At 36.2% G+C, this 72089-nt stretch overlaps 1 protein-coding gene across 1 annotated transcript; it reads left to right on the top strand.

The window, feature by feature from the left end:
- The first annotated feature begins 45138 nt into the window (after positions 1-45138).
- On the top strand, positions 45139-64405 carry LOC131857642 (structure-specific endonuclease subunit SLX4-like). The gene is made up of 4 exons (XM_059210338.1): positions 45139-45492; positions 57952-58152; positions 64194-64201; positions 64300-64405. Exons 1-4 carry the CDS (start codon positions 45139-45141, stop codon positions 64403-64405), a joined length of 669 nt encoding a protein of 222 aa, XP_059066321.1.
- The last annotated feature ends 7684 nt before the right edge of the window (positions 64406-72089 follow it).

The following is a 72089-nucleotide window of genomic DNA, read 5'->3' as shown; positions in this document are numbered from 1 at the left end:
TTCATTAGATCCATCTTTAATAGCCACATAAACAACTTCCTCAGTATCAGTTTCATCAGATTTATCATCATTAGATTCCTCATCAGCTACTAGACATGTCTTTCTATCTCTCCTTCTGAAGTCTCGGTGTCCTCTGTATTGGTTGTCTTTCTGCCTGTTATCTCAGTATTCTCTCTTTTCACTAGATTCTTTGCCAGGGCAGTTAGAAGCCATATGTCCTATTTTATCACAATTGAAACATTTTAAAGGTAGCTTTCCTTTATACTTACCTTTTCCTCTCGGTAACCTTCTGGCTAATAATGCTTCAAACTCTTCTTGCTTCTTTATTTCCTCATACAGTTTCTGTACTTCTTCCATGTTCTTGCGAAATCTTTCACTTGCTCCACTATGATTCCCTTCAAAGTACTTACTCATTCTATCATTGTAATCATCAGATTCACCAATATGAAAAGAACTGAATGCAGATTCTACTTTATTTACCGAAGACCCACTGTTATCAAAATTACTTAACTCAAATGCATGTAGCTTACCAATAGTAGCATCCAAAGAAACTAGCATGTTAAGTACAAATCTCAATTCATTGATTGTAGAGACTTGAATAGCATAAGCAGGTAGAAGGGTTCTCAACAACTTACTTGTTACATCCTTTTCTTCAATAGTTCCTCTTGCTCCTTTAATTTGATTGACAGTCTCCTTTAACCTTGTACTGTATTGGGTTATGTTCTCACCTTCATTCATTCTCATGGATTCAAGTTGTCCTCTTAGACTATCTACTTTTGCTCTTTGAACATGTTCATCACTGCCATACACAAATATGAGCTTAGTCCACATCGCTTTTGCATCATTGCAGCCTTCTAGGTCATCAAACTCTAAGTCAAACAATGCTGATGTTATTTCAATCATAGCTTGAATGTGTTCTTGCTTTGCCTTTATCTCTTCCAAGGTCATTGGGTTGGTGCTCGGTGCAATGTAATCATTCTCCAGATAATATGTTGCATATTCTCCAATTCCTAATAAATGCAGGTTCATCCTTTTCTACCATGTGGAGAAACTTGACTTGTTCAGCTTTCGTGCATCTCTTTTGTACATCTTCGGATCTTTGCCTCAAATACCTTTAAACTTTTTTTTCGGAGTCTAAATCTCTGATACCAATTGTAAGTTCTAATACTAAATGTAAAGTACAAATGCTAATATCTAACAAGATGAGAGGGGGAGGTGAATCATACAAACTTAATCTTCCATAAAATCAATAGATTCAACCTCGGTAACTTATACTTCAGCAATATAACCAAAAACTGCTAAACATGCAAACTCATAAACACATAATCATCATAACACATATAACACCAAATTTAACATGGAAACCCAAATAGGGAAAAAACCATAGTGGGATTTGGGACCCACTAAGGAATATACTCTTCTAGAGTATGCTTGGTTAAAAGCAAATCCTATTAAAGATTACAAACACATTGCTAGATGTGACCCGGTTAAGGGATTTCCCTCAAATCTGTTAGGATCTTCACTTTGTTAGAAGTGACCTTGTCAAAGGATTTCAAACACTCATTTAGAATGTCACCTTGCTAGAGGGTTTACAAATAAGACTGTTAAGTCCACTCGGTTAAGAGATTTCCTGTCACTTACAAAATAACAGTAATAAAAACATATCTACAACTTCACATCTAAAATGCTAAAGCAGATTCTTATTTGCTCAAAAACAATCTAGTCATAGGACTTATCTTGTCCCTCTACTGGGCTCTCTACTCTATTATTCAAACAGGTCTTCAAGCTTTTGTGCTCGGTAATCACTATGTAGCATCCCTGTGCTTACACTTGCCCGCATACATTGTTCATCAATAATTTCTTATTTATAAACAATTCTAACCGTTGAATCTCCTTGATCACATTTCCCATGATCAATCTTAGCCATCGGATATTCAATCTTGACTAGGTTCAATGCATCCTTCAATCTGAAAATGTTTTACCTTGCCTAGGGACTTGCATTCCTTTCTTGGAACTTGCACAAGGTTATTGTGGTTCAATCTTAGTTGTAGATCTTCCTGCCAATCTTTCATTGCCATAGATCCTTAACAAACTTCATGCGTGGCATACCAATCATTTAAACAACTCCAGCTCATCATTGTCTTTCATTAAATAATGCTTGTATTCATCCAATGCGCTCTATCATAACTTGGTTGCAACTCGGTAAATACTAAACTTTACTCGGTAGATATTCCGCCTTCATTAACTGATATCGATAACCTTAGGGTTTGCCGACTAGGTTCCTTAGGGTTTACCGACTAGGTTCTTTGCTTGGTAACATAGTATAGTATTAACCTTACAATCAGCAACTTTTATAGGATGTCAAAACAATCTAAACATCATGATCTCATCATTGTCTAACTCGGTAATAGTTTCCCATTTAATAACTTATTTCTCCCCTTACTTATCACATTCTTTTTGTGTCTTTTATTGACTACTTAATTCTCTTCAAATCAATCTTCTCAAGATATGGAAACATCATACTGAATCAGAAAATCAATTTCTTGAAATCAATGACAAAATAATGTTATAAAGATAGTTATCATCCTTCTTTAGTTATATCAATAATCTCCAACAACCTTCTCAATATCCTCAATGAATATCAACAATCTCCTGATATTGAAATGCCAACAATCTTTCTTTCTACTGAAATGCCAACAATCTCCCCCTTTGGCATTGATGGCAAAACCAACTGTTAAATGGTAATACCAATAAGATATTCAAATTGATTCAGATTCAGATTATTGTTAGACTTCTCCTGTTATCCTTGAGCAGTTAAAATCTTCTGAAGTCTTCTCCCTTTTTCATTCTTCTCCCCCTGTCATTAGTCTTATGTCTATCTTCTTCATTCAGGGCTTTACCATTTAGTCTTCTCCCCCTTTGACAATAATGTCAAAAAGTAAAAGAACTAAATCATGATTTCTTCCTCTATGAAGTGATTTGCCTTGTTGTGTATCATCTTAGTCTCGGTCAGAGCAACTTGTCTCTATTCACTATTTCTTGCACACCTTTAGAAAACCTTCTAAAGTGCATAATCAGCATCAATCCACAGATAATATTCTGTAGATTCATCAAATTGATGCTTTCACCGAACTCTGTCAGTGAGGAGAAGATAGGGGTAGGACCCCTAACTTGCTTCTGAGATACTCAAAAGTGTCCCTTGGCAGTGGCTTTGTGAAGATGTCTGCTAATTACTCCTTTGAACTGATATATTCCAGCACAACTTTCTTCTCTTGAACTTCTTCTCTGAGATAATGATACTTTATAGAGATATGCTTTGTCTTAGAGTGCATTACTGGATTCTTTAAAATGTTAATGGCACTAGTATTATCATAGAATATAGTTACTAGCTTGGTAACTTTCTCATTTATACCTTCCAACAGTTGTTTGATCCATGCTATATTTGTGCAATTCAATGTTGTAGCAACATATTCAGCTTCTACTGTTGACTGTGAGATACATCCTTGTTTCTTACTAAGCCAACTTACTAGTCTTGTTCCCAAAAAGAAAGCTCCACCACTTGTGCTTTTCCTGTCATCTACGTTGCATGCCAAATCAGCATCAGTATAAACTTTTAAATCAAAATTATTCTTCTTTTCATATACTAAGCCATAATCTTCAGTGCCTCTCAGGTATCTGAAAATTCTCTTGATTGTTGTCATATGGGTTTCCTTGGGATCTATAGAGAATATTGCAACAATACCTACTGCATGTGCTATATCCAGTCTACTATGCACAACATATTGCAACTTCCCAATCATAGATCGGTAAAGTGTCTCATCAACAGATGCAGATTCATCAGTCTTTGATAGTTTACAGTTGGTAGTCATAGGAGTACTTACTGGTTTAGAATCCTCCATTCCAATTTTCTTCAAGATTTCCTTTATGTACTTGGATTGAGTAATGAAAATCTCATCTTTCATCTGTAGTATCTGTAAACCTATAAAATATTTTATCTCACCGATTACTGACATCTCAAATTCTTTGTTCATTTAATTTTGAAAGTTCTTGCATAAGGAGTCATTACCACAAAAAATAATATCATCAACAAATATGGTTGAGATCAGTATTGCATTGTCCTCATCATTCTTCATGTACATGTTGTTGTTTTTACTTGTCCTTATAAAACCAATCTTGATTAAGTAAGAGTGTAGTCTCTCATACCATGCTCTAGGTGCTTGTTTCAGACCATATAAAGCTTTGTTTAATTTACATACCTGATCTTTACTCTTGTCTTCAATAAATCCTTCAGGTTGTTCCATATAAACTTCTTCTTCTAGTATACCATTCAAAAATGCAGATTTAACATCCATTTGATATACCTTGAAATTTTTGAAAGAAACATATGCCAACAATGTTCTTACTCCCTCAAGTCTAGCCACAGGTGCAAAGGTCTCACCATAATATATTCCTTCTTCTTGAGCATAACCTTTGCAAACTAGTTTTTCTTTGTTGCGAATGACCTCACCTTTTTCATTTAGCTTGTTTTTGAAATCCACTTTGTACCGATTACATTTTTGTCCTTCAGTCTTGGGATTAGTGTCCATGTGTCATTCTTCTTGATTTGATCAATCTCTTCTATCATAAAGGCATTAGCAAAGGATACATTTGAGTTTCTTTCGAAGAAGCTTGGGGTTACTGTCCCTCCTTCTAGCTATGTGCATTATGGGGATGTATCTATCCAGGGGAGCTTTTGTGATTATTTCATGTCCTGGATTAATGTTGTGGCTACTCTCAAGGGGAGCAGTGATGTGTGAAGTGTTGTTGTGACCTTTTTCCTTGATGGAAAATGGAGAGAGATTGAGCAAGTTTTATCTTTTAGGGAGAGATTGAGAAATTTTGATCTTTTGGGGAGAGATTGAGAAAGTGTTGAGTAAGTTCTAGCAAAGAGAGAGATTGAGTGGATATTTCTAAGAATTTGTGCATATTTAGTTTATGGAGAGATATTGAGCAGTATTTGAGTATGGTTGAGTGTTGTCAAGTGTTTCTATCAATGACAAAGGGAGATATTGTTGGAACTATGTGTTGATGTGTTTTTGTGGTTGTCATTGATGTCAAACTTCTTGTTCCAAAATAGCATTAGTTCAGAATGTTTGTGGTGTAGAGATATCTTGTTGTGTTGATGTTGCAACTGTTCATTGTTTTTTCTAGAAGTGTTTGGTTCTACAAAGTGTTGATGACATTGTTTATTATGGTTATCTTTGTTGGATATAGTTTTAGTATCATGGATATGATTGTTTTGTGGTCTAAAAATATCTTTGTGTTCTCTGAGTGTTTAACAGTGTTTGTTGTTGGTTGCGATACTCTGTGTTAGACTTATCCTTAGGTCCAGATATGAGTTGTGGGAGATTGTTTGATGTGTTATTGATCTCACCATAGCATGTCGATATCTGAATTTGATTTGCTTGCATTGGCGAATATGTTTTTATCATTAATTGCTTATATGGATGTGTAGCGTGTGGATATGTTGCTAGTTGTTCTTGTGATTGTAGATAGGTGAATTAATCTTTGGGAGATGTGTTTTGGTCCTCTCTTTCTCCTAGAGTGGATCAGCATGTGTATTGTTTGGTCTAGAAGGTATATTTTATTTCAAGCCAACTTGAGTTAAGTTTTGATGATCTATCTTGTATTTAAGGATGTGTATGATTGAGTTGTGTAGTGTTAAGGAAGAAAAGAGAGATGAGGTGTGGAATGTAGATATATGGTGTGAGGATAATTAGTGAAGTTTAGTAAAGTACAAAGAAGAAGAGTTGTGTTCGAATGATATGCAAGTTATTTTGAGACTATGATAGAGATATGAGATAGAGTGAATGGTAGTTGAGGTCTAAGTTGTGTGTTCTGATGTTGGTTGCTTGATGTGGAGTTCAAGGACAGCTTCATGATTAGGAGATCCTTCTTTTCATATCATTTTTGTATCATGCCTTGAGTGCAGTTAGCTTCAGGTTTTTCAAGTCCTCTTTTTGTATCTTGTGTCATGAGTAGTTAGTCTTGGTTTACAAGTCCCAAGAAGTTATCTCTTTTCTTTGTAATATAATATACATAGTGGATATATATTTTGGGCAGGTTCTCACTGTAGTTTTTCATTGTTTGGGTTTTTCATGTAGAAAATCCTAGTGTTAATGTGTTGGATGCATCTTAAAGATTAATTGTTTATACGTTGCATTTAATTTTTGTTTTGGAATAAATCATCTCATCCCCCCTCGATCCTGCCTTGGGTTCAACACACTCAACATACTCCTAGCCTTCTTCATCAATGTCTTTTTATCCTTTCTGCAACTTCATTCTATTGTGGAAAATACAAAATTGTATATTGTCTATTAATGCTATAGTCTTTACATAATATATAAAAACCATTCTCAATTCTCAAACATTTTACTTTCTTTCTAATCTACAACTCAACCACTACTTTAAATTCTTTAAATCGGCAAAAAAATTCAAATTTACTCTTTAGAAAATATACCCATGTCCTACTAAAATCATTAATAAATGAAATAAAATATATGGATTTTCCAATAGAAGGAACATCTACAAGACCAAATACATCAAAATGAATAAGGTCCAACACACCACAAGATTTATGAGGACTCAAGTAAAATTGAATGTGGTTTTGTTTTCTGTAAATGCAATGCTCATGAAAATTAAAATTAAGATTATAATCATTCAAACCTTCAACAAGGTAATTATTTTTTAAGGTCCTTAGACCCTTTTCTCCAATGTGGTTGAATCTAGTGCCATAACATAGTCTTCTTTGTAGGTAAATTTTCTCTATAATAAAGAGCACCCTTAGGTTCCCAAAAGCCATGTCCATCTACTGAAGTTGAAACCCTCACATCTTTCAAAAAGTATCCATAAATTTTCTTTTCACATGAGTGCTATTACACTCACCATTGTATGCTTCTACCTTATACAACGTGCCAAATATAACTCCTCTAGGAATCACCATAGTACCTCTAACCATTTTACTTATTGTATTATAAAAGACTACCTACACACCCACATCTATAAGGTTGTTGACATATAACAAAATCTATTTTAGTCCAAGGATATGCAACACACTACTAATCCGCTTTACTCTAGCCTCAAGAAACCTGAGTCTAACTTTACCACAACCAATAATATCCAAATGAGAATCATCACCCAAGTACACCTTACCACCCTTAAATTCTTCATATTCAAAAAACCAGTCTCGATTGGAAGTCATATGAAAACTTGCACCTGATTCAGTTAATCGTACATCGTTACTTGCATGAGTGGACGAAACTATAATGAACGCATCACCATCTTCCTTCTCAAACTCAAAATTAAAATCAGACTTCTTTTTCTTCTTTTCTTCTTTGTAATCCTTATGAAAGTGTTCTGATTTACAACAATTCTAGCAAATGACTTTGGAGTTTCCAAGAGATTTGGATCCCCCTCTAAACTTGGATTTAGCATGCTTCTCATTCTTCTTGCCTTCTTTATTATGTCTTCCACAAATATTTAGAGCTTCATTTGAACTGATGGATACCTTCCTCTACATCTCTTCACCAATCAAGGCACCCACCATATTTTCAAATTTTAAAACAATAGAATCACTACCAATAGCCATAACCAAAGAATCTTACAAATCAAGCAAAGAACAAAGAAAGATCAAAATTTCTTTTCCTTTTCCATCTTGACACCAACAAATGCCAATTGAGCCACCAACATATTGAATTCTTCTAGGTGGTTTTTAATTTGTCCACCCTCTTCCATTCTCAAGGAATATAATATTTTTCTCCAAATAATCTAGTTTAATAAAATTTATCTTGATATATCTCACCAAGCTTATTCCATAGCTTCCTTCTAGAGGTCTCTTCAAGGACATTGATTAGAATAGAGTTTGTCAAGCACAATATGATTAGACCCTTGACTTTATGATCCATAACATCAACTGAGTAGTCACAATAGGATCTGAAGGTCTTGAGATATTCGCATCAACAACATCCCATAGATCACTGTCTATTAGAAGATCCTCAAACTTTAGCTTTCACATCTCAAAATTACTTCCAAAAAATTTATCCACCTCAATTTTCCTTGAGGAACTTGCCATCTAAAATTTTTTGCAACAAGATTAAAAAGTATCTTCTAGAAAATATCCCACTTGAATCTCAATTAGTTTGAAAAACCCAACAACCCACAATTAAAACCAAAGGTGATTAGGCTTGGATATCACTTGTAAAGAAGTGAAGTAGCAAAAAAAATTTCCTACACTAACCTTGAGAGGAGGATAATGCAAAAAAAAATATAGATATTTACAATAGTTACAAAATCTTAACAGAAATAAACATAAAGAGATTGCATACCAAAACACAATGATTTAAGTAGGGAAAACCCTTTAGAGAGAAAAACCCCACACTCCAAAATTTGCCCAATATATTATTTAAAAATCAACAAAAATATTACAATATACTTGCAAAGCAAGGTTCTTATAAGAGTATCACCAATGAAGATCTAGAGACAACTCAGTAGCTATCAAACTCTTCAGATACATCACAATAAATAGTCATAATATAATTCCCTCATAAACATAGGGTTGCCTTCTAGGGAAAACAAAGTGCACAAAAAATATCTACCATTATATCTATGACCTAATGATAAATGGTTAAGATTTATGATGATAAATTATACATAAAATGTGGCTTCAAGGGTGTTGCCCCCAAAATCCCTCACCAAGGCACATGACCCCCACACCCCCCATTGAGTGGGTCATCCCCCCTAGACCCTATAATCAGGGTACCCCACCTTGAAACCCCCTATTCTCATTTATTAATAGTAACCTTTTATCATTGCAAGGTTGAGACACCATTTTTCTAACAAGTAGCCTATGGTCTAAATTTGGGATTGATTTGGTCAGATGGGTGCAAATGTTCCAAAAATATTTTAAGATTCAAATGAGTATATTCTTTATCAAATATTTTTTATGTGTGTCCCTTCACACAAGTGCACCCAAAATAACTATTTATGCTCATTCAAAGCAACAAAATTTATATTTTTGCCTCATTTTATCTCTTCGATCATTTAGTTTCTCAAGCGCTCTCTCTCACGTGTAGTGAAACTCTTCCATATTTTCTCCATATTCTTGTACCATCCAAGACTTCTTAGACTGTGATCATGTCCATTGTCTCAAGAAAGAACCAATATCCACATAACTCTCTCTTTCTTATCTCTAATCTCATTCATTGATATCATATCTATCTAGTTGTCATCATATATGATATATTATCATTTGATCTCTAGTAATAGGGGTTTTCCTCCATAGCAGGGATCATTTCTATTACATGTCTTTTATTTGGATATCTATGTGGGTGGAAACACCAAAATGGGGGTTTTACTTAGGCTAACCCCTATACAACCCCAAAATTTTCCTTGTCTCAATGTTTGCAGGTGACGAACAGATTTGAGTGTGGAGGCACATTCTGGTGGCATCTTGGAATTCTAACCATACAAACAATAACTTGGTGTACAAACATCCCCATGGTGTGTTGGTGTTTGAGGCAGAGACCTTCCTTATTTGATGGTAAAATCTTCATGCTATAATCTTTCCATTTCTATACAACATTTTTATCTATTTGCATGTTTCATTTATTTGACATTTTTAGTCTATGATAGTAGTTTAGCATAATTTAGTTTGGTTTCCAACAATATTATTCCTGGCTCACCAAAGCACTACTTTAGTGAGGTGGTTAAGGTATTTTTCTCATTGAGACCTTGTCATCTTGGTTGTAGAAAATCCCTTCTATAATTCTATCTTTACTCCCAATACCCATTGCTCTGCTATAGGATTTTGCATAGGATGAAAGTATCTCTCCTAAGTTTTTTCCCAAGGTATATCTTGTTGGAATTTCATGAAGATTGCATTGATGAACTATTGTGTTGTTATTGATGTCAATTGTAACCGGTAATGGAGTTGTAATGCAACCGATAGTTGAGCAAGTGAAGGAAACCGCTATTACTATTGTAGCAGTGAGATCAACCGGTAACCCTACCTATTGATATGTCGAACCCTAACCGATGGAGCTTGGTGAATCGGTTGTGTTGATCTATGATCAAACGGTAATTGGAGATGATTATGCCACATATGCATGATGCACATGATGAGTTTCAAAGTGGTTTTTGACACGTAGAGATAATTGTTTTATCTTGGGAATGAGAAAGTGCATTGTATGAAGTGGAAACGGCGTGATGAGTCACAGGATCCAATGTGCGGTGATCCAGGAGCGGTTGAGGTTGTCTTGGACAATGTGCAATGATTTCTATGTAATCTAGTGGTCATGTTTGAACCAATTTGTTTGTAATCTTTATGAGATCTTAGGTTTTGTGATGTGTTACCGACCTATTGTTTTGCTTATAAGGTCGATGAGTTGTTTTGTTGTAGTGTTGGCAATTTTGGTTAAGTGTAAGTGTGATTGATTGTCGAACCAAAAGGAGTATCTGTAGAATGTTTGAAGGTAGATAGGAGTATAAAAAGGATCTGATCAAGCAAAGTAGTGATATTACCAGATCAGCAAAAACCCTGTTGTTCTCTAACAATTACAATAGTTAAATCCCTTAACCGAGTAAGCTTTAACAGGATTGGTGTTTTCTAAATCCTCTAACCAAGTGATAGATTAGCTTGGATTTGAAATTCTCTATCGAGGTTACTCCTAACAAGGTATTGTAGTCAATCCCTTAATCGGTTGGTCCTAAACTGGATCTGTTCCTAATAGGACATTTTTGTAAAGCATCTAACAAGGCTTGGCTCCTAACAGGGCAAAATTTAGAAGAGTTCAGAATACTTGTGGGTATTCATCCCCACCGTGGTTTTTCCCATTTGGGTTTCCACGTCAAAAATCATTGTGTCAAGTGGTGAATATTTTTTATGGTTATGTTTTGATATGGTTAATCTATTTAACTGGTAAAGCCACTTAGATGTGTTAAGATGACCAGAAGTGATCTGAAATGTTCTATCACTAATGTTAGTAAAGTGGTTTGATGTTTTAGTTAAATGGTTTGAGAGTTTCATATTTGTTACACTGTTATTTTGGTATGCTAGTCAACCGGTAAACTTGACAGTGCAGTTGCAGTTTATAGTACTGTGTTTTAACCGGTTAGTTCAGTGATTGATTTATGAGTTCGGTTTGAGTTTGGTGAAAGTTTAGTTTGTTTTCTATCTAATAATTCACCCCCCCCCCCTCTTAGTATTTGTCCGGATCATTATTGATTCATCATATCACCATATCTTGTGTTATGTAATGCCCGCAAAAATACCCTAGAGAAATAAACATAAACTAACCACAGATAGAGATAAAAAAAAATTAAAACATCTCCTAATTAACATATGCAATTATGATTAACTACCATATACATATACATATACAATGCATCATTTACTATCCATGAGAATGTATAGAACATCGTGTACGCAAGCAAAAATGATAATAACATAGAAATAAAATCGCATTACTTATTTTCATTATACATCCATTCCCTAGGGTATCTCAACGTCACTACTTACTAGTAACATCCCAATAACATTCTATGGTAATTCTCATTTGTCCTTATTCACTAGATTCACTTTATTACACCAAATAACATGTTCCTAATTATTCTTCTCACATTAATCATCCAACATAAAATGAATCTACATAACCCTCTCTACAAATAGGACTAGTTCTTTCCTTAAGAATACATTACATATCATCAAGATAACTAATCACATGCATATACATGAATCATAACAGCTATTAATCTTTCTAATCGCATGATTCCATTAAAGTTACATATATCAAGTCTCTCTCAATCTACACATAAAGATCATTTCATAACTTAAACCATATGAAGTAACATGTTCTTATTACATTCCAGATCATAGTCTTTACTACATCATATTACATGATACAAGATTACATGGGGTTCCAACTCACACTCAAGACCTAGGATGACACCTAACAACCAAGGGACTCGACATGGCATAACAAAGGAATACAACACATCAATAACCAAATCACATCACATGGCTAAAAAACAAATCAATAAGCTCTTCCAAAGGCACAACAACAAATAAACAAGGCATAAATACCATGGTTATATGTATAAGTGGAGTGTCATCACATGTTATCCTCACATAGAAGGGAATATGGTCAACCCTGATAGACACGTCTCTACATGCTATCCTCACAAAGAAGGTAAATATATACCCCTAGTAGGCATGCATGCTATCCTCACAAAGAAGAGTAATCCGAACTCTTGATAGACATACAAGCTACTCTCACAAAGAAGGGTAAAATCAATCCCTTGATAGACATGTGGAGCCATCTCAACCTGTGTGAGAACAAGGGAGATTAGCTTGCCATCTCAATGGCCTTAATCCAATTATTATTATCTTATTAGGTGAATCCCAACCCAATCAATTTAAATAATAATTTTATCACTTGTTTATATCAAAGAAAACTTTCAATGTGCCCTGGCAGTCTAGGTGTTAAACAACCTATCTCACATGACCTCAGTCATCACATGAAATCCCACTCCCTCTACCATATGCCAAGACATTAGGGTAGGTCAAACATCAAATAACATCATAAACACATAATTAAGGCTCACAAGATACATAAAAGTGCTCATAACAAAACTAAGAACATACTGAACATAATCAAAATCCATAAGGTCACATGTAAGGCAAGAGCCTTCACCAAAGCATAGCAATAAAGAGCCAAAGCATAAACTGTTAGAATAGAGGATCACTGAGAGGGAGGGTGAATCGGTGATCTACCAAAATTTAAATCCACAAACTTATTCTTTATCCATCAGTTAGCAATCTACAATAGAAGGGAACTTAAACAAGCAACAACTAAACCACAGATCCACAACACCAAATTTTTTACGTAGAAACTCGGAAAGGGAAAAACCACAATGGGGATGGAACCCACAATATTCATATACTATGGCTAGGAGTATATAAATATTACATATGTGGAGAATGCTCTTGTATTCAGGCTCACTACCTAGAGCTTACTGCTCAAATATAATTTCCTAGAAGGCTACAACCTTTAGGGAAGTCTCACTGACTTACATTTTGATTACAATGAGATAATACTATAAAATGAACTCTGAGATAGCATCTAACAATGCAAGAATGAGTTTTGGTTAAGCACTAGATCTCTAATTGTCCTCACTCTGCAAATACTTTGTTTTTGTCTTAATCAGCTACCAGATTGTATGTAAACTAAATGTGCACATGAAACTGTGCTCAATCGCACCAAAATAGATCACCTCAATATTATTACACCAAAAACCAATTGCCAATTCAATCTTATATATCTGGTCTTAACATAAAAGTAATCTCCTTTGAGTCGGCTTCAAGAAGTGTAATGTATAGCTCCAAGTTGGCTTCAATCTTGAACAAAACATAGCACCGGACCAAAAGATTATAATCGCATGCTTCCAAAGGATCTTTCCATTAACCAAGAACATGAGATCAACCACCAAAATTACAGCAATTATCAGAAGTCATTCCAGACCAAAACAATATTGAGATGTAATGTTTTACTGGTTAATAGTCTACTAGTCAACTCCTACTTTTGGATACGATGAATCACGATCGCTGGATCGAATCTCCTAGAAGAGTTGCCATCAATGACAACCCTAGACCATAAATCAAGCATTGAAAGTCACCAAATGAGTGTCAATTGCCAACAATCTCCCCCTTTGGCATTGATGGCAACACCTATGAACAATGTCTAAGTGTTGAAACTTGTGCAACCTATACACCGGATGAAAAAGAATGAATAAATTATAAGACTCCCCCTTAGATCAACAATCCAAAAATTTGCATCACCAAACTATACACTCCATACACAATCAGTCTGTACATTTTTCACCTCATCTCTCCCCATTTGACAGCAATACCAAAGATAGGGTGTGCAACAAAATATTTTGTATACACACACACACACACACCGAACGATCAAATCTATACATGCTTAAGTATATCTGCATATGCCATCTTAAGAAACCTAAGATATGTGTTCCATCATGCCCGCAACTTCTCTAAAATTGAAACAAAACCATTCAAAACATAAGCATGAAACTCTATAGCCGCAATGTCAATCGGCGTCTCCTGAGACATGTTTTGAAGGCAGTCCATTTTATGATACACTATGGTGTCTAACCGGGGATCAATTAGGTTATGGAGTTCACTTGTCCGCCTAACCATTCTCTCCTTCTCCTTCTCAAAATTCCTAATCTACTCCATAACAGTCAAAATTTGGCCTTCAATACTATCGGTTAAGTTAGCTGTAAGATTATAAGCCTGAGAAATCTAAGCTAACTGTCCTTTGCAATTATCTATTTACTTGTCTATTTCAGTAGTAAAATTTGTCAAAACTAGACAATACTTATAAATTTTGCCACCTTCCACTAAGGCCTCATCAATTAGTTTTAGTTCCTTATCTAGTTCGGGCCTTATCGTTACTAATCATTTGCAAAAATGTTTCAACTTTGGCATCTTTAAATTTCTCCATAGCCTGCCTAGCTAATGCCTTGGTCAAAGAATCAAACTGGGTGGATATATGATCTATTAAGTTCTAAAGCTTACTGAATGAACTAGAATTAGCATCAAGTTGTAGTTTTGGTACCACCTATTCCAAAAATTTAACCGATTTCTCAATAAGTCTCTTCTCTTCTGATTCTGATTGTGCTAACTCCTAACTGGCTTGCGCTTTTAGAGTAGCAGCAACGATCATCTTTTCTGCCAGAGACATCTGATTGAATGGTTTGTCAAAACTGATATTAAATTGTGGAAATCTCCCTTGGCTTTGAATTTTGGATGTGTCAATTGCCATAAGAATTGGATTTTTTGTTACCTTACCCTTCCCTTTATCTGGTTTTTCATGTTCTACTTCTTCCTTTTTCTTAGCCTCAACTTGACCAGATTTGTCTTCTTTAGGTGCCTTCTATGCACCGGAGTCACCAGTTGGTGCATCATCCTCTTTCTCAACTGATTTATCATTCTCTTAGTAGGATCAACCTCAACAAAATTGAAAATTCGTTGCTCTGCAACATCCTGAGTGTCCTCCTCCTTATTTACATCATTTACCGGGGGATTTTCTAACTGACTGGCTTCATCTTGTGAAATTATTTCTACAAGTCGATTCTTAGTAAGAAACTTCTTCTAGATTGCACTGGTTTCTCTCCTTTTTTCTTCAACTCTTCTAACCATCAGGTTGTTTACTTTGTACTTGCTCCTGAATTCCTTTTTATTAGCTAACAAAATTAATCTGTCAATTTCCTCAATAGTGATACTGGTGCATTGATTGGCCAGTTCAGTCTCCTTTATTTCTCTATCTATTTGGCTAGCATATTTTCTCCTAGTATCAACTAAACTATACAAATCTTTTAGAAGATATTTTTCTAATTCAATCAATGATTTACTAAATACATCCATGTACAAAACTACAACTTCCTTAATCTTCCTCTTATCCTTATCATCCATATTTTCATAATATACAGATATGCTCTTCAAGTTTCCATCTTTAATAATTTCATCAATTAATTCTTGAGTAGACAAAGGAGGAATAATGTGATACTCTGTTTGGGAGGTCTTCATCTTATCAGATTCTATTGCCTCATCCAAGTCAGATTTTATCTTCTTTCCTCACTTGGGCTTGCTTGTCGGTACAAGATCAGACCTTTCTTTCTTCTCCTTATTCTCTTTCCTCTCAGCACTGGATTGGGGTTTTCGAATAACCTTAGAAAACTCTCCTTTCTTTGGAGCCTTCAGAATGTCTGCATTTGACTCAATTTCAGATTGCACCGGAGAAACTGCCACATACTCTCTTTGGGGTTTTTTCTTCTTCCTCATAACACCTTTACCCTTTGCAGATGAACCAGAGGGTTCTAATCTAGTAGGAGGTGTCTTCACCAGAGCGGGAGAAGACCCTGTTACCTTTACATTGACTGGAGTAGGTGCAATCTTTTGTTTCTTCACTTTTATCTACTGCATCCCTAGAAACTCTAACTTTCTCCCAGGGGTGACCTTCTTTAACAATAATGTCCTCCACAATCTTTGCAACTTTTCTTTTTCTAGCCGGTTCGGTGAACTTGGTGTGCAACTCCATTGATTTCTCTTGGCAAGTTCTGAACCTTTCTTGTTTGGTGTCTACCGAAGCATTTAGCAAGTGTTATGTGTAGGCATCCAAAGTGGCTTCATTGACCTCATATCCCATAGGCATTATCTATACTATCTGGGGTTGAATCACTTCCATAAGACATTCATCTTTGTTCACCATAAAGTAGATTGTTCACTCATATTTCTTCACAATTTCTTTGGGGATTTTGACTCTCTATTTCATTTGGTCCTTAAAAGTCTTGAAGAATGCCCACAAAGAATCATTTTGATTATCTATTTTGCTAATTTTTCCAAGCCCTTGCTTTATTTGTTGGGCCACCGATTTGTCAAAAGCCCACTGTACTCTATCGGTTTCGGGGATCTGATTCATGAAGTAAAGTGCTAGACAAATAACCAAGGAACCAAATTTTGAAGACATGCTTCTTATCTTTCTTAATCTTCTTCAAATTTATCATCAACTCCTCCAATAGAACATTGCACGGGTCATAATGAGCATCTTCTTTGACCATCTAATAGGTTTCATGGATGGCAGTGTCAGATACAAAATTCAATCGGTTAGACTGGTACACTTTGTAACCAATTACCATCGCAACAAAATTGACATCATCCATCTTGATTGTGCTAATTTTCATTGAACGCCAATCAAACACTGCACTGGTTAATTTGTTGATTGTAGGATTTGTGACTTTGTGTAACCTTGTCTTATCACCGGTTTGATTTAAACAAGTTACCGCCCTAATGGTGTTTGCAGTGATCTTATAAGGTTGGTCTAGCCATAGAAATTCAGCATGGATCCTGCTTAGTACATACCTCACCCATCCATTTTTATTGAACGATGCAAAGTTCACAAATTGAGTGAAACCCTTTCTCTGCAACTGCGCAAATTCCAGCTTGGGGTTGCATATTTCATCCATGATGCTATCAGTATAAAGTTCCAAAATATCTTCATTGCCGATTTCCTCAATCTCGCAGTGAATATAGGCTCGTACATCATTAACGTGCAAAACTTCATGCGGAATGAAAGAGAAAGATCCAACCAGGTCAACCTCCATGGATTTGTAGGGGTTCTTCTTGAACACAGGATGGGTCCTATCCTTGACCTCAATAACCAGTAGAGTAGAAATGGAGGATGAGGATGCCATTTCAAATTTTCCAAAAACCAAACTCAGAAATGCTCTTTGAAAATACCTCAACTGATTGACAGATGCCCTAGATCACTCGTCGAATCACTTTTATCTCTCTGATCACCTGAAAGCCTTGATTGCATTGTTCTTCAACTCAAAAACACTATTTGCAAAGTGAAGAATGACTCTTGTATTTACCCTTTTAACTTTGCAAACCCTAATTTCACTTTGAAATAAATGTGCCTCAGATATCCAACTGGATGCCCTGATTAACTATCTAATGCTGAAATCAATCATCTAAATCCCAGATATCAACTAAAATTCAATTCCTCTCATCTATAATCCATTGACTACATATCTCATCAAGGCGTATAGCAAGATTTGTATGAGTTTGCCTCCCCTAAGGCCAAAAGCCCTGGTTACCGGATGAAGGTTCTGCACCGGATTCTAGTATAGATCCATTATTTGCCTTAGATTCATCCTTATTTACCCACATCTTCTTATGTTGATCTTTGATCTCATCAGCCTTTACTTTTCTCTTTTCATTTGATTTATTCTTATCTACCATAGCACTGTTTTTGCTTCTGCAGTACTTTGCAATGTGACCGGTTTTGTTGCATGCTCTATAAACAACATTATTCTGCATAGGTATGAAGTTCATCTGATTTGGTCTTGTCCTGCACTTATTAGAGATATGTCCAAACATTCCACAAGCATAGCATATCTTGTTTTGAAATTTAATCATTACTGCTCTACACATATTTGACTTGTGTCCAAAAGTATTGCATATGAAACACTGACCGGTAAAGGTAGGAACATTATTCATATTGTTCATCATATTGTTAATGTTCATCATTCCATTATTCATCCTACTTTTGCATTGACTTGCCATTTGACCAAACTTATTGCAAGTAAAACATCTACCATTGAATTTGTGAGCATTAGGTTGTCTTACCGGAGTACTTTTGCTCTTCTCCTGGTCAGGTTTTGCATTGCCTTGTCCAGATCTAGAGGATTCACCTTTCTTAAATCCTAAACCTCATATGTCCTTTCCATGTTTCTATTTTCCAGCATCTCATCAAGCCTTACAAAACTAGCTTTGAATTTGTCTTTGTATTCATTGGCAGTAGCAAGTTCATCCCTCAAGGTAGCAATCTATCTTTCAAGTTCTTGACCATTATTATTGGATTTTGTCAACTCAAGCTTCAACTGATCATTCTCATAGGTAAGCTTGAAGAATTCATCAGCACTTTCCTTTAATGATTACGCCAGATTCTGCTCATTCTTCTTCCAGTCTTAAATCTCCTTAGTCGACCTCATCACAATGGATTGTGTCTCATTCTTCAAACTAGCATTTTCTCTCTCAATCTTGTCAACTTCATCAGCTTTGTCCTAATATTCCATGATTTGATCTTCTTTCTCCTTCAACTTGTCCATTAATTCCTTCCTCTTTTCTCTACAAACACTTTATTGATCCTTCAACTCACTAATGAATTCATCAGTAGGATTCAGGTTCTTCTTTAAGGTACAGATCTCATTTCTAGCTTCATCAAGATCCTCAAGTGCCACATTGAGTTGTCTCTGAAAACTGGATTCCATAGAATCAATCTCCTGGATCTTCCTTGAGCGGTTAAGCTTCCTCAGAGGAATTAGGCTCTGATACCAATTGTTAGAATCAAGGATCACTGAGGGGGGGTGAATCAATGATCTATCAGAATTTAAATCCACAAACTTATTCTTTATCCACCGGTTAGCAATGCACAACAGAAAGGAACTTAAACAAGCAACAAATAAACCATAGATCCACAACACCAGAATTTTTACGTGGAAACCAGAAAAGGGAAAAACCATGATGGGGCTGGAACCCACAATATTCATATACTATGGCTAGGAGTACATAAATATTATATAGATGGGGAATGCACTTTCATTCAAGCTCACTGCCTAGAGCTCACTGCTCAAATACAATTGCTCAGAAGGCTACAACCTTCAGGGAAGTCTCACTGACTTACAATTTGATTACAATGAGATAAAACTATAAAATAAACTCTAAGATAGCATCTAACAATCTGAGAATGAGTTTCGGTTAAGCACTAGATCTTTGACTATCCTCACTCTGCAAATAGTTTATTTATGTCTCAATCAGCTACCAAATTGTCTGTAAACTAAATGTGTACATGAAACTATGCTCAATTCAACCAAAATGAATCACCTCAATAGTATTACACCAAAAACCAATCGCCAAATCAATCTTATATATCTGGTCTTGACATAAAAGTAATCTCCTTCAAGTTGGCTTCAAGAAGTGTAGCATGTATCTCTAAGTCGGCTTCAATCTTGAATAAAACATAGCACTGGACCAAATGATTATAATCACACGCTTCCTAAGGATCTTTTCATTCAACAAGAACACAAGATCAACCACCAAAGTCACCGCAATTATCGAAAGTCATTCCAGACCAGAGCAATATTGAAATGCTCTGTTTTACAAGTTAATAGTCTACCAGTTAACTCTTTCTTTTGGATACGATGAATCACGACCACCAGATCGAATCTCCAAGAAGAGTTTCCATCAATGATGACCCTAGACAATAAATCAAGCATCAGAAGTCACCAGATGAGTGTCAATTGCCAACATAAACATGATACAAAGATAATTCCAATACCATTATAAATCCTCAATAGTGAGGCAAAACACATCCCATTGGAGCTCTGATATCAATCCTCAAGAGCAAGGAAATTCTCCCTCTTACTAGAGAATACAACACATATGCAACCTCCTCAATGGTAAGGCACAAAACCTCTTACCGGAGCATAAGACATCATAAGAAGATCAAAATGGAATCATACACAGATTTGAAACTCTCACCAACAGCACCAAGATCCTCTGGAACTAAGAAACAAACCCAAATTGTGACTCAAAATATAAATAACCAAAAACATAAAATAAAAAAAAACAAGCAGGCTAGCGCACATGACAGATCCTGACACGCACACAACACATCTTGATGTGTGTCTACCAAATTCAACTACACTTCCTGATCTATTTTGTAATGCACCTGATAGATCCCAAAGTGCATATGACAGGTAGATAAATGAATCTAGAGCATGTGGTAGCTCGACCGGAGCTGCAACTAAAACTCAGAAGAAGAAAAAAACTTACAAACTTCTGATTTAAACAAAAAATAGACAAGGTAGATACATGGCTACTACTCATCCCCCAAACAATTAAATCAGAAACACACAAACTTCACTCAGCCAAAAATACTTAGCAAAAAGAAAGATAATAGAAGTTTCCTATAGCAATACTTCTCACAGCCACACTGGGACTGTTGGCCATACACAATCAGCCAAATATGAAGTGCTGCAATTAATCTTACAAGTACAGAGACCATAAGGGAAAATACTCTAGATGAGCCCATAGCCAAACTTACCCTTGCTCCAATCTAAACAGCCAGAACAACCAAATGCACAAAAACAACTATAGGAACCATACATTCACAACTGCCACACATAGCAGTGATGTATGCATGCAAAATTAATAAATAATTATACCTCCCAGGAATAATATAAATGCACATTCCTTTAATATTTTAGCTACATGATATTTCTCCCAAATTTCTTCCAACAGACAAACTACACAGCACAAAGAAAACAATCTTTTTCAAAAAACTAAAATGCACAAGGAATAAAATAAAACCAACTTGGAACTTGAAGTAATGGAAGGAAAATTTGAAGAAGATCCAAATCCAAACCACAACCAGCCATAGTCCAAAATTCCAAGCTCAACCGCCCAGAATCAAATTCTCCAACAACATTGAAAATTCACAGAGAAGCCAACTCGGAGAAAATAATCCAGTCTAAGAGAAAATTTGATGAAGATCAAAATCAATCCAGCAACCAAACAATCCAAACTTCAATCCCAACTCCAAGAAATCTCCAAAATGCAAACCAAAATTCTATAGGATGGTAACCCGACACCATTCCAGAAAACACCAATAAATAGAAAATCAAACCCCAACTAAAGAAAAGTTCCATCCTATCAGAAAATTCAGAGAAACAATATATCTTACCTACCATGCATGATTTTGAGGTAAATATTATTTACTTACCCATTCAAAAATAACCAATCAAATAGAAGGGTAGGTAAGCTTTACATTATTTTTGTTTATACAAACAAAATTAATGTAGTAATATAAATATGAATAGATTATTAATAATAAATCAAATCCCAATAAATAATAAATAAATAAACAAAAGGCTTGCATAAATAGAAATTAATAAATAAATATAAAAATCAAATCAACAATAAAGCATATACATTAAATAATAATTAATAAAATAAATAATAATTATTACAAATCAATTAAACAATAAATTAATCTTAACAATGAATTAATAATTAAATAAATGAATAAATAAATCATTAGACCATAAATCAAATAGATTAATTAAATTAATCTCAATTAAATAAATGCAAACCTCATCAATAAATAATTATCCATTAATTAATTAACTAGCTAAATAAACAATAGTCATACTATAGGATAAATTAAATTAAACATTAATAAATTATACTATCTCATTAATTAATTTAAATATTAATCATACACTCACATACTCAAACAACCCAACAAAAGGGAAACACTGACACAAGACTAGCCACCAACTTACGTCATAACGCAATTGACAAGGTGAGCAACTAAGCTTAGAGTATGAGAGGGAAACACATGCCATCTCAAACAACTTTCCATTGGGATAGGAGACGCTCAGACCTGTGAGACCAGGTGGAGTCGATGTCTGATACCTGCAATTCCTACAACCACTACTAAGCACAATACAATACATATACAACATATATCATCATGATAAACATGCAAGTAAAAAGAGAATCGCAACACCTTATAATGCTCTCAATGAGTTATAAGGCATCGTCCCTTTCACGAAGGCAGCCACGCAATACAATATCAATACATCACATAATACCATAACCACGAAATAGGGGTTAGAATCATCACAACATCATAAATCATATAGTCCACATAGTAGTATCAAGTGCATATATTCCATCAAATATAAATCCATTCATCAAGTAATCCAGAATGCATCATCAATCACATGAATCATCAAATAACATTTGTTCATATAAAATATCTAGCACTGTTAGTATCATCTAAATAGAAATAGAGTCATAAGTAATCATCAAAACATCATCCATATGTCTAAATAGGTCTATAAAATCATAAATAAAAATGTGAGTCTAGCAGGGACACTACATCCTTCCCCCCTTTGCCTAGGCTTACTCTTGGAAGCCTGAGAACAAATAGGGGTACAACTCTATCATCCATGCAGAATCCTCCCATGTTGCCGAATAATCATCACTTGGGTCCTACTAGACCCTTACCTTCTCTATGTCCCGACCCCTGAGGGTTAGCACTCAACGTTGAAGAATGCGCACGGGCTCCAAAGAAAGTTGTATGTCCTCTACCTGCAATGAATACCAATCCAAAACATGTGATATATCATGATGATAAGGTCTCAAAACAAACACATGAAACACATCATGGATATGGGACAAGCTAGGTGGCAAGGCAATGCGATACACTACATGACCAATCCGCTACAAAATTTTAAATGGTCCAACAAATCGAGGCACCAACTTAGAGCCTTTTCCACAATGGATAGGACTTTCGCGGATGCACTCTCAAAAACACCTTATTTCCAACCGCAAATTGTTTGTCCACATGGTGAGCATCTGCATACTACTATGTCTATCCTGTGCTAATGTCAAATGCTCTCTAATGCGTGCCACCTGTTGCTCCATAACTTGCAACATATATGAACCAAGAAGCACTTTGTCCTCTAATATGTCCCAACTCAAGGGTGTACGACACGGTTGACCATATAATTCCTAAAAAGGAGACATACCAATCGAACTATGATAGCCATTATTATATGAAAACTCCACCAAATAGATATAATCCTCCCATCTAGACTGTTGATCCATGATGTACATCCATAACATATCCTCCAACACTTAATTAACTCATTGTCCGACCATCCTTCTCATGGTGATATGTCAAACTCAATTTTAGTTGTGCTCCTAAATCATGTTGAAGGGAAGTCCACAATACTGAAGTGAACACTAGATCACGATCTGATATAATTGGTCGAGGAATATCATGAAACCTCACTATCTGCTCCAAGAAGATACGATCCATTGTTGTTGTTTTTGATGATTTGATCGGAGAGAAGTATGCCACCTCGGTCAACCTATCAATGGTGACCATGATAGCATCATGATGATGAGAAGACATAGGAAAACCAATGATGAAATCCATACATATAATATCTCATTTCCATTCTGGAACCAGGATTAATTGCAACAAACCTGCTAGATGTTGGTGCTCTACCTTCACACGTTGACACTCTAAGCAACATGCCACATAATCTGCTATATATCTCTTCATGCCTAGCCAATGATACAACTGTCACAAATCTATGTGCATCTTCTTGACACCTGGATGTGTCGAGTAATGTGCATGATGGTCTTTCAATAAGATCAATGCTTGCAAACCATCTGAAGGTGGATCATATATGCACCCCAGATGACGAAGAAGACCATCAAACTCCAATGAATAACCTGCATATCTATCATCCAAAGCTCTCCCTAAAGCAACCTCTGCATTGACCTCCTAATATCAACTATTTGAAGGAAGGGCACTAAGAATCCTGCTCCTAAAATCTAAACTAAGAGACATCATTGAAACCTTATGTCTCCTACGACTCAAGGCATCTGCTACCACATTCTCCTTGCCCTGAATGTATCTCACCTCAAAATCATACTCACACAATAACTCCATCTAATGTCACAACCTAGAATTCAAGTTTGGTTGTGTGAAGATGTTTTGAAAACTACGATGACCACTATGCAACTCGAATCAATGCCCAAGAAGAAAATGCCTCCAAGGAACCAGAGTATGAACTAGTGTCACTAGCTCTAGATTGTGAGTCGGATAATTTAACTCATGTTCTTTGAGTTTACGCAACTCATACGCTATCACTCTAACATCCTACATCAAAACTGATCCAAGACCCTCCAAAGACGCATCTGTGCACACCACAAAATCACACAAAGGATCTGGCATTGCTAGAATAGTTGCACTAGTCAGACGCTCCTTAAGGATTTGAAAAGATGTCTCACACTGATCTAGCCATACAAACTTCTTCCCTTTCCTCTAAAGAGAAGTGATAGGGTGAGCAATCAGTGAGAAATCTTGAACAAACCTATGATAATAACCTGCAATACCCATGAAGCTACGAACCTCACCCACATTAACGGGTGCTAGCCAATTCACTATAGACTAAATCTTAGAGGGATCTACTATAATACCCTCTCCTAAAATGACATGGCCAAGATATCTCACCTCTATCTGAAAGAACTCACACTTCGCCATATTGGCATACAGCTGATTGTCCTGAAGACATTGCAAAACCTGCTTCATGTTCTTCTCATGCTCCTCTACTGACCTCAAGAAAATGAATATATCATCCAAGAACACAAGCACAAACCTGTCAAGATATGTCTTGAAAAATCCATTCATCAAGCTCATGAAAACTGATGGAGCATTAGTGATACCAAAAGGTACCACTCTGAACTCCTAGTGTCTATATCTAGTGCAGAATGTTGTACAATGAATGTGTGCCTCATGAACTTGTAACTGGTGATACCCCGACTTAAGATCTATCTTGAAGAATACCTTTGCATCCTTAACAAACAAATCATCAATCCTCGGCAAAGGATATCGGTTCTTCACCGTCACTTTATTAAGTTGTCTATAATCAATACACAACCTAAGAGACCCATCCTTCTTCTTCACAAACAATACCAATGCACCCCATGGGGAAACACTAGAATGAATGAATCCCTTAGCCAATAACTCCTCCAACTACAATCTCAACTCGCTCAACTCCTTAGTAGTCCTCCTGTAAGGAGCCTTAGAGATAGGCTCTGCACCTGGAAGCAACTCTATCCGAAAATTGATGTCATGCTTCAATGGCATACCTAGAATCTCACTAGGGAAAACATCTAAAAAATCCTGATGAATGGGATGACAACAAAAGAGATCATCACGATTCCCTCCTTCATCTAAATCATCCACTCTAACTACAAACAAGTGACAACCCTATCGCGCACACCGCTTCAACTGCATAGCGGAGATCATGAGAAGAGAAATAGGTCTCTGAACACCCACTATCTCCACACTCTTTCCACTATCATCCAAACAATACACCCTCTTGCCATGATAGTTAATACTAGCCTAATGAGACTCAAGCCAATCCATGCCTAGCACAACACCATAAGAACCCAAAGAAAGAACACAAAGATCCACTAAGTTGGTACAAACTCCCAAATCTAACTCACAGCCATGCACCATGGAATCAACTGCCACCTTGGACCCCATGGCCAACTCAACTTGCCACCTATCACCTTGCTTTGCCATAGTAAGACCGTGTCGCTCTACTACTGAAGGAGAAATGAAAGAATTAGAAGCACCGAAATCAAATAATTTTGAGCAAGAAATACCACCTATCTTACCTGTAGTCTCAAAAAATGTGGCTTGGTTCTCTACCTAATGGTTATCAACCACCATAAATACATGATGGGATCTCCCTGCATCATGTACTATAGGCTCAGAATTTATTGGCCTCTATCCTGACATCTATACAGATCTTTGAGGGTAATGAGATGCATAGTGACCCTGCTGACCACAAGTAAAGTAATTTCCTCCACCAAATCTTTGAGTGACTAGAGGGGCACTGGACTATTGAACACTATCTCTATTAGACTATTGAAAACTCTATGATGACCGAGAGGGGGCTCATCACCTATCATGCTACCTACCATGATCTCTATCCTGCTGAGATCTAGCACCACGCACAAAACTCTGACCAGGAGGATACTTCTTCCGATACCGCAGACCAGTCCAAAAGGAAGAGGGATAGCTCTTGATAGCTCCTAATGACTGTGGTTGTGTACCCCTCGCAACTGATCCTAAAATTGGACCACTAACCATTTGTACACCTGATGCACCACCTGAAATAAAAGTTAGGTTCTCCTCTTCTAAACATGCCTTCTCTATGATAGCCTCCAAAGTCTTAGGCTCATGCATCTGAACCTCACCGTTGATACGGTCACTGAGACCTCTAGCAAAATGTTGAATCAACATCAACTCATCATTGGCTATCCCAATGTAATGCCTAAGTTCAAAGAACTTATGCTTGTACTGCTCAATTGACATACTCTGCTACCTCATATCATGAAAATCATTGTCTTTGCTCTACCTCTAATGATATAATAAGAAATGGGCGTGAAACCGCTCAAGAAATTGTCGCAATGTCCAGGCATAACTTTTGTTCCTCAGTACGCCACCAGGTGGATGTAAAATCATGAAGATGCATAATCGCACAACTTGCCTTGGTGTTACTACTATATGGGTGCATAGAAAAACACCTACTCAAATCCATCAACCAAGTCTTTACCTCCATGTCGCTGCCAAAACCATAAAAAGTAGGAGGATGAGCCCACAAAAGATCTCTCATGTGACTGGTTGCACTCGCATCGGGATCCACCTCAACTCTCCTTTGAGGAGAACATGAATGCTTTCTCTCTTGATGTCTAGAATGATGAGAATCCTCCTACTGATTCTCCTCATGTCTTGGCCCTAACCGACCAAGAAGGTCCTAGAGCACATTCACTAGCTGCGGAACTGCATCACTACCCAGCTGATTCTGATTTTGTTGCTGCTCCTCATGGTGTGACTCTTCAAAAACCTCAGGATGAGGATTCCATTGAGTACCCATACGTCCACCATGACCACAACCTCTACCTCTAGGCAGGCATCTTATCTAAGCAAGATGTAAGAGGAACTATAAGCTAAAGCTAAGGCAACAAATGCAAGAAAATAACAAGCAGGGATACACCACTGGGCTACCCCATGCTAAAGTGCTAACACGCACAATGGACTCAAATGAAATTAGAGTACCGAGTGTATGAATATGGACCAGATGTAATGCCTGCCAAAATACCCGAGAGAAATAAACATAAACTAACCACAATAGAGATATTTTTTAAAAAAAACATCTAACAAACATACCCAACTATGAGTAACTACCATATACGTATACAATGCATCATTTACTATCCATGAGAATGCATAGAACATCATGTACGCAAGTGAAAATAATAATAACATAACAAATAACATCTCTTTACTTATTTTTATTATACATCCATTCCCTAGGGTATCTCAACGTCACTACTTACTAATAACATCTCAATAACATACTACGATAATTCCCATTTATCCTTATTCACTAGATTCATTTTATTACACCAAACCAAATGTTCCTAATTATTCTTCTCGCATTAATCATCCAACATAACATGAATCTGGACATAACCCTCTACAAATAGGACTAGTTCTTTCCTTAAGAATATATTGCATATCATCAAGATAACTAATCACATGCATATACATGAATCATAACAACAAGTATTAACCTTTCTAATCACATGATTCCATTTAAGTTACATATATCAAGTCTATGTCAATCTACACATAAAGATCATTTCATAACATAAACCATATGAAGTAACATTCTCTTATTACACTCCAGATCATAGTCTTTACTACATCATATTACATGATACAAGAGTACATAATCTTCTTACAATTACAATGCCATCATGAATACAATATTTTTCCAATTACATGGAAATCAGCTCCATAGAACATCCGCAATGAAGACAATAGAAATCCATATCCATGCACACTACATCAAATGAAGAACATCCCAATGGAAGAAGGCATCAAACCACCGAACCATGTGGAACCAAGGAACAACCCCCCCATGCTAGGAGATGACATGTGGTTCCAACTCACACTCAAGACTAAGGATGACACCTAACAACTAAGAGACTCAACATGACATAACAAAGGAATACAACACATTAATAACCAAATCACATCACATGGCTAAAATAAAATCAATAAACTCTTTCAAAAGCACAACAATAAATAAACAAGGCATAACGACCATGGTGATATGTAGAAGTGGAGTGTCATCACATGATATCCTCACATAGAAGGGAATATGGCCAACCCTAATAGACGTGTCTCTACATGCTATCCTCACAAAGAAGGTAAATATACACCCCTAGTAGTCATGCATGTTATCCTCACAAAGAAGAGTAATCCGAACTCCTGATAGACATAAAAGATACTCTCACAAAGAAGGGTAAAATCAATCCCTTGATAGACATGTGGAGCCATCTCAACCTATGTGAGAACAAGGGAGATTAGCTTGCCATATCAATGGCCTCAATCCAATTATTATTATCTTATTAGGTGAATCCCAACCCAATCAATTTAATTAATAATGTTATCACTTGTTTATATCAAAGAAAACTTTCAATGTGCCCTGGCGATTTAGGTGCTAAACAACCTATCTCACATGACCCTAGTCATCACATGAAAGCCCATTCCCTCTACCATATGCTTAGACCTTAGGGTAGGTCAAACATCAAATAAAATCATAAACACATAATGAATTCTCACAAGATACATAAAAGTGTTCATAAAAAAACTGAGAGCATATTGAACATAATTGGAATCCATAAGGCCACATGTAAGGCAAGAGCCTTCGCCAAAGCATATAAATCAAGAGCCAAAGCATAAACGTGATAAAAAGATCATTCCAATACCATTACAAATCCTCAATTGTGAGGAAAAACACATCTCACTGGAGCTCTAATATCAGTCCTCAATAGAAAGGAAATTCTCCCTCTTGCTGGAGCAATACAACACATATGCAACCTCCTCAACGATAAGGCACAAAACCTCTTACCAAAGCATAAGACATCATAAGAAGATCAAAATGGAATCATACAAATATTTGAAACTCTCACCAAAAGCACCAAGAGACTTTGGAACTAAGATGCAAACCCAAAATCTGACTCAAAATATAAATAACCAAAAACATTAAAAAAAACAAGTAGGTTAGCACACATGACAGATCTTGGAGCACACAGGACAGATCGTGACACGCGCATGACAAATCCTGATGTGTGTCTGCCAAATTCAACTATACTTTATGCTCCATTCTATAATGCACCTGACGGATCTTGAAGTGCATATGACAGATAGAAAAACGCATCCAGAGTATGTAGTAGCTCAACCGGAGCTGCGACAAAAACTTAGAAAAACAAAACATACAAACTTGTGTTTTGAACAAAAATCAGCTTAGCCAAGGCACATACATGGCTACTACTCATCCCAAAAACAATTAAATTAGAAACATACAAACTTCACTCAACCAAAAACACTTAGAAAAAAGAAAGATAACAGAAGTTTCCTACAACAATACATCTCACAGCCATACTGGGATTATTGGCCATACACAATCAGCCAAATACAGAGTGCTGCAATTAATCTAACAAGTACAGAGACCATAAGGGAAAATACTCCAGACATACCCACAACGAAATTAACCCTTGCTCCAATCTAAATAGCTAGAACAACCAAATGCACAAAAACAACTACAAGAACCATACATTCACATCATACATACACAACAGTGTTTTATGCATGCAAAATTAATAAATAATTATACCTCCCAGCAATAATATAAATGCACATTCGTTTAATATTTTAGCTACATGAAGTTTCTCCCAAATTTCTCCCACCAAGCAAACAACATGGAGATAACAATCTTTTCTGTAAAAATAAAATGCACAGGGAATAAAATAAAACCAACCTGGAACTTGAAGTAATGGAAGGAAAATTTGAAGAAGAACCAAATCCAAACCACAACCAGTCACAGTCCAAAATTCCAAGCTCAACCGCCCAGAATCAAAATCTCCACCAATGTAGAAAATTCATAGAGAAGCCAACCCGGAGAAAATAATCCAATCCAATAGAAAATTTGATGAAGATCAAAATCAATCCAACAACCAAACAATCCAAACTTCAATCCCAACTCCAAGAAATCTCCAAAATGCAAACCAAAATTCTATTGGATTGTAACCCGACACCATTCCAGAAAACTCCAATAAATAGAAAATCAAACCCCAACTAAAGAAAAATTCCAGCCAATCAAAAAATTCAAAGAAACAATATATCTTACCTACCATGCATGATTTCAAGGTAAATATTAATTACTTACCCATTCAAAAATAACCAATCAAATAGAAGGGTAGGTAAGCTTTACATTATTTTTGTTTATACAAACAATATTAATGTAGCAATATAAATATGAATAGATTATTAATAATAAATCAAATCCCAATAAATAATAAATAAATAAACAAAAGGCTTGCATAAATAGAAATTAATAAATAAATATAAAAATCAAATCAACAATAAAGCATATACATTAAATAATTAATAAGACAAATAATAATTATTACAAATCAATTAAACAATAAATTAAATAAATTACTCAATAATGAATTAATAATTAAATAAATTAAAATAATAAATAATAAATAAATCATTAGACCATAAATCAAATAGATTAATTAAACGAATCTCAATTAAATAAATACAAACCTCATCAATAAATAATTATCCATTAATTAATTAACCAAATAAATAAACAATAGTCATACTATAGGATAAATTAAATTAAACATTAATAAATTATATTATCCCATCAATTAATTTAAATATTAATCATACACTCACATACTCAAACAACCCGACGAAAGGGAAGCACTGACACAAGACTAGCCACCAACTTACGTCATAACGCAACTGACAAGATGAGCAACTAAGCTTAGAGTATGAGAGGGAAACACATGCCATCTCCAACAACTTGCCATTGGGATAGGACATGCTCAGACCTATGAGACCAAGTGGAGTCGATGTCCGGTACCTACAATTCTTGCAACCACCACTAAGCACAATACAATACATATACAACATATATCATCATGATAAATAGGCAAGTGAAAAGAGAATCACAATACCTTATAATGCTCTCAATGAGTGATAAGGCATCATCCCTTTCACGAAGACAGTCACGCAATACAATATCAATACATTGCATAATATCATAACCACAAAATAGGGGTTTGAATCATCACAACATCATAAATCATATAGTTCACACATGAGTATGAAGTGCATATATTCCATCCAATATAAATCCATCCATCAAGTAATCCAGAATGCATCATCAATCACATGAATCATCAAATAGCATATGTTCATATAAAATATCTACCATCATCTGTATCATCTAAATAGAAATAGAGTCTTAATTCATCATCAAAACACCATCCATAAGTCTAAATAGGTCTATCAAAGGATAAATAAAAATTTGAGTCTAGGAAGGACACTACATCCTCCCCTGCTTTGGCTAGGCTTACTCTTGGAAGCTTGAGAACAAATAGGGGTACAACTCTCTTATCCACGCAGCATCCTCCCATGTTGTTGAAAAATCATCACTTGGGTCCCACTGGACCCTTACTTACTCTATTTCCTGACCCCCGAGGGTCAGCCCTCGACGCTAAAGAATGTGCACGGGCTCCAAAGAAAGTTGTCCATCCTCTACCTACAATGAATGTCAATCCAAAACATGTGATATATCAGGATGATAAGGTATCAAAATAGACACATGAAACATATCGTGGATATGAGACAAGCTAGGAGGCAAGGCAAGTCAATACGCTATAGGACCAATTAGCTCCAAAATCTCAAATTGTCCAACAAATCAAGGCACAAACTTAGAGCCTTGTCCATAACGGATAGGACTCTTTCACAGATGCACTCTCAAAAACACCTTATTCACAACCACAAACTGCATGTCCACATGGTGAGCATCTGCATACTTCTTTTGTCTATCCTTTGCTTCCATCAAATGCTCTCTAATGTGTGCCACCTACTACTCCATATCCTGCGACATCTCTGAACCAAGAAGCACTTTGTCTTCTAATTTGTCCCAACTCAAGGGTGTACTACACGGTCGACCATATAATGCCTTAAAAGGAGACATGCCAATCGAACTATAATAGCCATTATTATACACAAACTCCATATGACCCTTAGATCACAATCCAATTACCCTATCATAAATCAGGTTCAACAAAGTTACACATCTTTGTGAACCTTCCAATCATCTACCTACATCAACCCACCCAAGAGACCTTTTTATAATTCCTATTCATCCATGAATCTCATTCCCTTTGGAAGTAATTTGGATGCTAAGCATAAAATCTATAAGTCCAAAAATCCATATCCATCAAAAGATCAACACGCCCAAACTAAAATATACATCAAATCAAAGAAAAATATGATCCAAAAGAAAAAAACAATATTCAAAAGGCCACAAAGGGTCTTTAAGCAAAAAGAAAAAGAAAAAACTTTGTGGATTCCTAAGTCTCTTATAGAAGCAATGCATTCCAAAGAACCACAGAGGAAAGTAAAATAAAAAACCATTTGGATTCCCAAGTCTTTCATAGAAGCACAATATCCAAAAGAAAAAACAAATTTAGCATCCAAAATTGTTATTCAGAAGGCTTACTTCATCTCTCCATCTAAACATCTCTCATCTTCAAACCTATTTTGGGTCCCTGTATCCTAGAATCCATTTTGGGTTCTTATGTCCTAAATTCCACATCCACTCCTCCTTCAAAATCTCAAAATCCAAAATCCGCTTGTCCTTCATCACTCCTCCACCTCTCAAGGTGTGTGCCAACATTCATCTTGAAGACATTTCCATCTATCCTTGTGCAAAGCTTCCAACATCCTATCTATCATCCAACACTCATTTTCCATCCCTCCCATTCAATCCTTTGCATAGATCCTTCATCTATGAAATAAGCATTTGTGTTGCCCACACTCAATCTTATGTTCAGTCCATTTCCTAGATATATATTTATGAAACACTTTAGAATTTGAGGCTATTCCTCTTTAACATTATCTTTGGGTTGGGATGTGTACTTGATCCGGATTAAGAATCACTTATTATATCTTGATACCACAATCTTTTGATTTCTATATCTCACACACTTAATCAATAGCTCTAAGTCATTGGGCTAGTGAAAAATCTAAAATCATGCTTTAGCGTCACTGTAATTCTTGAACCCATGTTCATTGCTTACAAGCCAAAACACAAAAGAATAAATGACAAGAGAAAAGTAATATCTAAATATCAAAAGAAAAGAATGAGCAAGAAAAAATATCAAGAAAAGAAAAGAAAAAATGCAATGAAATGCAATATCAAAATGCCTGGCTTTGGGAACATGGGAGTAACTCCATCGAAGCTATGGATGCTTGGCTAGTAATGGAGCAATACTCCTGAGATTACAATGATAACCTTGTCGGAGCTATGGATGCTCACTAGTGATGAGTCACATTTTTGGTCTTCTTATATAAACTCTACGTTTAATTAGGACTGTCATTTTATGGTTTAGACATTACGGTCATGATAGATATAAGCCTTTTTGTGTTTAACTTATGAATGTTGTTATCTGCTAAGACAACCATATAAATGATATAAGAAATATATATTAATAATATGAGAATTCTTTATTGAATTATGTTTAAGGAAATATTATGCATATGTATGTTGTGCATGTTAACCTTTGTGTATGCAGCTAGTAAGCGAGACTAAGTCATCGAAGGACATTTGTTGTTGTTTTGTGGAGTTGCAGTCATGATCGGATGGAATCTGCTAAACCAGTCAAGCCCATAACCAATACCATAAAAAGACTCCTAGTTGTAGTTGAGAAAGTTGTTTGTTTCAGAACATGTGACAGATAGTTGAGGAAATCTAGAGAAAACTTTGTCCTATATTTGTGCAAGAGACAATCTTGAGATGATTCATCTTCTATGTGTTTATTTTCAATAAAAGTTGTCCTCCTAGTTTGTTGGGAGTAGATCAACTGAGTAAAAAGTTACTTATAGAATTTCTTATAAATCCATCGATTTAATGGAGAATGTAATAAAATTTTACCTTTTTCAGAACTTAGTATACTTTGTTTCACAGTTTGAATAAAAAGTAAAAAGGTTCCATTTTTGTTATTATTGTTGTTGAGAGATCAATGTGTTCGTAATGTTGTTATAGTTTCTCGAGCTGGTTAAGTTTCTAGAAGCTCATCCAAGGGGGCCTACTTGGGGAGAATTCCATCTTCATTGCTTTATTAAGTAGGATCATTTATGTTATTTAATTTTCTCAGTTGATTGTCCTACAGCCATAGAAATTCCATTTTGTGTATGTTCCTGTAGCCAAGTAAAAACAAAGTATTATGTTTCTAGCTAGTCAGTTCCTTATCTATATGAAGATATAGGTTTCACATGCAATAGACTAGATTGATGTCAATAAAGTAACATTAGAATTTCTTGTTTTCCATTCATTTATCATTAGTACCTTTAGGTTGAATTAGCATTCCTCGTGAGTTTCTTAGTGCACATATAGTGCAAACCTATTTCAAGCTACACATTCCTAGGTTGATAACTAAATAAATTTATGTTAATGAGTTAGTAACTATATGATATAGAGAATTGAACCATATAGTCAAGGGCATGTGTCTAAATTACTAGGGCATTATTAGAAACCAACATTTTTGGCATTGTTGTCAGGGATGGTGTCAAACGAAGAACTTATTGGGGATTTAGGATTTTTAGGCTTTCTAGTTAATATAGTCTTTCAACCATTTAGGAATGAGAATACAAACCTATTACCCACCAATTTGTGTACGTACATTGGTAGCTGAGATAAGATCTGCATGCATAGGGGATGAAGGAGGGATTCTCTAAGAAGATTCCTTCCTACTCAGTCTAATCTTGAAGGTGAATCAACTGCACGAAGGCTTAATCCTAACCAAGCCCTAGAAGTAAATCCTTTTTCTAAAATCTTTGTGGACTCAGGAAACCATGATACTTCCTCATTTGAACTTGAGAAAGGAGACCTTAATTTCTTATCTGAACCTCCTGAAGAGTATACTCAAGTTTTGGTTGTTTTTCAAGGTTCAATGGCAGCTCCTGGTGGTGGACATGGTGGGGCTAATGAACCACCCGCTAACCCTACCTTTGAATTCCCTATTACTGACCAGCATGACAATACGAACCTTAAGAATATCCCAGCCTTATTTCTTCCCATATTTTATGGCTTGGTCATAGAAGACCTAGACACCTTCTTGTTTGAATTCAATATCATCTGTAGAAGTTATGATTATACCACAGATGCCTATAGACTCAAATTATTCCCTACTACACTGAAAGAATGTGATCTTAGGTGGTTTATGAGCTTAGGAAGGGATCCAATAGATACTTGGGATAAAATTAAGGGAAGATTTCTGGAGAAATATAAGGACTATTGTAAAGGAATTGATTGACACAGTGATGCTATCTTCAGAATGACACAAAATGAATATGAAATTCTAGAGAACTATCTAGAAAGGTTTTTGTTCATCATCAAAAAGTCTAAGCACAACACTCTAAGTGAGGAATCACTAAAATTGATTTTTCTAAGAGGAATGAATGAGGACTACATTGATGCACTTGACCTTATGGGAGGAGGAGATATCACTCAATCTAAATGCAAACAAATAGGGAAGATTGGTTAGAAATACTCCAGGGATTTCACAAAAAAGGGCAGACATTATAGGCCCGAAACTACAGCAGCAAAGGCAAATTCAACAATTGTTGGACGATTTCAAAGAAGGCATTATCAATAACTTGACAACACAATTGGATACACTTCAAGCCAATAAGAAGCATGCTGAAGCAGAGACTATGTTAGCATAATACTATCCCCATTACATGCAAAAGAAGAGGGATTGTAGATGTAAGAAGATTTCAAACATCGAGAACAAGTATGAGCATCCAGAATTTTGACCGATAGAGGATGAGAAAGGACAAGTCTTCTTTGTGGAACAAAGGAAACCATGGGCACCAAGGCAAGGTACGCCTCAAGATCCTCTTTCTTTTAACTTTCTTTATGAAAATCCCTATGATAACAATAATACCTAGCAATCTCAAAATCCTACCAATTGGGAAAATTATGGGCAAAATTATTGGGGAAACCAGCCACCTTCATCGCCAAATTACCATAATATGCATGTACATCCCCCTCAAGGTAATTGGCATCCCCCTCAAGGTAGTTGGAAGCCACCTCAAGGAAATTGGTAGCCATCACCTCAATGGAGGGGAGGGCAACAATGGCCAAACCAATCTGTTGGTTTCATGCAGCCACTTGTTCCTTCTACTCAGCAAGCCCTATTGCCACAAGCTAGTCCTAATACCAGCTCACCTAGGACCACTCAATCACCAGCACAACCCACACCAAATCCCAATAGTAAAATGTAACAATAGACATTTTCTACTGATCCTATCCAATACCCTACTTATGCTATGAGTATCAGTAACATGCAATTACACTCAGGGAAAGACTTAAGGGCTCCTCATTCACCTGTCATCACTAAACTTTCCTCAGAAGAAGAAGAAGAAGAAGAGAAAATAGAAAATTTTCATCCTCAAGCCACTAAGTCTACTCCAATAGGACAACCTTAGTCAACACAAACAATTGATCAAGAACCTCCATTTCCCCAAAGGTTAGTAGCAAAAGAACCTAAAACAGTGCCAGCCTTTTATTTTCTAGATAAACTTAAACATATTTGTGTTAAAATACCCTTATTCCAGGCCATCAAGGATGTACCCATCTATAGTAAAGCCATAACGAAAATGTGCCTGAAGAAACTAGGCATGAAAAAGAAATACCCCCAAATTATTCATGTAATGGGTCAATTATCAGATATCATGTTGGGGAGAGTAGTAGTTCCTGAGTATTCTAACCCTAGAAGTCTAGTGGTAGAAGTCATCATTAATGGGGTTTTGGTTAAAATTTCTCTTATAGACTTGGTTGCTGGTATAAATTGTTGAAATCAAGGAACACTGAGGGGGGGTGAATCAAGGTTATACTGGTAAATTGTGAGGCCCTACCCCGACTCAGTTTGACATTTTCAGTTATTTGCATATTGAGACTATTATGGATGCCTTATTTTATGCTTTATGGACTTAGAACTTATATGATTCCATGATTTGGATCACATTGACATATGTTGATGCTTTATTTTATGCATCATGATTATGAAACTATATATGTTACTAGAATAGAATTATTTTGAAATGGTGAATGTCGTTATTGGAATTGCAGGACTTCATTTTGATGATAGAAAATGATGCTTATTTTATGAATGGTTCAATTTTGAGAATTATGTTAATTGCTTATGTGAAATCGAATTTAATTGAATGAGATATTGAATTATTGTTGCCAATGTAGGAGTGTTTGATGTGCAATGAAATCCATGTATTTAATTATGTATAATTGTGATTATTTGGAATTACTAATGTGTTAATTGAGATGAGCAGGAAAATTATCCATGTGACCATGGAATTTATATGGAGAACCAAACCTAGACCAATGTACGTTTGTTAAGCCAGGGGTTGTCTATTTGGAGAGACAACACCCCGTTTGTAATGTATTTTATTTGTGAAGTGTATGATGCTTGAGTGTTAAAATTAATTTTTATGTATATGTGTAATCCTACAAGAGACAAATTCCATGTGTGATTTTTATATTGTATTTTTATTGTGTCACTTGACACATGTGCTGATTAGTGTCATTGATTTTGACTTGTCTCTTGGAGGGAGTTTTGTTTCTACCAAAGCCATTCAAAAACATGAGTGTGGTCCCAAATTTGCCTAGGGTAGGGAGTCTTGGGAGTGGTCAACTCAGGTTGACCCGTAGGTAAACTTCAGTTGGGTTTCTAAGGGGTTAAATGGACTCTTAGGGTCAGTTTTAAGGCTTTTCCAAAGGTCCAAAGGGTATACCTATGGGTTAGGGGTATTTTGAAACATGTGACTACTCCCATGTGACTGTTTAGTCACCTCAAAAAGTGGTGTTTCCAAGGTGAACGAAAATTCAACTTAGAAGGTTCCTCCTAGGATAGACAACCTTCCCTTTTGATGTCAAACTCTCTTCCCCATCTTCTCTCACCTTTTTCCTTTCCAGTTTTAGTAATGTGTAAGAGTTTGGGAAGAGCAACCAATGGGAACTCTCACCTCACCCAAGGGGTTGGGAAGTGTGTGAGAGGCCTTCTTAGGCAAGAATTGGAGACTTAGTGAGTAATCATCCACTCTCCATGGTTGGAGATTATGCACTTGCTTTGAAAATTTAGTGGTAGGATAGAATTTTTGGGAAAGACTGGTGGAAAAAGTTAGTGTGGATTTGGGCAGCTCATCCCCAACTATATCTAACATACCTATTGGCAGATTAAGGTTGGTTATAATTCTCTTTTGCTTATGTTGTTTAAGTTGTTTTTTTTTTGAAAGGAAGAAATGCTTGTTGAAGAGTTGTGTGCATGTAAATTTGTTGTAGGAGGAAAATGTAAGTTTTCATTCTATGTTTCTTTTGTTTTGAGTTCTTGTGTTGGGAGTGTCCAGGACCTCCTACTCTTGGGAGAGTAGGATGGTCTTGGGGTGGAAGGAGTATGACAGCCTTGGGTGAGAGGCTCTCCTTATGGAGAGTGATCTCAAGGGTGTCCTTTGTGACCCTTGCTGCATAGCCTTGTGTATGCATTTGGGGGTCATAAGGGGAGAAAATATGGCCTTTGAGCCTTTGGGGGGCATAAGGTAGGGAGGTGTATTTTATTGCATTTGTATTGCCATGAGGTGGCTTGAGTTGTAATTTGGCTTGCAATCTCCCCAATGGTACTTGGTCCACTTCCACCCATGGAATGATCATCACAAAGTGTGGTGAAAGTGTAGCTTGGGATGGGAAGATGTTTGTTGAGTGTATGCCTATATGTTGTGTTGTTTGCTTGTTTGTAACCCGTCTAGTGCTTGGTTCTCCAAGCTCGGGGGTGGCTTCTAGTAAGCCTAGGCTGGGAGGTGAGCTCTCCATGGTCAAAGTTGTGTTCTATTGCAGGTTGCTTGGGATGGGAAAAGAAAGATTAAAGAGCTTGGTTGTTGTTTTATGTTGCAGAAAAGTTTAAAAGACAAATGTATTTATTATGGAAGTTGTAAAGAAAAATGTGAGCTATGTTGTATTTAATTACAAAAAAAAAAGGTGTATTTGTGTTATTCAAAATTCCTTTTGAAGGGAAATATTGTTGGGTTTTCAAACCCATTTGTATTCACATTTACTTGTATCTACATTCGCTAAGAAATATATATATCTTTCCTACTCTAGTTAGTTTTGCAAAAGAAAGAAGCAATGTATTAGATTGTATTTAAATCTTCATGTTTTACAAAAAAAAAGGAGAAGTAAATGCATTTTTATGAATTCTGCAAGTAAATGAAATTTATTACTACATGTTCTTTATGTTAATATGCTGCTGCAAATAAATAAATCAGTCATGTATTTCTCCATGTATAGCAGAAATAAAACCTTACTATAGTAGTCTATTTCTTTTCAAAAAAATAACATTTAGTTTTAGATTTATTTTGTTACCAAAAAGATTATATTTTTAGTTGCTATTAGAATGCATTGTAGTTATTGTTATAGAATGTTAGTTTTAAATAATAAAAAAAAGGAATATACAACATATGTGACTTCAACCCTATTTAGAAAATAAAAGAATATGTTTTCCTCATTATTCAATCTGCAACAAGTATTAGAAAATTCTTTGCATGCATTAAAAAAAAAAGAATATGCCCAAATGAGTTATAAATGGTAATACACAAATATATATATATATATATATATATATATATATATATATATATTTTATTCTTTATTTTGAAAATCTGTTTATATAAAAAAAAAAACAGTGAGGTATTTACAGTTTAAATAATACAAAAGAAAGAGAAAATTAATCATCTTGTTAAATAAGTCATTCAAACAAATATATATATATATATATATATATATATATATATATATATATTTGTATATTTATAAATATATATATATTATTCATTTTAAGTGAAGTCTGCAAACCTCAAAATAAGACTATATGCATTTTCCTATCGATATATATATATATAGTAAGTATTTCGCATCTTTTTTTTTATATATCAAAAAAGAGGGTTTAAAAAATATATATATATTGAAAACGGAACGGGGGCCGCAGCCTTGGGCGGCGGCGCCCATAGCCTGTGGGAGCCCGTAGATGTGGGTGGCGTCGTCCACAGACTGCGGAACCCGCAGACTGTGGGCGGTGACGTCCGCAGCCTGCGGGGGCCGCAGACTGTGGGCGGCGACGTCCGCAGCCTGCGGGTGCCGCAGACTGTGGGCGGCGACGTCCGCAGCCTGTGGAAGCTGCAGCCCGCGGTGCCCCGCACTGCCTCCTCCCATGCCGTGAGCATAGGTAAACCCCGCCGCTCGTCACTCTCCCTTCCTCCGCTCCCTCTCCCTTCCTCCACCAAGGTAAAACAAACAACAAAAAAAAAGAAATGCCTCCGGTTCGGCCCTGTGCGCCGCCTCCCATGGCCGTCGTCCAACCTTCACCTGCACACACACACACACTCACAAGCCCTAACCCAATTTTTGGGTTAGGGCAAAATGATATTAGTTTTTAAAAAAAAAGATGTGTATGTTATATCACACTAGCCCTAACCCTAGTTTCGGGTTAGGGCATACATACTTAGAATTTTGAAATAAGGTATGTGTGTGAGTGGGATGTTTAAAAAGGGGTTCAACAATATAATAAAATAAAAACCCCTCCCTCCATTTGAATATATTTATAAGCATGTGTATAAGTTTATAGGTAATATATATATATATATATATATATATATATATATATATATAAGTGGGTTTATTTCTTTATTTATTGGAATCAAATAGTTATTTGTAAAATAAGAATTATTCTTTTAAATTTAAACATTAGATAGGATCAACCCTTAGGTAAACATAACGATTTATGTAGTGCCCTGTTGGTCCATTTATCTTGAAATTTATAGGGCTCTTCTTCATTTATGAATATTTTACTTAGTGGGTTAATTTAATCAAGGAGTTAGGGGAAATTAAATTTAGACCCTAGGTAGTTAAAGGACTTTAAGAGATTATTGATCGACTAAATTAAAGATCACGTATTATGTTTGAGATTTATTGCTAAGGGAAAATTAATTATTTAATAATGGGGATTAGCGATAACTTCTTGGAGAAATATTTAGCTCGCTTATAACTCGTATTAATCATCGCTTAATTAATTTAATTGTTTGATACACTCAAAATATAGTTAAGACCAAACTAGTTGCATTAATTTAATTAAGGTAGTCGTACTAAGTTAAGTATTTTTTAAAAAAAATTATTCCGTTCGTGCCCAAAAGTTTGGGCATGACATAAATAAATTTTCAAACTTATTCTCAGACCACCGAAAGCAAATGCAAGAAAGTAAAATGCAGAAACATAAGATAATCAACCACAAAATCATAACACCGGGATTTTTATGTGGAAACCTAGAAAGGGAAAAACCACGATGGGATTGGAACCCACAATATTCATATACTATGATCAGAAGTACATAAATATTACATAAGGGGAATGCACATGTATTTAGGCACACTGCCTAGAACCAAAGGTTCAATTACAATATGGAAGTCTCATTAACTTACAGATCATTTGTAAAGATAACTACAATGATTGAACTCCAAAATAAAATAAAATAATGCCTTGATGAGTTCCAGCTAAAAGCAAAAAGTATGACTGTAACACCTCTGCAACTCTACCCTATTATGCTTCTCAGTTAGCTATCGGATCAAGAATGCACACGTGAAATTGCACCAAATAGGTTTCTCGATAACCACTCGCTCATATCATACCCAAAAAGATCTCCTACATCAGTCATATATATCTGCAATCACAAAATGAAACATTCATCAAGTCGGCCAACCATAATATGCAATGTAACGTGTAACCGGGTGTTGGCTTAGACTGGATCACTACAACATATGTGGATCAATCAAATGATGTCTAAATCATTTCTACATGTCGGCCCTATCATCCCATGCATGAATCTAATGACTGCAATCACCATAAAGATTCCAGACCAAAAGTGCTTTGCTTATCCTGACATATCGGTGGCAGATTGTCGAACCACTTTCTCTATCGGTCACCAAAAATTATAACTACCGGATAGAATTTCCAAGGAGAGTTACCATGAATGAAAACCCTAATCCATTATCCATGCACTAGAATCCATCAGATGAGTGTCAATTCCCAAAAATCTCCCCGTTTGGCATTGATGGGAACACTCGTGAAAAATAACTGAGTGTTGAGTTAGCCTGTATACCGGATCAAAATTTCTAAGGTTCCCCCTTAGACCAAAAACTCAAAAAACTTGTATCAACCAAAAACTTGTATCATTCTCTATACATTTTTCACTCTACTCTCCCTCTTTGACAGCAAATCCAAAGATGGTCTTCAAGATATCTTCAAAAATGGTCTTCAAAAATCTGAAGTGTGTGCCCCACCCATTCTTCAAGTTGTCCAAAATTGTGATGAAAGTACTGAAAACATAATCATATATCTCTACATCTTTCAATTTGTCATAATTGGTTGTGCCATTGTCTTCATGCAACCAATGGAGATTTGTGGGAAAATCCTTTTTCCCTTGTCCTTTGGTATGTTAATTGTTGTTATTACCGAGAGATCATCATTTTTATGCTTTCCCTTATTGACCTCTTTGCCCTTATCCTGTACCTTGTCCTTCTCTGCTTCTTCATTACCTGCATCCTTTTCCAGTTCCCGCTCGGTATGAACTTCTTCTTTATCGTTTTCTTTTTCTTCAACCTGTGCACCGGTGTCACCACTTCCTTAGGGATCCTTTCCCTATTCCTCATTTTGCCTTGGAAAATTTTGAAGAAACTCCATATGGTAGATGTCTAATTCTCTCTATTTTCCAATCTTTGCAAATCTTGTTTTATCTGAGTAGCTACCGATAAGTCATATGCCCATAGGACCCTACCTATCCCAGGGATTTCATTCATGAAGTACGGTGCTAGATAGATAATCAATGAACCGAATTTGAAAATATTCTTCTTGTTTGTTTTGATTTTCTTCAAAATGCTCAGGAGCTCTTCAAGAAGCACTATGCACAAGTCATACTGCATATCCTCTTTCACCATCTGATAAGTTGCATATATTGCGATATCAGAGACCGAATTCAATCTGCTAGACTGATAAACTTTGTACCCAATGATAATTGATGAAAATTTGACATCATGCTCTAAGATATCATCAATCATCATCGATCTGCTATAAAATTGAGCACCAGTTAGTTTTGTGATGGTTGGATTTGTTACCTTCCTCAAATTAGCTTTTCCTTTGGTTTGATGCAGACATGTGACTACATGAATGGCTTGCTTGGTCATCTTCTAGGTTTTTTCCAACCATATGAATTCATCGTGGACACGAATCAAAATGTATCTTACCCATTCATCTTCATCGAATGTTGGAAAATGAAAAAATTGTGTGAAACCCTTCTTCTGTAACTGTGCATATTTCGGTTTGGGGTTTCCAAATTCATCCATTATGTGGTCAGTATACAAGTTTAAGATATCCTTATTTCCAGTTTCCTCAATTGTGCAGTGAATGTATTCCCTAATATCATCAACGTGCAAAACTCTGTATGGCACAGATGAAAAAACATCATTGGGATTGTCCTCAAAAGATTTAAATGGATATCTTTTGAATTGTGGTCTTCCTCGCTCAGAAATTTCTACTACTAAAGGTATATTAACAAAAGAAGACACTGTTTCAAGAAATTTTAGGGTTCAAAGGATGAACACGCTTCTATAAATACCTTTTTCTTCTATTGGATGCACAAGAACTCCTTGTCGAATCACCTCAAGCCTTCTAATCGCCTTGAAATTTGGTTCGGCTCGCTCTACAGCTTTAACTCTTCACTCGCAATGTGAGAAATGATTCACATTTCACCCTTTTTGACTTTGCAAACCCTAACTTTAAGCTGAAATAAATGCAACTGTAAAGTGCAATTGGATGTCATGTTTCACCATAATCCATTTCACTAGATTCTAAGATCGGTATGATGAATTCTGGATAATCATCTCCAAGCATCTACAATCAACCTTGATTGATCACAGATCTCTTTAGGTGGTCCTGCAAGATTTTGTATGAAGATTCCACCTCCTAAGGATAAATGCCTTAGTTACCAGATGAAGATCCTGCACCGGATTCAGGTATAGATCCACTGGCTCCCTTGGATTCATCTTTCCTAACCCACATCTTCTCATGCTTGTTCTGGATCTCTTCTACCTTTGCCTTTCCTTTCTCATCTAATTTGCCTTTGTTTACCAGATCATTATTCTTTCTTCTACATAATTTTGCAATGTGACTTATTTTGTTGCATGCACGACAAACAACATTTCTCTGCATAGGTCTGAAATTCATCTGATTTGGTCTCATCCTACATTGGTTAGAGATATGTCCAAACATACCACAAGCATAATATCTCTTGTTTTAAAAATTGTTCATTACTGCTCTGCACATGAAATAATTAATGATGGTAATCTCAAGAATGTTAATGCACACTATAAAAAATTTGATAAGAATGATCAGAGGGAAATTGAGGAAGCTATTGTGTTGCATTTGCATAACTTTAGCAAATCATTAATTAAGTTAGAACGCGGCATTCCAAAATATTTATATAACATTCTTGATGCTAGAAGGTTGACTGCAAGTCGATTAGATAAGGAAATGAAAGAGTGTGAATTGATCAATATCAATGCTTGCATTTCTCCAGAAGAATTTGATAGACTCATGGATCTAGCCAATAAGAAAGAGTTCTGAAATGAAAATAGAGTAAACAGGCTTATGGTTGGCAAGGTTGAGGAAGTTAGAAATGAAACTGAAGAAATATTGAAAAAGTTCCTAAAGAACAATCAGGTTCCAATCAATGATGATGAATCACAAAAGGAAGGTACTTCTCATCCAATAGACCGGGCCCATATAACCCTTGATGCAGAGGACAGTCAAAATCCTTTGGTTGACCACCCGGAGATGGTGGAAGGGAAAGTTGAAGAGGCCAAGGAGACACCAAAAGTTGATACTGTACCAAGTGGTGACACCGATGCGCAGGTTGAAGAAAAAGAAAAAATTAAAGAAGAAATTCATACTGAGCAGGAACTGAAAAAGGATGAAGGTAATGAAGAAGCAGAGAAGGACAAGGTACATGATAAGGGCAAAGAGGTCTATAAGGGAAAGTAGAAAACTGATGATTTCCCATTAATCATGGAAATTGAGACACCGAAGGACAAAGGAAAAAGGATTTTCCCACAAATCTCCATTAATTTTGATGGACCTCTTGACATCGATCAGATGTATCTAGCTGAAAGGTTGATGGTTGTTGCAATAGTCTAGGATCAAGCTAGTCAGGACTTGATTAAATCAAAGACCGAGGACAAAACATTTATTTAGATGTTTGTAAGTGTTTAACAAAAGTTGGTACTAGAACTGCAATTAGATTCAAATTCTAACCCCTCTGGCAAGCTCTTACAATTAATCAACAATATCAGTACCAATTTTGAGTCTTTGGAAAAGGCAACCACCAAGCAAGTATTGGACATATTCAAGGAGGTGCATATGCAGACATTCTGAAAGATGATTGAAGATGACAGAGTTAGATTGAACAAAGGACTGCAGACTATCTTTAAGGCATTGAGTGAAGAAGGAAAGATATACAAGTCATGCCTTATACTGCCCAAATTTATATCAAATATAGACAAGCAAATCAGTGTTTCTAGGGTAAGCTTGATGGTATATCTCAGTCAATTGATTCCAATGTAGCCCTTGTCAGTAGCATAGAAGGTCAAGTGATGGCTCTAACTGATCAAATCTCAAGCCTAAACTTAGAAAAGGACAGGATATTGAGGCGGGTTGGTGAGCTCCAAAATCTTATTGCCCCCCAGATGGACACCATGCTGAGCAACAAAGTTGACTGCATGAATAAAATGCCACAACCAGTTCTGACAGAATTCAAAGATGTAGAGATATATGATTATGTTTTCAGTGCTTTCATCACAATTTTGGATAGCTTGAAGAATGGGTGGGACACACACTTAGGATTTTTGAAGACCATTTTTTAAGATATCTTCAAGTATGTATAGAATATCCAATATACACCCTTGTATATAATTTTTTTTGTGCACCACCCCATCTTTGGCATTGTTGTCAAAGGGGGAGAGTAGAGTGAAAAATGTACAGAGAATGATATAAGTTTTATGTTGATACAAGTTTTTGAGTTTTTGGTCTAAGGGGGAGCCTTAGAAATTTTGATGCGGTATACAGGTTGACTCAACACTCAGTCATTTTTCACAAGTGTTTCCATCAATTCCAAAAGGGGAGATTGTTAGCAATTGACACTCATCTGGTGGATTCTAGTGCAAGGATAATAAATTAGGGTTGTCATTTATGGAAACTCTCCTTGGAAATTCTATCTAGTAGTTATGGTTTTTGGCAACCGATAGAGGAAGTGGTTCGGTAATCTACCATTGATATTTCTGGATAAGCATAGCACTTTTGGTCTGGAATCTTTGCGGTGATTGTGGTGGTTAGATTCATGCATGGGATGATAGGGCGGACATGTAGAAATCATTTAGACATCATTTGATTGATCCACATATTTTTTAGTGATATGATCTAAGTCGACACCTGGTTACACGTTATATTGCATGTTATGGTTGGTTGACATGATGAATGTTTCATTTTGTGATTGCGGATATATATGACCAATGTAGGAGATCTTTTTTGGGTATGATATGAGTGAGTGATGATCAATAAATCTATTTGGCACAGTTTCACATGTGCATTCTTGATCTAGTAGTTGATTGAGAAGCAGAATAGGGCAGAGTTGCAGAAGTGTTACAATCAGACATTTTGGTTTCAACCGAAACTCATTCAGGCTTTGTTTGATGCTATTTTGGAGTTCAATCATTGTAGTTATCTTTGTAAATGATCTATAAGTTAGTGAGACTTCTATATTGTAATTGAACCTTTGGTTCTAGGTAGTGCTCCTGAATGCATGTGTATTCCCCTTATGTAATATTTATGTACTCCTGATCACAATATATGAATATTGTAGGTTCCAATCCCACCGTGGTTTTGCCCTTTCCGGGTTTCCATGTAAAAATCTTGGTGTTATGATTTTGTGGTTGATAATCATGTGTTTCTACATTTTACTTTCTTGCATTTGCTTCTGGTGGTCTGAGAATAATTTTGAAAATTTATTTACTGATAGAACATTGATTCACCCCCCCCCCCCCCTCAGTTTTCCTTGATTTCAACAATTATTGTTCTGAAAATTGTTCATTAATGCTCTGCACATGTTTGACTTGTGACCAAAATTATTTCATATGAAACACTGACCGGTAAAGGTAGGACCATTGTTCATATTATTCATTCCATTTTTCATCCTACTTTTGCATTTATTTTCCATATGACCAAATTTATTGCAAGTAAAACATCTACCATTGAATTTATAGGCATTAGGTTGTCTTACCGAAGGATTCTTGCTCTTAGGTTTTGCATTGCTCTGTCCAAAACCAGATGATTCTCCTTTCTCATATCCAAGTCCTCTTGTGTCTCTTACATGTCTCTGACTATCTAGCAGCTCATTAAGCCTTGTTGAGCTAGCATTGAAGTTTTCTTTGTATTCATTTGTAGTAGCAAGTTCATCTCTTAGGGCAACAATTTGTCTTTCAGGTTCTTGACCATTATTCCTTGATTGTGTTAACTCAAGCTTCAACTGATCATTCTCATAGGTAAGTCTAAAGAATTCATTTGATCTATCCTTCAATGATTGAGTCAAAATTTCTTCATTCTTCTTTTGGTCTTCAATCTCCTTAGTCGGCTTCATCACAATGGATTGCATCTCATTCTTCGATACAACATTCTCTCTAGAAAGCTTATCACATTCATCAGCTTTGTCTTGATTTTCCATGCTTTGTTCTTCTTTCTCCTTCAGCTTGTCCATCAACTCTTTCCTCTTGTCTCTTGAAGTATTGACTTGATCTTTAAAATCATTAATGAAGTCTTCAGCTGCATTCAAGTTTCTCTTTAAGGAACTTATTTCATTTCTTGTTACATCAAGATCCTCAAGTGCCACACAAAGTTGTCTCTGCAAACCGGAATCCATTGATTCAATCTCCCAGGCCTTCCTCAAGTGATTAGGCTTCCTCGAAAGAACTTGGATTTGATACCAATTTTTCAAAGCAAGGAACACTGAGAGGGGGGGTGAATTAGTGTTCTACTAGTAAATAAATTTTCAAACTTATTCTTAAACCACTGGAAGCAAATGCAAGAAAGTAAAATGCAGAAATACAAGATAATCAACCACAAAATCATAAAACCAAGATTTTTACATGGAAACCCAAAAAGGGAAAAACCACAGTGGGATTGAAACCCACAATATTCATATACTATGATCAGGAGTACATAAATATTACATAAGGGGAATGCACATGCATTCAGGAACACTGCCTAGAGCCAAAGGTCCAATTACAATATGGAAGTCTCACTGACTTACAGATCATTTACAAAGATAACTACATTGATTGAACTCCTAAATAGCATCAAACAATATTTGGATGGGTTTCGGTTAAAAGAAAAAAGTCTGAATGTAACACTTCTGCAACTCTGCCCTGTTATGCTTCTCAATTAGCTATCGGATCAAGAATGTGCACATGAAACTACACCAAATAGGTTTCTCGATCACCACTCGCTCATATCATACCCAAAAAAGATCTCCTACATCAGTCATATATATCCATAATCATAAAATGAAACATTCATCAAATCGGCCAACCATAATATGCAATGTAACGTGTAATCGAGTGTCGGCTTAGATCGGATCACTAAAACATATGCAGATCAATCAAATGATGTATAAATGATTTCTACATGTCATCCCTATCATCCCATGCATGAATCTAAGCACTGCAATCACCACAAAGATTCCAGACCAAAAGTGTTATGCTTATCCTGACATATTGGTGGCAAATTACCAAACCACTTCCTCTACCAGTTGCCAAAAACCATAACTACCGAACAGAATTTCCAAGGAGAGTTGCCATCAATGACAACCCTAATCCATTATCCATGCACTAGAATCCACCAGATGAGTGTCAATTTCCAACATAAATGTTATGACCAAAAGTATTATGCAAAATTTAAGCATCACCAATTTGAGACCTACACCCATTGTATTACAACTGGTTGATAGTTCAACAATTACTTCAGATGGAGTTGTAGAAGACCTTATTGTTACCTTAGATTCTTCCGAATATCCAGCAGATTTTATGATTCTAGCACCTAAAGATACTCTAGGGGGATATCCTATTATATTCGGTAGGCCATGGCTAGCTACCGCAGATGCTTATATAGGTTACAGGTCTGAAAATATGAACATTTCAAATGGTAAGGTTACTAAAAAGCTAATTCCTTTTCCATCTGATAAGCCTCATTAAGAAGATAATACCCCAATTTGGCTTAACTTAGGTGATGAATTTGAGGAGGTCAATTCCCATAAAACACTTATGATGATTGGAAGAAGTTCTATTTTGCAATTGCAAGATGATGATAAAATTTTATCCCGAATCATCCAAAATAATTATGAGTTAGAAACTGAAATAAAGAGTTGTCTTGCATGTTCATTGTAAATGTATTTGACATCATCCTCTCAGTATGCATTCCTTATTCAATCACAAATGTTGCATACTTTGCTCCCCCATTAAGTCAAGACCCCAAGTATTAGTCCAACTTTCATGATAGAACCGGTTAAGCAATTAGAAGTCTTTCGGGAAGATTCTTAAATATCAATAGTAAATTGATTAAGCTTCAACAAGAATCTTTGGCATCCCTCTTAAAATACCACCAACATGCATGTTCTTGGTATTATCATGACATGAAGGGATTGGACCCTATGCTCTGTACATAGAATCTACATCAAAGAAGACAACAAACCAATCCGACAACCTCGGAGGAGGTTAAACCCTGCAATAAGAGAGATTGTTAGACAAGAGTTGCATAAATTATTAGATGTAGGATTTATTTATCCCATCTCTGATGGTCGGTGAGTGTCTCCTTTGGTCATAGTACCAAAGATAAGAAGTAAGTGGAGAGTTTGTGTTGATTATAGGGAGCTGAATGAAACCACTAAGAAGGATCATTTCCCTCTACCTTTCATTGATCAAGTATTAGATAATTTAGCAAGGAAGCAATACTTTTCTTTCCTTGATAGATTTAGTGGCTATAATTAGATTAGGATTTCTCCTGAAGATCAAGAAAAAACTACCTTCACCTGCTCTTGGGGTACTTATACTTATTCAGTTCTTCCTTTTGGATTATGTAATGCACCTGCAACATTTCAAAGAGCAGTTATTAGCATCTTCTCTGATATTTCTCATAAAATTATGGAAATATATATGAATGATTTTACCACATATGGAAATACATTTGATGAAGCTCTATCCAATTTGGGAAAGGTCTTACAAAGGTGTGAGGAACATCATCTATCCTTAAATAGTGAGAAGTGTTTCATGATGATGACAAAAGGCATAGTTTTGGGTCATCGTATATCTCAAGTAGGCATTAACGTGGACCCTGCTAGAATAGAAGTCATCATAAATATTCCAGTGCCTACAAAACAAAAACATGTAAGGAGCTTTTTCGGGCATACAGGTTATTATAGGAGATTCATTCAAGATTTTAGCAAGATAGTTGGACCCTTATATGGCTTGTTAACAAAAGATGTTGACTTTAACTAGACTGATTCTTGTGGTAAGGCATTCTCCACACTCAAGGATGCTTTGACAAAAGCCCCTGTCCTTCAAGGACCTAACTAGGAAATTCCATTTCATGTTCATATAGATGCTTCTGACTATGTTGTTGGAGTTGTGTTGGGCCAAAAAGAACGGATAAGTGAGCATGCCATATATTTTATCAGTAAGAACTTACAGGGCGCAGAATTAAACTATACTATAATAGAGAAAGAAATGTTAGCAGTAGTATATTCTCTAAATAAATTCAGACATTATATCACTGGTTAACTAGTGTTTGTTCATATTAGCCATGTAGTTATCAAGTATCTCATGAACAAACCTTTGGTAGCAGTCCAACTAGCCAGGTTGTTATTACTTCTGCAAGAATTTGATCTTACCTTAGTAGACGAATCAGGGAAGGCAAATGTACTAGCAAATTTTCTTTCAAGGCTTGCTACACCCAACAATGAACTTGTTATTAATGACTCATTTTTAGATGAGCACCTTTTCACAATCAGTACTTATATGCCATGGTATGCAGATATAGCCAATTATTTGGTTTCAGTCAAAGTTCCTCCACATTTCTCACCTAAAGAGAAACGGTTACTAGTTGAGAAGAGTTTTCAATATTCATGGATCGCAGGATGCTTATATTACACTAGACCAGGTCATGTCATGTGCAGATGTGTCAGAGAAGATGAGATATATGATAGTATTTATGCCTGCCATGATGAACCATGTGGAGGACATTTTTCTACAAAAAGGACATCAATGAAGATGCTGAACACTAGTTATTATTGGCCAAAACTCCACAAGGATGAAATAAAGTATACCAAGAAGTGTGACATATGTCAAAGGATGGGGAGGCCAACTAAGTCTGATGAGATACCTCTACAGTCCCAAATAGTTGTCACTTCATTTGGAAAATGGGTAATGGACTTTATTGGTCCCATAGATCCGCCTTCCAATGGTAAATCGTATATCCTTGTTTGTATTGATTATGTTACCAAATGGGTACAGGTTAAGGCTATGAAATATGTTATGGATAATAAGGTTGTTGAACTCCTTTATAAAGAAATTTTTACTCGGTATGGAATTCCTTGAGAGTTCTTCATTGATCAGGGACCATTGTTCATTTTCACTTTGATTATAGCCCTCGTGAATGAGTACAATATTGACATAAGAAATCCCCTCCATACCATCTGCAAGCTAATGGTCAGGAAGAAGTCACAAATAGAGAAATTGAAGCAATTCTTACAAAAAATGTGGCTATTCATAAAAAGGATTGGGCATTTTGATTACCTGAAGCAATCTAGGCCTACAAAATCACATGGAAGACAACAACATGTTTTACACCATTTGGGCTTCTTTATAGTAAAACGACAGTTCTTCCTATAGAATTTGAGCATAAGACTCTATGGATGACCCTTGACTTGAACATAGACATTGCTAAGGCTCAATAGAAGTGTATCATGCAGCTTAATGCTCTTGATGAATACAGGAAACAAGCTCATCATCACACAGAGGTAGTTAAAAAACAAAGGGTAAAATGACATGATTAATATATAAGAGACAAGAAATTTTCTCCAGGAGATTGGGCACTATTATATGACTCTAGATATCAAGATAACTAGGGTAAACTATAGACAAGGTGGTTGGGGCCATATGAGGTTGCTGAAGTCTTTGATAATGGTGTCGTATGCCTCACCACTATAGATCCAATTCATTTTAAATAGTTGGTAAATGGTCACCGACTTCACCTTTATCACAAGCCTAGCACTAAATAGGAGTTCCTACAACAATTCGTGGAAAACTCAAATTTGAAACTTCCTGCAGCATCACTTGGTGGGTTTCCTAGTTTGCCAACTACACAATAAGTTTTAACTTTACTTAATAATAAATTTTTCACATCTACATGGAAACCATTTTTATTGTCTTTTGTCATCCATACACCTCATCTTCTTGTTGAACACAAGATGTCACTGAGAGGGGGAGGGTGAATCAGTAGTTTCCAAATTTAACCCTTTTAATCCTAAAAGGTGTATACCGGTTAGTAGATCTAACACAAGGTAAACATACCAGTGAGATAGGGAGATGACAAAAATGCAACCACACACATAAGGAACATCACATAACACCATATGTACGAGGAAAACCCAACATGGGAAAAGCCTCAGGGAGAAATTGTTGGCAATTGACACTCATTTGATTGGTTTCATATGTTTTCATTGATGGCAACATATTTCGACTTCATTCTTTGGTTTGGTACTTCACTGCCAGACACTTCACTGGCAGACACTTCACCGACACTGATAGGTATCTTCACTAGTAGGAAGGATTCTATGGGTACCGACATTGAAGTCTAACATGATTTGCAAATCAGGAAAGGATAATAACCGGCACACAGGGTACCGATATAGGAGGTTGACATCATTGGGAGATCCAACAATCAGAAATTCATTTTGTTATTTATGTATATATGTAATGAGATGACATGTATAATAATTTTGTATTATCTATGTAAGCCGACATGAGTCATGAAGGATTGTAAGGGTATATAGGTCAGTTATTAGATCATTATGATGATATGATGAAGTTGTGTGATTAGATAAGTAATGTGAAGATCATGTATATGAGGTCATTTGTGTAAGAGATCAATATTCTATAATGATCTATAGATGATTTTGGATGCACTCACAAAGTGAAGGTTATTTTGGTAAGGGTTTAGGGTTTTAGAACCAGAACAGTCATAGCTTGAACCAGAACTTGATCAGGCATAGCAGATGCATTAAATGAGTTTGGTTGTATGTTTCTTTATTCAAAGTGACTATAGTCAGTGAGACTTCTTTGTGTTGAGCAGTGTGCTCTAGGCGGTAAGCCTTCTTGCATGTCCAGGCCCCCATATTATGTAATATCTATTCATATGGCTAGTGGATTGATATTGTGGGTCACAAATCCCACCGTGGTTTTTTCTCTTTGAGGTTTTCCACGTATAAACTATATGTGTTATGGTGTTAATTTGTGTGATTGGCTCATTGATTGCTTTACTTCTTTCAATTATATATGTACTGGTTTACCAATTGGTGAATGCATGTTATAATAAGGTTAAATCTGAACATTCTGGCATAACACTGATTCACCCCCCCCCGCTCTTAGTGTTCTTGGATTCCAAGAATTGGTATCAGAGCCTTGTGCCTCGGAGGAAGCTTAATAGCTTGAGGGAGATCCTGAATCTAGAATCCATGGAAATTAGTATGGAGAAGCAACTTGAGGTAGCACTTGAAGTTTATGATGTTGAAAGGATGAATAACTTGAAGTTACAAGATGAATTAAATTCTGCAAAGGAATTCGTTCTTATCCTACATGAGAGGATGTCATATGTTCAATCTAGGAGGAAGGAACTTCTGCAAAATTAGGATAATAAAGAGAAAGATGCCCTTAAAGAAAAATGTCAGAAACTGAGTCAGAAGAATATTGTCATGAAGAATGAAATGCAAGCCCTAACTATGAGGATGTCAAAGGAGATTGAAGACCAGAAGATGAATGATGAAAACCTTGGGAGATCTTTGAAAGACATATCTGAAGAATACATCTGGTTGGCTCATGAAAATGATGTGTTGAGAACAGAATTAGTACAATCCCAATGCAATGAACAACAACTTGAAAGGCAGATGATAATCCTAAGAGATGATCTAACTATTGCAAATGAGTACAAGGATAAATTCAAGGTTAGTTTAGCACAACTTAATGAACTATTGCAAAGCCAAAGATAGAACAGAGATTCCAGAGGACTTGGATTTGAGCAAGGTCAAAGCTCTGGTACTACAAATGAAGATCAGAACATTTGGAACTAGAGGACACCAGTAAGGCAACTCAATGCTTACAAATTCAATGGTAGATGCTTTTTTTGTAATAAATTTGATCATATGGCTAGGCAATGTAGAAATAGAATAAATCAGAACTATAATTCTACTCCCGATCAATGTTCCAAATGTAATAAGTATGGTCATAAGACAAAAGATTGCAAAATGAATGTAAAATGACATGCATGTGGAAAACTTTGACATATGGCTAATCAATGCAGGTCAAGCAATTATACCGGTTATAGCAAAGCAATTCAAAAGAACAATACTACATGTTACGCATACAACAAGATTGGACACATAGTTATTTTGTAGAAGAAAAAATCCACCGGTTAGCAATGATGGATCAAATGATAAAGGGAAAGAAAACGTTAATGAAATCCAGCAAGATCATACCATGAAATGGGTCAGGAAGTCAGATGATCAATTAGCAAATGGGACTGCTCTAGTTACTCAACCGGTAGAGAAAATTGCTCTTGCACCAGCAAGAAACTCATCCGATAACTGAGGCAGATGCCTTACGGGTAGGAAAATTTCATGAAAATATTGCATAAGCCCGGCATGAAGACATTGGAAAAGGTTTATCCGGCATGAAGATGTTCGACCAAGATTCGGTATGTTCCATCAAAAGACATTTATATCAATGGCGAATTAGGGTTTCTCAAAGGTTAAAAGGTTGAATCCACTTCATTTTTTATCACCTTTCATTTAGAGCGATTAAGAGAGATACAAAGCAAGTCTAAAGTGATTCAGAGCAATCAAAAATCTTCATCAGCGATTCCACCAACACTCGAAAGAATTCTCTAGGTTATTCATCGACAACCATTTATCAGGTATTTATCGCAATCATATCTCATCATGGAAGCTAGATCATCCTCTTCACCTACTTTCATTGAAAATCCAACTATTGTTGAGGTTAAGGATCGTCCCAGGACAATTTTCAAGCCATTCCCGCATATTGCCACCTTGGATGATTCAGTTGGTGCATTTTCACGTGTTCCGGAAGGAGTTGTTTATGTGGAAGATGTCAGAGCATATATTCATTGCCACATTGAGGATTTGGGTACCAGTGATATCAAGAATATGTACATGAATGAGTTGATGGGTAACTCAGGTAAGATCAAACTCGAATATAAACACATTGAAGATCTAGAGTTTACTGGCATCCTTGATATCCCTGAATTTGAAGATGAGATCATTCGATATGTATTGAGAAGAGTTTATGGAGAGTTTATTTGGTTGGACGGGCCATATAAGATCACAAAGGAGGCGATTAAGGCCATCACCTATTTGCCACATATTGGTCAACGTCCAGAGAAAAAGATTTCAAATGATCAAGTTAACAAACTCACTGGTGCAACTTCGGACCGATGATCGATGAGGATCAGCACCATCACTGATCGAGACATTAGATTTGACAGCATGATCATTGGGTATAAGGTAACTCAATCCAACCATCTCAATTCTATTTATAGCTCCTGCATATATACCGCACTTAAAATTATGAAGGAAAATGAGAAAATAGATCTTTGTGGATGGATGAAAGATGAGTTGGTCATTAACCTTGGAAAGATTAAAGGAGAGAAAAAGGGGGTATTCTGGTATGGGAATCTCATTGTCTACTTAATGCTATTTTCCCTTAATGAAACTCCCATTTTTGGAAATAGAGAGTGGGCATTTGACATCCCGATAGGCAGACAATTGAAGCAATCTATTGCTAGCTTGGGAATCTTGTGAGATGATAAGGTTTGGGGTTATTTAAAGGCATTTTAGAAAGCAATGAAATCCAGAGAGAGGGTTCCCAAACACATTGTTGACAAATAATCAACCGAGATCTTCTTTATGGTCAAAAAGGATGAAACCTTAATGGAAGTAGCTAAACCCCAGAAGATATGGATAGAGGAGATGGGGTATGAGGTTGATGTGATTCTGGATGCTTATGCTAAAATGTTGATTGATGCTCCAATTGATGAGGCTGAAAAATCTTTTGGTACTGCAAAGCAAAAGAAGCAAGAGGTTCAAACTTAATTCAATCGGAAGAAGAGGGAGAAACAACAAGGTAAGGCCAACAAATTTGTTGAAAAAGTATCCCAAGACATCAAGGCCTTAATGGAAGTTGTTATGGAAAAAGGAAGGAAGAGGAAAGAGCCTGAAATCTTCATTGAGCCTATTCCATCAGACTTTGGAACTGAAGATGACACTCCGGTAGCATTCACGAGGGTATTGAGAAAGAAAGGTGAGGAGCCTAAGGAGGAGGCAAGGAAGCAACCAGTAAGAAAGGTCACAATCATAGTACCGGCCAATAAACCTGCAAAGAAAAGATCTCCAAAGGAAACATCTCTTACACCTTTTGCATCATCCAGTACCAGTAGAAGAAAGAAGAAGGAAGGCATAGACCTTGCTATTGTAACGGGTAATGTTTCTATAATCCCTCCTAAGACTTGTGCAGAATTGATAGATGAAATCACCAAGGATGGAATTTTGAAAAATATACAATACTATTATGAACACTTAGATGATGATGAGCAGAAAGAAATTGAGGAAGCATTTTGTTACACCTAGATATATTTAAGAAGGCTTTGTTAGAAATTGAAAAGAAAATACAAACACAACTGTATAATAATCTAGATGCTAGGAGATTATCCGCTATATAGAAGGACCAGCACATAATAATTCAAGAGCTATTAATTACTTGTGGTTCAATTACTCCAAAAGAGTTGGAGATGACCCTTGAACTTGCAAACAGAATAATTTTCCACAGCAAGCACAAGATAATTAACCTTATGGCAGGCAGGGTTAATGAAATAATCAGTGAGACTCACAAGGTATGGGTACAATTCTTCGTTGACAACCATGGTTTATTCTCTTCACCAAAAGCTAATCCTAAGACTGACATTGCTAACATCTTGATCCAAGAGAAAGGCAAAGGTGTAGTGGGTGCCTCACCCACAATTTTGAAAGATACTAAGGAATTGGTTGTAGAGCCTCTGGCAGAATCAAATGTATAGGACAAAGAGGAGATACCAGAAAAAGTAGATAATGTGCATATATTGGCAGATACACAGAATGTACAGATTGAGGGTACAGTTAATGTGGAACCAGCAATAACAGATACCGCACCAAGTGGCGAAGCCACTGATGCAGAAGAGGATACTGTTAAAGATAATAAACCATCAAAGAGAAAGGGAGAGGAATCCAGCAGGGAACTGGTAGCTAGCACAACTTTGTTGTCAATTGACACCTCCCAGGTAGAGAAGAAGAGCATAACTGAGATGAGTTCTACTGTGCTCATGATGATAGCTGCTCAAAAGATGATGAAGGGAGGGTTAGTGGACAAGGGAATAATTGATCAGTCAATTCCAATTTTGCTCAAACTTGTCCCGGAGTGCCAATTTAACAAAGGAGCAAGCCCATCCAGCAAGCTCAAAATAATTACTAAGTACATCTCTAAGGATTTTCAATCATTGCAGCAAATATCTAACTGGCAGGCATTGGAAAGATTCACTCAAGCTAAGAAAGCCACTTTTGATCAATTGATTGAATCAGAAAAGAAGATATTACTGACAAACTGAAATTAATTGATAATGCTTTAAGGCAATGTACAAATATATATAGAGTATGTTGTAACACCGGATTACTAACTGCAGATATAGATAAAGGCATTAATGATTCTCAGAATAAAATTGTCGGTATAGTGAATTCTTTTGATGGCTACAATTCTTTGACTACATCTATTGATGGGCATATTTTGTTGTTAAAAGATCAAAATGCAGCTCTTGAAAGGGATAGAGACAAAATCATTAGGAGAGCTAAAGGGCTCAGAGGATTGGTGAGTCCCTGGTTGGACTCCTTGAGTGTACATAAAAAGGAATGCATAGATATGATTGGTAAACCCACACCGACAGAGCTTAAGGAGAGAGAGTCCCATGCTCATATGCTTAATGGACTTGTATCAGTATCTAGAACATTCAAATCTGATTGGGACACTTATCCAGAGATTTTGAAGAAAGCCTATCCAAAAAAATTCAAGTATATTCAACTTCGGTAAGGTGTTTTGGGACACATTCTTTGTACAAAATTTCATTCTTCATCCCGCTTTTTGGTGTTTGTTGGCATTCATGTCAAAGGGGGAGGAGTATAGATGAAAAATAAATCCTTGACATCAACAGATAAGGAGTATTTGTATAGATCATGATCACAGATGACATATTTAGCTCAGGGGGAGCAGTCTCAAGGTGAATTCGACAGATGGAAACCATTATCATTTTTCACATGAGTGTTGCCATCAATGCCAAAGGGGGAGATTGTTGGCAATTGACCCTCATTTGATTAGTTTCATATGTTGTTATTGATGGTAATGTGTTCTGGCTTCATTCTTTGGTTTGGTACTTCACCGACACCGATAGGTATCTTCACCAGTAGGAAGGATTCTATGGGTACCGACATTGAAGGTCGATATGATTTGCAGATCACGAAAGGATAATAACCAGCACACAGGGTACTAGTATAGGAGGCCGACATCATTAGGAGATCCGGTAATCAGAAATTTATTTTGTTATTTATGTATATGTAATGAGCCGACATGTATAGTCATTTTGTATTATCTATGTAAGTCGACATGAGTCATGAAGGACTGTAAGGGTATATAGGTCAGTTATTAGATCATTATGATGATATGATGAAGTTGTGTGATTAGATAAGTAATGTGAAGATCATGTATATGAGGTCATTTGTGTAAGAGATCAATATTCGGTAATGATCTATAGATGATTTTGGATGCACTCATAGAATGAAGGTTATTCCGGTAAGGGTTTAGGGTTTCAGAACCGAAACTCAATCAGGCATAGCAGATGTATTAAATGATTTCAGTTGTATATTTCTTTATTCAAAGTGGTTGTAGTCAGTGAGACTTCTTTGTGTTGAGCAGTGTGCTCAAGGCGGTAAGCCTTCCTGTATGTGCAAGCCCCCATATTATGTAATATCTATTCATATGGACAGTGGATTGATATTGTAGGTCATAAATCCCACCATTGTTTTTCCTCTTTGAGGTTTTCCACATATAAACTCTCTATGTTATGGTGTTCATTTGTGTGATTGGCTCATTGATTTCTTTACTTATTTCAATTATATATGTACCGGTTTATCGGTTGATGAATGCATGTTATAATAAGGTTAAATCTGAACATTTTGGCAGAATACCGATTCACCCCCCCCCTCTCAGTGTTCTTGGATTCCAACAGAAAATTTGTTGGAGTCTACTGCTCCAATCTAGCCTCACAGTAAAACAATGGTTACAACATTTAGGGCACCACCCCTGCTTTAGGGCAACAACCCAAGGAGAACCAACCCCTGATTTAGGGCACCAACTTAAGGAGCACCAACCCCTAATTTAGGGCACCAACCCATGATTTTAGGGCACCAACCCAAGGAGCACCAACCTGCATCGAGCTCCAACTCAGTGATTACAAAGTTTGTATTCAATGCAAAAGTAATCTCCTGGTTACAAATGAGTTTTGTAACCTCTTCAATCTTCCTTCCGGTTTTACTCTATTAGACAATTCAAATAACTGAAAGACAACTGAGAGGGAGGGGGGTGAATCAGTTGTCTTAGATTATTGGAACCCAAAAGATCAATACCAAAAAGCATAAACCAAATAACGAAATAGCAGATAAACCAATTAAGCATAAACAACAATCAGAGAATAAATACCATCCACATGACACCAAGATTTGTATGTGGAAAACTCGGTAAAGGGAAAAACCACGGTGGGAAGCCTACCCAGAGTTGAATAATACTTCTGCAGTAAGTATGTGAATTACAATTTAGGGGCCTACACTTGCAGGAAGGCCAACAACCTAGAGCACACTGCTCATCACAAAAGGAGTCTTACTAACTATATAGAAATCTAGACTACAATCCGAAGGAAAGAATAAACTGCAAAGATAGCATCTCCTATGCCTGAAAACAGTTTCAGTTAAGCTCAATACCAATGGACTAAATCCTCTTACATAAACCCAACTCGGTCACCAATGATCAACCAAATCCTCTACCTGAATGATTATTACATTATTCACTCCTATTATATTCCATATCCCATACCATAATCTACAATGAGATCTTACATCATATATATACAAAACCTCAACCATAAACAATAAGGTCGGCAACCAAACAATAAAACAATTACATAATTACAAAACATGTCGGCTAGAGACCAAACAAATAATGTCCAACCCATAAGATATTACTCAGAAACACATCGGGAAGTCCAACCCACACGTTACATTAAGTCGGTCCATAACCTAGATAATACCGGGACCCAATATAGGTCCACACATGCTAAAGAAATTATCCCAATCAACTAAGTCTCAAACACAATCACCATCAGCATCCTAAAAATCCACTAGAAGCCGCACCAACACCACTTATGCATATCATCAAATATCTTCAACAAACCTCTACTGGTGAAACCCTCGCCGAAACAACAAACCAAGCTTGCTAGTAAGAAGGATAGCATCCGATCACTAGATCAAAACCAACTGACTGAACATGAATTTGAGTAGCATGAATAAGCCAATTTCATAACCTAAAACATACTGGATCATGATGATCTAATCCAACTAGAAACCAAACAACCTACCAGGACCAGAAGGATACCAGTAAAGCAACCAAAATAGCTAGTGTTGATATCAATGACAAAACATCAATGCCACACATAATCAATTCCTCCAAATGGCCAACATAATTTTCTCAATCAGCCTTCCTCTACTCTTCTCTCTGTTGGTTCTCTGCTCACTGGTTCTCTGTTCTTCTTTCCTCTCTACTGCAACCTTATCGGTTCAGCCTCTTCCTCTTCTCTGTCGGTACTCTTCTCTGTGTCGGTTCTGATCTCTCCTCTGCTCAATCTCTGATGTGTCTTATCTTCTTTGAAACTCTTGTCGGTTCTCTCACTGCTGCCTTCTTACCAGTTCTAACACTATCGGTTCACCCCACTGTCAAACTCTTTGGCAATCTACCAGTTGCCTTACCCTTGTCGGTTTAGCTCTTCTTATCGGTTCTCTCTCACACACTCAATCTCCTTTGTGATTATCAATGGGAACTTGACTGATTAACTCTCTAGTTTCACTCCCTTGACTGGCTTCACTCTCTTGTTCAGTAGTAGTAGATCTGGTCTTCGATCTGCATATTCATATTATGCATTCCTACCAAAACTGACATTCAAACTTTTGGTGCGCTAGGGTTTCTTCATCAGCCACAAGGAATATCAAATCGGATCAGATCTCTTTCCAGAGATAGTCAACCTGCAACTGATCACCTACCACTGCCAATCATGTTGCTTCCAGAACACGTTTTCTATATTTAGCAAATATGACAACCTGCATCCTGATATGTCAGCTTTGTGTTTTGTCGATTATCATGCATGATGCGATTTCCTTCACCTACTATGATATGCTTGATTAGTGCATCCTGAATCTTCTCTGTTCATTTGACCTCGAGCCGCAAACCCCTGTAAAACTCTCATGATTTTGGGGGTCGACCATAAATACAGACTAAGTCGATAGCAACCTCACCAACCCACACTTCACCGACCACAACATGCATGACACCTGTCTCCTACATGTCATCATTGTCAGCATCCACCTCTACTTAGGCCACTGTGTCAATTTAGAATCTGTCACTGACAAATACACAACTGGGTTCATCTACTAGTTCTTTAACCCTATCGGTTGTACCCTAACCGGTCAACCTTCAAGCCTGCACTTTGTTGTTCTATTGGTGGAACACCTTTTCCAGTCACCAAACATACCAATCTACAACATGATCATCTTCATCAGACAAGATCTCTTCACTTGTCACTTTGTCAAATTTATCGGTGGACATACTTACCAATAACCACCTTGATGAAACCATGTCATCAATCTTCAACTATCTCCATCTGCATTCTGGATGCACTCTCTGTCTATAGCTGCTTAACTTTACCTTCATCTTCATCAGCCCGGACAACATCTTAACCGGTTTGTCAAAGTGACAAACCCATCACTTATTTACTCTTCCTTCTCTGTCTCGGTGGCACAACATTCCAACACTTGTTGATCCGATGCACATCCCTGATTTAAAGAACCCGAGGCATCCTTGTGTTTCACCAGATTATTCGGTGTGAGCCTTCAATCTCCTGCCTTTAAATTTTTGACAAACTTATCCCAAAGAGTTATAATGCATTCCATGCATGTTGAGGGATAAGCTCTACTTACCGGTGGGAGTGGATCCTTGTCATCTACTTTCGGCATTGCACCAATATGCCTTAGCTAACATTGAGTAGATACATCTTCAATCAAGCACATATGATCCGGTTGGGCACACTCACTATCAGTCATATCATCAACCTGTGATATCATCTTCATCTGGTGGGAGTCATGCTGATTGACATCCAACTGCATACTGATTATGCACTTCTTCATTAGCTTACCATGTCTTCTCACTGGTCATATGCTTGTCGGTTGGCTACGATGCACTTGCCAACATATCACTTACCAGTTGTCATACCATACCGGTCTCCAATACTTATGTATTCAACACAATCCAACACTAACTTGTGTATCGGTGACTCGAATGACCACTATGTTGGATGACATTCTCTTCCTTACCAGTGACAAGCTATACTGGTAACCTGCTATATTAGTTGACATCAATGACACCATTTTTGGTTGACATCAATGACAACACAATGCCAACACTTCTATCTTCCGCTATCCATCTGTACCCATATTTCTCAAATCTTTTATGATCAGTTTCTATGTCACACGAGTATGAGAAATCACATCACCAATGACACTCATTATTTAATATGCTTTTGTACCTTATGTATGTGTGCACATATATTTGTGTTTATTACTCTTATTCATGTTTCATTCAAACAATTTCACATTATTATTTTTGTTTTTATATCATTTTTAAGCACTTTCTTTTTAATTGTTATCCCTTCCCATGTGTGGACCCATGTGATTTTTTTGGTTGGGGGAAGGGGTTATTATGTGTCAAAATGCCTTATAAAAATATATGCAAAAGTTTGCACATTCCTTGCAAAAAGGTTTTTTTGAATTAATTCCATAATGATGAATTATAATGTAACATCCTAATATTAGGGTCATGTTTCCTTGCAAGTTATCCTTTACGTCACCCTGTTATCTTTAGTTCATATGTGTGACAAATATGTGTTATGATTAACTTCGTAGAATGTGAAAGTTGCAGGTAGTAAGGTAAGGAATTGATAAGCCTAATATTTTATTTTTCCATAAGAAAAGAATTTGCAAGGGAACAACTTCAATGAGTAAGGAATTTGCTTTGTTCTGAGAAGGCTTAGAATTGCAGAGATGGGAGGGCCACCCATTAGACATGAACCTATATATCATGAACTCCTTTCAGATGGTGACTATGAACCTTTGTTTCGAGCAAGTGGGTAGTTGGATTACTTTCAAAATCTTCAGAGTTTTGACAATGATATAGCCTATGAATTTGCATCCATATCCAGCAGGGAGAAGCCATGATATAGGGAATAAAGGTGGTAGCTATAGAGGAGAGAATAGCATAAGTCACTAGGCTACTCACAATAGGAGAAAATTGTTTGGATACATTTGACGCGAGGTCAGCTAGAGCTGAATTCACACTCCCAAAAGATCCTCCATTGAGAGTTAGCAAGCATGGCACAAGCAAGATGTCTTTACCAAAATTATGGGCTCTTAGGGAAGTATATATTATCAAATATCTCACTTTTGCAAGACAATAATCTCTGCTTCATGTTGTGCATTTCAAGCTGCTCTCTCACCTTCGACATGGCAGATAGATGAATGTTCCTAGTTTCCTGTATCATATGTTGAAAAAGATGGCTACAAAGACACAAAAAGGTAGGGAAAATTTTGTTACCCATCATTCCTTGATTAAATTGTTAGTAGAAAGAATTTTGCAAGAAACAAATCCCAGGTTGTCTTGGGATGATTTTCTCAAGAATGAGAAGATTCAAAATTTAGGGCATGTCTTGAAACCCGATACTCCTAGGATGAAAAGTTCAATTAAATTCAGCACTAGAAACTTCTTCTTTGAGAACCCATAATGAACAACTTCTTTCTGAAGAAGAAGGGGTGAATCCTGAAAAATATAAAATTGTCACAAACCCTAGTTCCATCATCCTCTACCAAAAGACAAAAGACAATTTTTGTAGAAGAAAATACTCAAGCAAATATAATTGCTAAAGAAAGGGTATCTAGTGCTAAAAAGGGAAGCCCTTTGAAACTTAGGACAAAGAAAACAAATCCCTCATCTGCAACCCTACTTGCAGTTGAAGCAAAAACAATGTTACAACCTCTGAGGAGGAGTTCCAAAAAAGGAGTAAAATCTAAAGATAAAGAAAGGATAGCTCCTCAACGAGTGGTCATTCAGAGTGAAACTGAGTTAGACAATGATTCTATAGGTAAATTGGTAAATATGATGTATGATAAACCACCTTCTAGGTTACAAACCCCTTCAGAAAATGCATTCATGGAAGGAGATAAAGAGATAACCTTGTTAGTTGAATTAAATGCACCCTTAAAAGGGGGAAATTAGTTAGAAACAGAGAAAATGGTTGGTTTAGATAAACTTGCAACAATTGCAGAGCAAATGGATTCTGCAAGTCAAACAAAAACTAGGATGAATTTACCAATACCTCCATCATTTATGTGGCCAAGTTTGTTACTGCACATGCATCAACCTATTCAAGAGGAGTGGGAAGCCTAGAAGAAAGAGAAAGAGAAATTGCAGAATGAGATCAACAAGAAGGATAAAGAAATTTATAATTAAAAGCCAATATGGGAGAAGTTATGGAATTGGTTCCTCAAATTGTTCAGTGCAGACCTCCACCTAGGGTATATTCTCTATACTTAAAAGAATTATACCTTTTGTACCAACTGTCAAGAGAAGAATTCTATGGTTTTTGTTCTTCTCTTTTAACTCCTAAGGAATTTCTATGTGCATATGCAATATCAAGCTATGTTGATAAGAATCTATTGGCAATAAGGGAGAAAACTAAGAGCATGGGGGGTGGATCAGTTTTCTCAAAAACTTTACTTAACTCAAACACAAATTTAGATTTGATAATTAATAGTGAAAGCATAAATCAACATCACATCTATAACACACATAACACCAAGATTTTTGACGTGGAAAACCTGGTTAAGGGAAAAACCATTGTGGGAATCTACCCACAATATGATGATACCTTGTTAGAAGTATATGAAATATTACAATGGGGAATGCACATGCATTCAGGAACACTGCCTAGAGCTCACTACTCCAAAACAATAACAACAAGGGCTAAAACCTTGGGGAAGACTCATTGTCTTACAAAAATATTTGGATTACATTCGAAAGATCATGAACTGATAGAATAACATCTCCTCATGCCTGGTTACAATTCTGATTAAGCACAAAACACTTAATCTACTCCTTCTCACTTCTTAACACTACTTCACTACTTCCAAAAGATCAAAGCATTATTAACACACACAAACACCCTCTCACATGATTATTACATTTATTTATACATATCATCAACCTATCTTTCAAGGTCGGCTCAACACACATCATAAATTACAAAGATATAACCATACATGCTACAATAACATATGCAGACCAAAATAATATTGGCTAAGATATAGTATGGACCCAAATCACCACCTCAAACATGAAACACCTCCAATAACTATGCCTCGAAAATCTACAACACACTACAACCATCATGTCAGTCAAGAACATGAAGAACACCATCGGATCAAGGAAAATCATCAATAATGGGCATAGCGATCAATGCGGACCACCAACACAAATATGAAACAATCTAGAAACATCCACAAGCAACATGAATTACCACAGAAACAACCACAACATCACCACTTACTAGAATCTTCATCACCATTATACTGAACTTCAAGAATGCTAACTAAATTGACTGTCAAACTGAAAAAATCACTTGCGGAGCTCCAAATCATGAACCATTTGAATTGAGGACACACTAGAATGCCTCAAAAACTACCAAATCCTCAAACCAAAATATTGCAATGCAGAGCAATGCAGAGCAAAATCCAGAACACTAATCAACACCGAAACAACTGAAAAACCAACTGCAATACCAGATCACATAACTCGATAAAATATCCATGTGGACCACATAAGCTTTAGATTAATCAACTAGAGATACTTATCTCAAAACCCTTTAATCCGCAACAACTCAACTACAACATATTGGCCAAACCAACTTACTTGATCTGACTATGACAAATAAATTGGGTGAACTCACAATAATGGTTCCCACTTTTTGCCAACTTTGACACTGAGATGAACATTTTTAAAATAATCTTCACTTTCTGACACCTATAACTTTTAAACCATTAAGAATTTGAAGATGATGTAAATTATTGATTTGTAACATCTTGTCTACAAATTCTAAATATATTTTTTTCAAATTTTTTTGAAGAAAATTGTTTTTATTTTTCCATCTCCCTCGAAAAGTAGTTTTTTTACAGCAAACAACATTTTTTAAGAGTGATGTGCCTCCTGAAACACATCTTTTTTTTTATAAATGATAAAAAAAACTCAATTATTTCGAATTTTGGTTTGTAACTTCAATATCCAGGGTATGGAGTTGGTTTGATAGTGATATGTTGATTATTTTTCATTTTATTAAGTTTTGAAGTTCGACAAGTTGTAATTTAGACATAGGTGTACATTTGAACACATAAATTGTTCTATATATATCAAAATTTAAAAACTATTTTTTGTTAGAAAGAAAACATCAATATGTAGGGCATATATATTTTTCATAATTTTTTTGAATTAGTTTACTATTTTGCCTAATGCATTGAACAAAGAAGTTCATGTTCGCTAAAAAATAATAATATGTAAAATTTAAAAAACAAGATCATAATAAACTCGCAATGTAATAAAATTATAGTTGTTGGAAAGCTTGCTTAGAGCACTACCATCCTATATTTTTGGGTTGTCAAAATTATTTCATTTGAGCTTTGAACCAGAGGTTTCAAGGCCATAATTTAGAAGAACTCTGAAGAATTTGGGAGAGAGATGTCCAAGAAGCCGGTTCGTGTGAACAGGGGTTCATTCGAACCCTAGGTACTTCACTCGAACATGGAGTGCACAAACAACCACATAACTACTTGGTTCATGCGAACATGCCATTTTTTAACAGTCGACATTCGTACAAACCCAGGCCGATGCAAAATTATTTTTTTTTTACAATTATGAATGTCATATAAATAGAAATGATTTATTTCATTTTTTCAAACACAAATTATCAAAGTATTTCACAACTTTTGAAGGAAGAAGACATTTAAAGCTTATTTTAAGGGCGACAATTTGAAGGTCATTTTGTGGGTGACAAATTTAAGTCATTTAAAGATATTTGAAGGTTATTTTAAAGGCATGGGGAACAAGAAGACAAGACAAAATAAGACTTCAAGGAAGTATTCATTAGACACAGAACAAAGATATCAAGAACTGAGAATGCAAAGATATTATGCACGTATGTATCTTTACTTAATTTCTAATTAATTTTACATGTATTTATACCGAAAATTGTGTTTATTTTATTCTAAAGTTAAATATTTTTATGAAAAATATTTTAAATAAATTTAATTTAATTAAAATAATAATTTTAAAAATAATTCTCTTAATTATTTCTAAATATTGTTATTTTTATTAAATGTTGTTAAGTATTTTTTGTGCTTTTTAAATTATGAGACATTTTAAATAAATGAATTAAAAATAATCAAATTTGAAATTAGTCTATGATGTTCTACTGAAATTGGAAATGGTTGGATTAAAAATAATCTTGTTTTAATTTAAAATAATGTGTGTCTTTGCATTTCAAATTCCTAGTCTAATTAGGCTCACATGATTTCACTGACATTTTATTTGTTTGTTGAGGGTAATTAACTTGCTTGGTGTGTCTTGTGCCTTTGGCACGTTGTGTTTAGTTTAGAACCCAAGGTGATAACAAAAGTATCCTCTACCCTCACCTTCCATTGGATCTTGGGTGTAAGAGAATTTGTTATTGTCTTTAGAGGGTTTGTCTCTCGTCTTGTGAGAGGGAACGGCCCAAGCGGTATTTTGTTTTGGTTCGCTATACAAAAGATTGTGGTTTTGGATGAAAGTCCCTTATCACCTGGTGTTGATGTGTTATACCGACATCTATCTCCTTTAGTGTCATTTGGTGTGATAGAACCTGTAGAGCATAACCTTTGTAGACTAGGAGGCCTCATTTAACATGAGCAAAATGTTGCATGTATAGCCACCAGATGCCCCAAAACATGACTAGACACCTTTAGATTAGTGGCCCACCCTTTTTTGATCAAACATTGCTATAGCTTCAGTACAAGGGGATAGTTGGTTTTCCCCCCAAGATACAGAGTGAACCTATTTGGTTACTAACTCTCTCACTTTAGGCTCTACAAGACCTAGGCGGGTATACCTATTCACTAGTGGCTTTCGATGACTAGTGCTTTTTATAGCAGATTGAGTGTCTTGATCTAAGTTCTTCCCTGTCTTAGAATGGAATAGGTTCCTAGGACAGGTAGCTTTTAGATAAGTTCAAGATGGTAATTTGTGAAAGCTATTCGATATTTGCACTTGAAATTTATATATTTACACTATTGCTAGTTTATTCTATATTTCCTACTTAACTATTCCTATTGCTTTTAAGTAAAGGTAATTGATATGGTAAAAAGTTATGATTTGTGAATGACCAGTGCCTTTCCTGTTATTTGGGCTACAAAGTCTTATATTTCTCTAGGACTGAATGTATGATTTGTGAGACAATTTTTAAACTTACCCCCTTTGGTAAATCTATTAGTTACTATTTCCTATGAGATCTGCTAAATGTTTATATCATAAACCGCTTGAATGAATTTAACCCTAACCTTAAGGGACCATTCAAGGAAGAACTACAAGGAACAATTACAATCCACGAGTAGATCTTTTTAATCCAAATTTATAACATAGGAACATAGACTTCACTGTAAGAATATGAATAGCCTTATCTCCTTTAGATAATATCACAAACAACTGCCTACAGAAAATGAGATAATCCACAACACATATGTGAAGGAAAACAACTGATTGAATTGATGGTTCAAAAATAATACAGTATTATCCAGAGTTTATATTATATTTCTCTTCTATTTCCTCTTCTTTATCTCCCTCATATCTACATTTTTTAACCACTTATATATGTGGTTGAATGGGCACCATACCCCTTTTGGGGTGAAAAGTCACCATTTTACATTAAAATTAACAAAACCCTTTGAAATTAATATGCAAACTAGTTAGTCAATAACCTTGCTTTAAGCTATCTTTCGGGTTTTCGTTTGGTCGGCAGCCTTAAACTTTAGATACAAATCTGAAATTTTTTAGTGGTGGTAGGAAAAATCCAATTCTAAAATCGGTCTTCATCAAATTTGACATTTGCATTTTCATTCCAAGTCGACATCTTCGTTCATGCAGGTCGAAATAACAGGTTTTTCAGCCTTCTTACGGTCTTATGTATGGTCTACAGCCAAAAACACATTATACAGATCTAATATTTTTACTGGAGCTTGGAAACTTGATTTTCTGAAATGGGTATTTCTTATATTTTCATGTTTCATTCATTTTAATTCTCTGTTCATATCATCTTTTCTACATATCAGAAACACTAGTCTTTCATGGGCTCCATTGGAATTAATTTATTCATATCCTCCTTTACTCTAGGTGTTCAAATCATTAATCATCCATTATGTGTTATTTCCATGAAGTGACCACCATTTTCAATAGTAGGGGGCTTGAAATTACTTGTAAATTTGAAGCCCCAATAGCGGGAACCCTCACACATAAATTCGTCAACTCAAGATTGAAGTGATTTGATGCTAGATGTGAGGTGTGAAAGAGAAGAGAGCCTGAGCAAGAAGAAAGACTATCTGTCTTAGAGTTATTTCTCAGAGAGTTACAATGTGTGTTAGCAGTTTGAAACCGATGAGAGGGTCTAACCCATAGAGATAGAGTAACTGACAAACTGTTGCAGTTCTAATAGTCAAGTGAACTGGTAAGGAGTTATTGGTTAGCAAGGCATCCAAGAGTGACACTGTGAAGTGTGAGGTTGAGAGAGACAAAAGAAAGGCTAGGAGTAACCGATGAGTGATCAGAGAGAGTAATCTCATAACTGGCAGTGTGAGAACTAGTGAAGAAGAAGAGGTTGTTAACCATCAAAAATCCATTGATCAAGTGTTGTAGAACTCATTTGCAACTAGATGTTATCACTATATTAAAATTGTATTTCATCACATTACATCGAGTTGGTGCTTGGTGCAGAGGTTGGTGCTCCTTGGGTTGGTGCCTTAAATCAGTAGGGGTTGGTTCTCCTTGGGTTGGTGCCCTAAATAATTGTAATTTGTTGTTTCATTATGAGGTTGGAATGGAGCAGTAGACTCTAACAGACTTTATCATCGAGGTTTTTCCCATATTGGGTTTTCCTCATACATTTGGTGTTGTGGGTTATGCATTTGTCTGCTTGGATCTTTTGATATCCACTCTAATCTTACTGGTTTGATTATTTAGTGTTTAGGTTGTTAACCGGTACTCAAGGCTTGGTTTAAAAGGAAAATATTTTAGGAACCACGGATTCACCCCCCTCTCAGTGGTACATTGTGTTCAACAATTGCTATCAAAGCCTAGGTTCCTGGTTGAATAAAGCTTTCTCTAGCTTGGGTAGATTCTGGTCAAAGAACACAATGGAAAGAAATGAGTCTACCTCCTCAAAAGCCCCCATGTTTAATGAATCTAACTGTAGTGTCATAAAATTGTGACCCTAGCAATTTTTTACTGCATTAAGGTCCTCACGCATGCGAATTTGAATCCTCTAGCCTGATTGGAGACCAGAGATTTCTCAGCTTGCAGAAACAACTTCTTACTTAGCCTCTGCATCACACCGTCTACACTCTACTCTGAAGAAATGGGTAGGACAGGGGCATGGCGCCACTGTCCCCCCTTGGACAAGGGTGTGGTTCCCTTGTCCTCCCAGGATAGGGGCGTGGCATCCCTGTCCCTGCCCTATTTTGAGGCAAGACC

Source organism: Cryptomeria japonica, chromosome 8 (assembly GCF_030272615.1).
Source record: "Cryptomeria japonica chromosome 8, Sugi_1.0, whole genome shotgun sequence".
NCBI lineage: Eukaryota > Viridiplantae > Streptophyta > Pinopsida > Cupressales > Cupressaceae > Cryptomeria > Cryptomeria japonica.
Note: the sequence above shows the minus strand (reverse complement) of the source record. Positions and strands in the feature narration are given on the sequence as shown.

Coding starts and splice junctions, on each gene's coding strand:
- LOC131857642 (XM_059210338.1), top strand. CDS start 45,139: ATGGTTGGCAAGGTTGAGGAAGTTAGAAATGAAACTGAAGAAATATTG. Junction 45,493..57,951: donor AAGAAGCAGAGAAGGACAAG/GTACATGATAAG, acceptor TCAAATGTATAG/GACAAAGAGGAGATACCAGA.